A 72089-nucleotide genomic window follows, 5' to 3' on the forward strand; every position below is an offset into this window, starting at 1 on the left:
ATTCCAACATCACCAATCCATCTCGCAGGGCCTGCCACATACATTCGGCTCATCAGATTTCTTGCTGTGTCTTTCGCAACTTCATCCGCAAACGCATTACCGCGGCCAACATCATCCGTAACCTTCCGATGAGCACTACACTTCACAATCGCAACTTGCTTCGGCAAAGTAAGTGATTCGAGAAGCTCATTCACCAACTGTCCATGCTGAATCTTAGTCCCATGGGATGTCAAGAATCCCCTTTCTTTCCACAAGCGTCCAAAACTATGAGCAACACCAAACGCGTACTGGCTATCGGTATACACATTCACTCTCTTTCCTTCAGACAAAACACACGTTCTCGTTAATGCAATCAATTCCGCTGCTTGTGCTGAATTATAGCTCACTCGTGCAGTCTCACCAACTGTGCTTAATGTCGTGGCGACATATGCTGCAGTCGTATCACCATTCGGAAGCTTGTAGCATGAACCATCAACCCATAACGTACCATCAGGATCCGGAAGAGGAGAATCTTTCAAGTCAATCCTACCCTTCATCTCCTCTTCCGTCATCAGAAAACAATCGTGCTGTTCCTGACCATCTGTATCCACAGACGTCGGCAACAATGTTGCTGGATTCAACACATTGCATCGCTTAATATGCACAGGACTAGCCAAAAGTGTCAACTCATAACCCGACAACCTTGCACTAGTAAGGTGTTGAGTTTTTGTCCGATTTAATAAAGTATCCACTGCATGTGGAACCATCACAATCAACGTATTATCCATCACCAGTCCAGCAGACTGTCGGATAGAAACAGCCGCTGCCGCTGTAGCTCTCAAGCAACTCGGCAACGCTCTAGCTATCGGATCTAAAGTTGACGAGAAATACGCACATGGACGCTGCTTATCACCGAATTGTTGAGTCAAAACTGACAATGCACAACCCTCTATCTCGTGGACATAGAGTGTTAAAGGCTTACTGTAGTCGGGAGTACCCAACACAGGAGCAGAACACAATGCATCACGCAACTCAGAAAAACTTTTCTGACAATCGTCAGACCACGGAAGAGGATTCGGTGTATCTTCACAAGTCAAAGCCAACAGAGGTTTCGCTAATAGAGAGAATTTGGAATCCACTGTCTACAATACGACGTGATACCCAAGAAAACACGCACTTCTCTCTGTGTGCTTGGTACAGTAATTTGCGCAATCGCTTGAATTCGTTCTGGGGTCAACCTTCTTCCCTCCTTTGACAAGAGATGACCTAAGTAGGTCACTTCTTGGCGACAATACTGCAACTTAGAAGGTGACACTTTATGATGCAAGTCCGACAGATGTCGCAACAAAGAAATAGTAGCTTCTTTACAAGTTTTCTCATCATCAGCGGCCACTAACAGATCATCCACATACTGAATAAGAGCAGCACCAGCAGGCAACACAAGAGTATCAAGTTGAGTTTTCAAAGCCTGACTATAGATAGAAGGACTTTCACAATAGCCTTGGGGAGCTCTCTTAAACCGGAAGCTTCGGCCTCCTAAAGAGAAGCCAAAAATATCTCTACTTTCCACGGCAATTGGAATGCTGAAGAAAGCATTCTTCAGATCTATAACCGAAAACCAGGCAGCTGAAGCAGGAATCAAAGTCAACAAAGCAGTAATATCCGGAACAACTGGAAACTGTGGCACAACAATCTTGTTAACCTCTCTAAGATCGATCACAAACCTGTAAACAGGTGACTGAGAAGAGTCAGTGCGTTTCAGCACAGGCAAAACAGGACTGTTACACACATTACCTCTCGTTTCTTCAATCACATCTTTCTCAATCAAATCATAGATGATTGCTAAAAGTGCTCTTTCACCATCGCTAGAAATCCGATATTGGGGAATACGCGGCATTTTAACATTCGCTTTAAGCGTTACAACATAAGGTGGAATCTCCAAAAGACCCACATCATTAGGACCAGTAGCCCAAAGAGTATCAGGGAGAGAACGCAATTCCGGTGGAAGCCGATCTTTAGACAAATACATCGGAGAGATCACTTTCTTACCCAATGTAAGCTGAAATCCAGCTGGAGAACAATGCAATGTTGCATGCAACCTTTTCAACAAATCCATACCCAACAAATTCTCACCACAACCTGTCGTTAAAATGAGAGGTGCTTCCAACTCACAAGGCCCTATAGAAAGAGACAAGGGGCTAGAAACTGGGTTATGAACTGGGGCGCCAGAGAATCCTACCGAGACATTCGTTAAGCCAGACAAAGGTGCGCCAGGGAGTTTAAAGTGCATGATAGAACTCTTAGCTGCACCAGTATCCAAAAGAAAAGGCTCTACCAAACCCGATGTGGCTACTGCAACATAAGGCCCACTCTGATCTACTGGAACCGACACTACTCCCTCTCTTTGTCCATGGCTGTCCTAGCAATCATTATAATCAGCATTTTCACTATCAACATAATAGTCATCAGCATAGTACTGAGTCGACTGACCAGATGCAATTTTCTGTTGATCAAAACAATTCATAGAATTCTGTGGGGGAAAGGAACGTTCGTTCTGAGGAAACGCACCACGTCCTCTACCCCTAGACACTTGCTGAAAACCACCACGGCCTCTCGGGGCCGTCATACCACTCGCGCGCTGTCGCAACACAGGGCACTCATTTTTATAATGGCCTTCCACTCTACAATAGGCACACTGATTTAAACCCAAGGGTGGTCTTGGAGGAAAATAACCAGCGTTCTGTGGCGGTCTCTGAAACTGTGGAGGTTGCTGAAACTGTGGGCGTTGCTGTGACTCTTGCTGATTCGAGCGAGGCGGATACGCCTGCTGTAAAAGAACCTTTGTCTTTAAGTCTTTTGTCTTTTTCTCTGCTTTTTCTTTCTCGTCCTTATCCCTATTCTCATAGTACTGTGCAGTCGCCAATATCTGGGCCGACGATGAAACAGCCCAAGAACTCTCAGAATCTTTCAACTTATTACACAGTTCAGGAAGTAAGTTAAAGACAAACTTATTTACGAACAATCTTTGCCCACCTTCCGTACTCATATCCTGACCACTATGATCTATAAATGTTTCTTCAAATCTAGTGAAGAAATCAGATACACTTTCGTCTTTCTTCTGCTTACATGCTGCTAACTTATCCCAATTTACTCGTAACGCTGGCATCATCGTCTTCATTAAATTAATAATTGTACCAGGTAGATCTGCCACTAGAGCTTTAGGTTTAGCACCACCAACCTGTCTAGAATCTGCAGCAGCGATATTCACCCATGAATCACCTAACTCAATCGCATGATCCTCATGACACATTTTTGCCCACAGAGGTTGAGGTACCACGTTACCCAACAGCATATCTATATCGGCTAAATTCATGATGCATGCGTCAACTGTCTGGGACAACTCCTTGTAATAACCAGCCGGATTTTTACGGGGAGCAGGTAAAGACTGTTTAAGGGCCAAAACTTCTACTCTCTTCCATGGCACATGTACCCATACTCTTTGAAAATGTGCTGGTATAGCTGGGGGAACATTATTCGCACCAGCAGCTACCTCATCGCGCCATACTGGAGGAACTTCTCTCATCGGATACTGTCTCACTTTCCTCCTAACTGCGGAATCAGGTTCAAACAGTCGCTGAGAAGGGAAATCGCTCCTTAACGCAAGTACCATCGCAACTGCATTCTCAATTCCGGGACCCACTATCGTCCCTTTCGCAAACTCAGACTGGACATTTAGCAATTCTACAGGGACTGAACCCAAATCATTATCTTCCCATTCCTCACGAAGGAAAGTACACATAACTTCAAAAACATACCTTTGCTTGGGTGCTTCCCACTGCTGGAAAACATCCATAACTGACTCTAAGTTATACCTCGAAACATTTGAAACCCATCTGCGAGCCAAGAGATCTAACACTGCCCGTTCTTCGGGACCAGGTAGCTGACTACGCATTTGTTTACGTGCAAAAACAGGGGTCATACTCAATGACCCAAAGAAAGGAGACAAAAGACCAGTAACAGTATCAGTCATTCGCTGTCGAGCAGAAGGAGAAGCTGTCATATGGACAGTAGACAAAGTATTTTGAGGTGATAGAAGCGTAGGGTTAGTAGCAAGAGAAGTTGAAGGTACAGGAGAATAAGGCAAAGTAGTTCCAGACAAAACTGATAGCAAAGTCGGCGGCCCCAGAGGAGGCTGCGCCGTAGGAGGAAGAACCAGCTGAGGAGGAGCCGGTGGCGGAACAGCAACAGGAGGTTGTGCAACTGGAGATTGCGGAGGTGCCGTAGCACTCTGTGCATAAGGGGGTGGTAGTCTCAACAAATGTGACATCAAAGGATCTTTCTCAGGGTCCTTCGTTACATTCTCAAGAAGAGATGGTAAAGCTGGATAACATTTATCAATAGCCATATTATGTTGCCTATCTGACACTTCAATTGCTTTATCTTCTTCGTTTTCTTTAAACTGCCTAGCAGCTTGCATTATTGATACATCCTTTTCTCTTTTATCTCTTTTAGCTTGTTTAATTTCTCGTTGTCTGGCTTCTTTACGCCAAAGGCGAAAGGAGTCAAACATTGCTTGCCGGGCTTTCTTCCTAAATAATTTTCGCCCACATGCATCATTGTAGGATTTTGCGATTCCTAAATTGCGAAAATTAAAGAATCGCAATTTAGGAATTGCAAAATCCTATGCATCAAGAAATCCTAAAAGGTTTTGGGATTTCTTAATTGTCGGTATTTGCGATTCCTTAATTGCGAATTGCAATTAAGGAATGGCATTACATTGATTCCTATGGGCCTAGAGGCCCATAGGAATCAATGCCTTTTTGCATTTTTGATGCATTTTGTTTTGCGAATCGCAATTTGCTGATGCATTTCAAGGGTGCTGAGGGGGGTTCAAAGGACCCCCCCCTGCACCATTGAAATGTTTTTTTAAGTGCAAGTTTCACACACACATGTCCAAAGGACATGTGTGTGTGTAACATGACACTTTCAAAAATACTTATTTGAGCATTTTTGAAAGTTTTCGCAAATTAACACGAGGGTCAACCTCGTGTTAATTTGCACCTCCTATTTCAGAATTGGCAATTTTGCAAACATTAGTGCATTGCATTTAAGGAATCGCACAAATGTGATTCCTTAAATGCAATCGCATTTTTAGGAAATGCAAAAAATTGCATTTTAAGAAAAAATGTTTCATGCATCCCAAAAAGTGATTGTGGAATCGCAAACAGCCGAATTTTCCGATTCGCGACTCCAAAATCGTTTGATGCATGTAGGGGTTAGTTTCTAAATTGTCTAAAATCTCTGTATTAAAGCTACCTTGTTGGGGCCATTGTAAGACACCATCTTTTCTAGTGTAGTGGACCCATACTTCATTGAACGTAATGGGGCCCACGCCGTGTTTAGAATAGAGCTCATAAGACGGAGTTCCAACCGGAGGTATCGGACACGAATCCTCCAATCGGGAATCCCTGTTGCAACCACAACCAAACCAAGTACCAAATTTGCTACGATTAGGCATCTACGCTCACTAATCAAGCTTCAAACTTCAAGGGATTATCTCTACCGATACACTCGTAAATATACAAGACCCTCGGCTTTGGAAATTGCAATTTTCAAATCAAAACTAAGGACCAAACAAACTAAGAACCAAAGGACCAAAAACTAAGGACTGGGAGCGACCCACTTATACTTAACTGAGGTATCAGTCACGCCACCAGAAGACCCGTCTATCGCCTCGCCGTACAAAGCATCACAAATGGGTCCAAGACAGGGCGACAGTCAGGGCAGCATTCCTTAGTAGCCGTCAGGAAAGCGGGAAGCCTCGCAGCAAAGACCTTCAGTCCACGTTCGACATGCCGGGGTCGATGAAGTGGTGGCCGTCCTCCAGAATTTCCTCACGAAGCTCCTCACGAACCTCAGGCTTGGACCGGTACCGCTGAAGTCGCCCCACGTTGGAAGCGCCAACTGAAGAACCGGGTTATTTAATACCCAGCGGCGCCAGGGGCACGCCCAAAGTCTTCAGGTTCCACCTGTCTTAGAATACAGAGACACGGAAACTTCTTGGTGGCGTCAAAGATCGAATTTATTGGCTGCAGCCAGTAACAGAAGTCCTAGAAATCATCACGGTATGAGTTCTCAGGAGCCTGCTCAATTTTACAAAGCAAGTCATCCCTTTTTATGCCACAAATCACATTCCAGACAAATACCTAATATTTACAAACTGTCCAATCACGTGTATTCACACCAAAGGTATCGCATGACAGTAAAACCCACTTTTCAGTTGCCCAGCCCATGACCAATCATCGGTCAAACCCAACATTCTTCTTTAGACAGGTCGAACAAACCCATAATAAAAAAGGCCACAACCCAATCATAAATAGACCATAAAGAAAGGAGCAGAAACAGGTGGGAGTAGGATAAGGCATATTTGTGTGCAGTAAAAGTTTATGATGTCCTGTGCTCTGATCCTTAATCTTGATCAGCCAAAGGGCAGGAACTGGTTTAACAAGGTCGGCTTCAGGCAACAGGGTCAGTTCACTCTGGTCAAACAGGAGTCTGCACGAACTGGAGCTAAGGTGTACATGTACTTAAAAGACTTGTTCAGCCACAGTCATCGGCCTATGTGAGGGCAACCACAAAATGGCTGCCATACACAAAATGGAACCCAAAGGTTCAGAAAGAAATCCCTAAATACGTAGTGAATCCATCAGTCTAACATGACGAAAACACTCATACTTGCCGCACTAACTAGTTACGGTTCGCTAATATCAAATTCATAACGAAACCATGACCTTTATGGAACGGGTTCAGAATTCACGGAACCTCAAACTTAGTGAGGACCATCTTGTCATCTAACCACTCGTTTACGCGGCTTAAAATATGCCTTGAATAGATTTTCTGGAGAATGTCCAATAGGCTGATAGGTCGATAATTCGAAGGGTTTGACCTGTCTCCTTTTTTAAAAATGAGGACAATCTCGGCTCCACGCCAGCTAGTGGGAAAATCTTTGCTACGTGCTAGCATGTTGCATAAAAGTTTTATGTAGGGTGCCCATATCTTTATGTCGTGTTTATAAAGATCCCCAGGTATTTTGTCTAACCCTGGCGCCTTACCGCTCTTCACAGAGTTTATTGCTGCCTCTGTTTCTTCAATTGTAAAATCAAGTGGGTCAGTAGGGGCTGTGTGCCAAGGTTCCCCAGTGTTAGTCTCGCAGGGATTCCCATCATATTTTTTGTATAAGGTTGAGAAGTGGTTGACCCACGTCATCTCGTCAAGATAGACGTCCTTAACAACTCTTCCTACATGATTCTCATTCGCGACTAGCCGCCAAAACCCTATTATATCCTTTGTTTTTGCAGCATCTAGCATGTCGGCCCAACTGTCCTCTTCCCACAGCTTCTTTGATGCAGCCTGTACTCTCTTATAATCTTCCCTTGCAATTCTAGCATCTGCTGGTGTTTTGGTTTTAATCGCCAACAAGAGTTTCCCCTTGGATGCCCTACAAGCCTTGTCATACCAGGGTTTACTATGTGACATATTGCTCAGGTTTTGGTGGCTTTTTTTGGCATTTTTGTCACCAATACTTTTAATTCCTTAAAAAATTCATTATGAAGAGCAATAAACTGTTCAGAGGTATTTAACTCGGGGGGGGGGGAGTCTATAAAGGCTTCAAAATGCCCAGCTAGGTGTAAATATATTGCCGCAAGAATGTCGCCATGCTCTAATATACGAGACCACTTCACTATGCGCCTGTTGTTACTAGCCAGGACCTCATCACTGGGACTATAAGACTCTTGTAATTTTGGTGTGCCCTCCTCCAAAACCAAACATTCTTCAATCAATAGATCCAGAGGGTAGTGATCACTCTCTGTCCTATCCTTCACCTCAAGATCTACCATGTGGTGCCAAATGGACAACGAGATAATTATAAAGTCTAAATTACTTTTACTGTTGTTCCTACAGAAGGTCGTTTTTTTAAGGCATCCGACGGGAGGCAGCCATTACAGGCCCTAAGACCATGTTCCGCAGTCAATTTTACTAATTGTACTGCCAGGGTTGTACAGTTTACAGATACGGTGTTATCCAGCGGAGGAATATTATTTACTTGGTCTTCCTCCTCAAAGATCCCACTCAGCCCTTTGACTGGTTAGAAGTTACAGTTTAGATCACCAGCTATGATAATCGCTTCCTTACCTGCTAAACTTCCCAAAAAGCAATCTAGCTTTGTTAGGATAAGCGATTCCTTAGATGTGGATGCGGGTCTGTTGTAAACATTAATCAAGTAAAATACTTTCCCCGCGTCATTAGTAATTTTTAGAGCTAGTAGGTCTAAAGAGCCAGTGTCCATAACTTCGACCTGGATCCTCAGTGTTACTTTAACCCAAGTGATAAGGCCACCTGATGGCCTACCCCTTGTCGATGGCACTGCTCCAATCCCATAGGTTTTGAAGCCCACCCTGTGGGGTACATCAACTGCACATGATTCTTGTAGTAGGCAGAAGTCACTAGAATCAATATACTTTGCCCAGTCTGGGTCCCTCAAATTTTTGGCTACACCAGCTATGTTCCACGATATTAGTCTCAGTGTTGCCTCGCTGCGACTTTTTACTGGGGCTATTTCTAAATTTACCTGCCTTTGGTTAGGGACGATCGCGCCCGTTGAGTACACCATCTGTAGGTTCTCTACAGTAAACAATGTGTCTTGCTCACCATCTATCTTATCTATGTGTGTGCCGTTAGTCCCATTTTTTACAGCAATGTTGGGAATATTTCTCCCTCCCTGCTTATTCCCTTCAGCCATCACCTTTTTCCGCTCTTCTAGGGGACATTCCCTGGGATTATACACATAATTAGAACTACTTGTGTGAGGTGAATCAATAGTGCTAATTATGCCACCCTTCATGGGCCTCAGTCAATCCACTGCTTCCAAACAACTGAATCTGTTATGTGTTGGAACACCTATACAATGTCTTTGGTTACCCTGTCTCTCACCACTAGATCCTCCCTGAGCATAATGATTAACCAGAGTCCATCCTCCCCCCCCATCAATACGCTTTTTTGGAGGATAAAAGAAGGAGAGTGGTTTGGTGTCAATCTCAAGGGGTCCACTAAAAGAGTTCCACGCACAGATATGATTTACAGTACATGGATCTTCAAATGTTACAATAACGCAATCACCCGCAATGGATTTATTTGTGGGGCCTATCCACGAGGTCCTACGAACCATTAGGATTTTGCTCTTGGCGTGGTGAGGTATAGGTCTTTTTTCATTTAGCCAGTAAGAGACTTTGTTTTTGAGTGACCAGAAGGTTTCCTCATGATTATTATTATTTACTTCAGGAACCCCCGTCAACACTACAACAAAGGGACGAGCATCCGGTTGTAAATTGATATATCCTCCCCTCGCTTTTTCCCCTTTCTGAATCCCCTTTTGATCCTGTTGGACGCACTTAGTAGCATTTGAACCCTGGTGTGGGATTCTTTGATCTGCTTGGACAGTGACTACATGATTCAGGGTCCCTTGGTCTGTTTGGACAGTGGCTACATGTTTCGAGGTCGTTGTTTTTGAGTTGTTAGCGCTCTTACCCTTTGTCGGGGAATTAGGTTTGGTCACATGGGGGGCCAGCGTGGCCAGTGGAGTCTGGCTAGCACCAGCGGTGGAATTAGGCGTTGGTCCGGCTATACTAACGCTTGTTAAGGCTATAATGCTTTTTTCCACCTCGAGTAGCTGGTTTTCTATAGATGTCACTCTCGTTTCAAGAGGGGTTAAAAGTTTCCTTATGATATCACCTATTTCCTTCAATAAGATGTTATTCCCACCTTCCACATTCCTACTTCCCAAACCTCCCGAATTACCCAAGTTTGCCATACTTTGCGGGCTCTCGGATATGTCTAAGTTTGCAACATTTTGGACCTCTTTATCCCCACTTAATGAATTAAGAGGTGCCAATTCAGTCCTATTTCCCTCATTATTCACCATACAGCTTGACACCTGTTCTTTTACTATTTTAGATTTTTTTCTAGCATAGGCTGAGGCATTGGGGCGTTTCCTTTTTGATATTGCGCCTTCCTGTCTACCAGGCAGTTGCCTCAAGCTGGCGTCGTCACCCTGGACGTCTGTCTCAATTTGTTTTACTAAAGTGTCTCCCGTGACGGCTTGCCCATCGGGACTTGTGTTATCAGTGATAGTTTGCATGGTTGCTTGTGGCGAGGTTAATGTTGTGGAATGGGGGCCGGAATGTTGTGTATGTCGGCGTGTGTAACAAGTGAAATAGGGCTAGATACACGTTCGGGAGTTCTAGCTGATGCTAAATGGCCCAATGAAGACTTTTTCGACATTGCAATGTCCTGGGACAATCTCCTTGCAGCTGCTAGATCCATCGAAACGTTATGTTCCATTAGTTGAATACCCATGTCTGTTACAGAATTTGATCTAGTAATAAAATCGTCAAGAGTGCCTGTGAGCAATTTCCCCCCTTTGACAGCCTTACTTCTACTTTCCCTAGTGGCCATCCTTTGTTGTCCTTATATATTTTAATGGGCTCACTAACAACAATGTTTATATGTGGAGTAACACAAGATATAAGGCACAAAGAAGAATAATATAAAACCAAGGGAGGTGGCCCGGTCCGGTCTGGATCGGTCAGGAACGGGCTAGAACTGGCTCGCCCTTGGCCCGGGCTTCGCCCGGCACCGTCCCGCGCGCGTCCCGCGCGCGTCCCGCGTGCGCGATGGTGGGGGTGGCTAAATAGGCAGGAGGCAGGGCGGGAAGAGTCTCAGGTGCGGCCGGTTGAGCGCCACAGTCATCCCTGGGACTCGCAGTCCCGCTCGGCCAGTGTCCCTCAGCAAATCAGCCCAAAAGTCGAAGTCCGGTTTCCAGGAATGGCAGGGAAGCAACCAAAGCACCTCACGCCTCACACTGCGACTGTGAGCGGCTCCCGCGAAGCGGGGGCCGCGAGTCGTGAAGAGGTCCTGGGAGGCGGGGCAGGAAGAGTCTCAGGTGTGGCCGGTTGAGCGCCGCAGTCACCCCTGGGACTTGCAGTCCCGCTTGGCCAATGTCCCTCAGCAAATCAGCCCAAAAGTCGAAGTCCGGTTTCCAGGAATGGCAGGGAAGCAACCAGAGCACCTCACGCCTCACACTGCGACGCGCGACAAGATATCAAAAGGTATGTGCATAGAGGGAAGTATTGATTTACTATTCCTAATGCCACATTTACGTACCTCGAAGATATATGAAGAGCGTAGGAACATATATGTGGAGAAAGGTATAGAAAATATAGACTTACTTATCTATTGATGATTCTTTTTCAATATTGTCTCCTCAATATTCGCCAATGTTGTGGGGGTATATTTTCAGGGTGTACACCTCGAATTTCCTAACCCATACTATGTATATGATAGAAAAAATTCAGCTGCTGGATTCTACTTGGTCTTTAAAGTTTCCTCCATAAACTGGAGGAATTTCATTTACCTCAAAACTCTAAATCAGGCCCAAATATTTAAGTACTGGAGTAATATCTAGGGGTTGATCTCAGTGGCAGTTGCTACTTAATGGTGGTGAGGGCCGGGTCGCGAGGGACGGATCACGGGGGAGGGTATGAAAAAACCATTTAAAATTCACTTACCTGCATGCCAGCCACCGCCTCTCGGTCCTCTTTATCTGCTTCCAGGACTCCAGGGGCAGGAAGCAGGAACAGGAAGCACCCAGGCTTCCTGATTCCCCTAGCCGATCACAACACTACTGATAGAAGCATCATGATTGGTTTGAGGGCAGAACCACCCAAGCTGTGCATTACAGCCGGTGGAGAACATGCCAAGTGCGCATGAGGGTTTGGCCGGCCCAAGATGGCCGACCAAACCGTCATGTGCACTAAGGAAGTGCCTACCACTCCTCCCTGCTCTGTGGGTAGTCCAGCCCACCCTGCCCCTACAGCAAAACACTGAAAAATAAAATGATAATAACATGCTAGTATTATCATTTTATATTTCCTGTGGGGCAACGCTCCTTTTGGAACTCTGGAAGAGATGGGGATGGAGAACACTGGAAGAGATGGGGAGGTCGGTAGGTGAAGGGTAGCTTGTATGTCTTCACTGCTAGGTAGGAGAAAGAGCAACATACGCATATCTTATGTCGGATGCGGGTGGTGAGGGTTAGAGAAAGGGATGGGGAGTGGAGGTGTCTGGTGGGCAGATGGAAGTTTAGGCGGTGGTTCTAGTAGGCAGGTCTGCAATTCTGTAGGGCCTTGTATGCATGGGTCAGGAGCTTAAACTAGTATCTTTTCTGTATAGCCAGTGGCGTTCCCTCATGTAGGGGGTGATGTGGGTTCATCTACGAAGATCTAGGGCGAGTCTCGCTGCGACGTTCTTTATGATCTGTAGTTGTCAGAGGAGATGAGCTATGATCCCTGTATAGAGAGCATTGCTGTAGTCCAGTTGGTGTGTTATGTCGACTTAGGATATGATGTTGAGTCTGTGGGTTTTGGCTATGCTGGGCAGTGGTGTCATATACATGTTGAATGTGTTTTGCAGCCTTGTTATGAATGTGTGTTGTTGGAGACTGAATCGAAGGCTGCCAAGAGGTTTAGGAGGAACAGTGCCGTAGTCTCTCCTTGGTCGGGTAGGGCTCGGATGTTGTCGGTAGCCACGATGAGGGCTGTCTCAGTGCTGTGGTTGCTGTGGAATCTGGATGGGGAAGAGTCGGGTAGGAAGTTCCATTCCAAATATGAGGAGAGTTTTTGGTTGAAGGCTTTTACTAAAGATTTGCTGGGAATGGGAGTAGGGAGATCGGTCGGTAGTTATTGAGATCGCTGGGGTCTGCCAATGTTTTTTTAGTAGGCTATTGATTTCTGTGTGTTGCCTGTCCTTGGGAAAGGTGGCTGTGGCATTTGTGGTGTTAAACAAGAAGGTGAGTATGTGCTGATGCGACTTCACCTATGTTGAAGATGTGGTGAGAGCACAGGTCAGTTGGGGCCCCTGAGTGGACCGAGTTCATAATGGAGGTGGTGTCCTGTGGGACAAAATGGTTTTATTCGGTCAGTTGGATATCTGTGGTGGTAGTAGGGCTATTGTGTTGTTTGACGAAGTCAGTGGCCGTGGGCTGGGGTATGACATTTCTGTAGATGTTGGCAATCTTGTTGTGAAAGAAGTTTGCAAGTTTGTCACAGAGTTCCTGTCGGGGGGAATGCTGTTTGCTGCAGCTGAGGGGGTTGGAAAATTCTTTGATGTTGGTGAAGTTGGAGCTTGATTAGAAGCATGACTGAGGCAATTTTCTTTAATTCTTTCAACTATCTTGCTGGTGTGCCATCTCCCTTTCAATTTGTATGGTGTCATTTAGCGGTTCTCAGATCTTCACTTTACCAGCTTGCCTGCTTGGTGGACCTTCTGTGGGTGTTGTTTCTGATGGAAGCATTGCTGTCGGCACAGTTGGTAATCCCATTGTTAAGGTTTTTGATATTCTGGTTTAGGATGTATGACGTTACAACGCATACTTTTACATCGCATGCCTTTACAACGCGGTATTTACAACGAATACCATTACAACGCATAGTGCTTTGGGGCGCAGGATAGTGAATAGTTTAATTTACTATTCCAACTCCAGTCCCCGTGGACACTAGGGAAGGTGTTGGACAGTAAATTAAACTTATTCCCTATCCTAGAGCGCCCCCCAGCGCAATGCGTTTTAATGGTTTGCGTTGTAAAAGTTGCGTCGTAAAGGCACTGCGTGGTAAAAGTTGCGTTGTAAAGGATGTTTCCCTCTTGTTTAGGATGTTGGAGGAGATGGGGTGGGTTGTGTTGAGGGCATTGATCCATGTGTCCTTTGAGCCTTTGCTCCAGCTGTGGTGGGGAGGTGTTGGACAGATTGGATGCAGAGGTCTGTTAGCTGGTGATATTATAGTGGGTGATGGAGTAGTCGGTCCAGGTGAGTTCAGTGGTGTGGCTGTACTTGATGTGGTCGCTGGTGATGAAAATGGGGTCAAGCATGTGGCCTGCAGTGTGCGTGGGATCATGGACGAGTTGGATGAGTTCAATGTTGTTCAAGCTGTTGAGGAAGTTGGTAGTAAGTTGGCAGAACACAGAGCGTCCGCCTTCCCCACTTCCGCTCCGAAGCCACCAAGATCATCTGCGGCGTACCCCAGGGCTCATCCCTCAGCCCAACTCTGCTTAACATCGACATGGCACCCCTCGCCCACGTCGCCCGTCGGCACGACCTCAACATGATCTCCTACGCCGATAACACCCAGCTGATCCTCTCCCTCACCAAGGACCCCCACACTGCCAAAACCAACCTTCACAAAGGAATGAAGGCCATCGCTGAATGGATGAGGAACAGCTGACTGAAGCTGAACTCGGACAAGACGGAGGTCCTCATCCTCGGATCCACCCCTTTGGCCTGGGACGACTCCTGGTGGCCGACCGCACTGGGAACCACCATAACACCCACTGACCACGCACGCAACCCAGGGGCCATCCTCGACTCCACCCTCTCCATAACTAACAGGTCAACGCCATCTCCTCCTCCTGCTTCAACACCCTTCACAGGCTCTACAAGTGGATCCCCACTGAAACAAGAAGAACGGTCACCCAGGCCCTCATCAGCAGCAGGTTGGACTACGGAAACGCCCTCTACGCAGGAGCCTTGGCCAAACTCCTGAGACGGCTCCAACGCATCCAGAACACCTCTGCCTGCCTGATCCTTCACATCCCTCACCGCAGCCACATCACACCCCACCTGAGAGATCTGCACTGGCTCCTGGTCAACAAGTGGATAACCTTCAAGCTCCTCACCCAGGCACACAAGGCACTCCACAACACCGGACCAATGTACCTCAACATACGACTCAGCTTCTACACCCCCACCCGCCAGCTCCGCTCCACTGACCTCGCCACAGTCCCCCACTTCCGAAGAGCGACCTCTGGTGGCAGAGCATTCTCCCACCTCACCGCCAAGACCTGGCACACCCTCCCCATCCACCTACGGCAGACCCAAGACCTGCTGACCTTCAGAAAACTCCTCAAGACCTGGCTTTTCGAGCCGTAGCAGCATTCCCCACCCCAGCGCCTTGAGACCCTCAAGGGTGAGTAGTGCGCTTTACAAATTATATGATTGATTGATTGATTGATTAGTGTTGATGTCACTGTGTCATTTAGATGGAAGTTGAAGTGACTGAGAAAAATGTAGTTGTTGGAGTCAATGGTAAGTGGGGCGATGAAGTTGCAGATGGCTGGACGGGGTCCTGAAGGGCAGAGATGGTGGTTTTACTGTCTGTTTGGAGTCAGAAGTTGAGGTGTTCCATGTCTGGGGTGATGTAATCATTTGTGGTGGTGCAGTATATGGATTGCTTGTGTATGATGGCGATCCCTCCACCTGGCTTGTTGATGCAGTCGTGGTGGGCGATCTTGATTCCTTCGGGTATTGCAGTGCCAATGTTGGGCATGGAAGTGGGGCTTAGCCAGGTCTCAGTGAGGATTTTGGGTGTGAGGGTGGAGATAAGTTCCCAAATCTTTGTGGTGTGTTTGTATAGTTAGCGTGTGTTGAGCAGGGGGTATGTAAGTTGGTGTTTTTGTTCAGGTGGTGTCTGTGGTGTGTTTATGGTGGGGCTGGTCAGGGAGCTGGTGTGTGTGTTGTGGCAGGTGAATTGGCTGTGAGTGCTGGTGAAACATCCTACTGTGGAGCGTGGGTCGTCATGATGGCAGTATTTGTTGCAGCATCCGGGGTTGAGGGTGAAGATCTCAGCTATAATTTATCTTCAGGAGCGGGAGGGCCAGGGGTCGTGGTACTGGTCATGGTCCAGGCACACCAACTGCGCAGTGTTAAGTGTGTTCATTAAGTAGGTCCTGGAGAGGCAGATAAATCCGGGTGGGAAAACTCAGGCAGTGGTGGTGTCACTGGATCAGGCTGGAACAAGCAGGAACTGGAGGACATGGGCAAGTGGCAGGCGAGGTGCCCAGATGACAGTTCATAGCTCAATGTGCTCTTTTAGAAGGATAATAACATATGAACTGGATGTAAGAAAAAGCTCTCAGTGGCAAAAGCAGTAGCCCATTGATACTGATCTGCATGTTACCTGTTGTGCTTTGTAGAAGGCGCTGTAGCCCTCTGTGCTGCTGTATGATAATACAAAACTGTGACTAGACAAACCACATATCTCTCCAGCTCTCCACTAGAGTTATCTTACCATTAATATTTCCTATAATTGCTGGGCACACAAAGAGCTCTACAACAGGTGCCTTAATCACAAGAAATATTTTTCATTTAATTACTTTATTCAAGTAAAACATATCCATAAAAGACAAATGGTAGAATCAATAAAACAATGAATATTTTAAAATGCTGACCAAATAAGTAGGCCTGAAAAGATTTACTATCACATTTGTCCTTTTTGTCAATGTCATTTAAGAAGAAAATATGTGGCATGACGGCCAGACTTGCCGATTCTGGAACTGCGGAACCAGGTTCGAGTCTCAGCGTTGACGCAACATCCTGTGATTCTGGGCAAATCACTTCATCTCCCCATGCATAAAAACCAATAAATGAATGTGTCCTTGTGTAATGTACCTGGGGTTCATGGAAAGCGGGCAAATACTTTTGGGTTCAGTGTGCACCATATAGAACTGCAAAACAATGTTGTAAAAAATAAACGTATAAGTTGACTGTCATACTCTACTTTTCATAACTACCTCCATTTTGACTCTAATATCAGATCCATGGTAACCATCTCCTGCATGACTACCAGTTTGATTTCACATTACACTACACCAACAGGCTGCTAGCTTGCACATCACAATTGATGCCCTCTTGGCACAGATGAAGATACCACCTACCTCCTAATATTGCTGGACCTCACATCTGCGTATGACACTATCAACACCCAACCTTCATATGCACCATGGACTTTTAATATGGTTCACTGGTAATGTCTTTCACTGGTTCCCCTTCTACCTTTCCAACCAACACCAATTTGTTCACATGGGTATCTCCAGGTCCCAAAAGATCCCTGTCTCCTGTGCAGTCCCCCAGGTCTCCATACTGTCTTCTTTTATCTGCAACCTTTACATGGACCTGCTTTGTGATTTACTCACAGATAACAGCATCAAGCTTCACGAATATGCTGATGATACAAAACTCGACTTGAAAGTCTCCTCTGCTTCAGCCATCCATCATCCAGATCCAGATGTCTAAAGGCCTAACCAAAGCTTAACCCAGCCAAGACAGAATTCCTGCCATTTTCCAAGAACAAAAATAAGATTCAGCACAATCCTCACTCAATGACATGAACCTTGATGGCTTGGAAGCCAACCTTTACCAAATGCAAAGCCACTTGCATTCACCCTAAATGCCAACCTCATCCTCAAGGAACACACTGCCAAACTTTAAAGATTGCTTGGTACCATGTTTCTCTCTTAAAGAAAGGCAAATCATTAATTCAGAAAGCAACTTTAGAACTGCTGTTCAAGCCCTCAAATTCTCACATCAGGATGTTGGTAATACTCTTCACCCTGGCCTCCCAGACACCACACTAGCATCCCTTAGAGACATCCTACATGCTGTAGAACATCTCATCCAAGGCCTGAAGGAATGTGATTACTTCACCCGCATCGTAATTGAACTCTTTTGGCTCTCCTTACTAGAGCACACCATCTTCAAATTCAAACTTCATTTACCCAGCTAAATGCCCCACTTATCTTGTAGGCAAGCTCACCATCTTTGGTGGTTGTAAGCACACCCAAAACCTAGACAGAATCATACCACAGACTAAGAAGAGGAAGGCAGCAGACCTTTTCCATATATGTACCCAGGATCTGGAATAACATTCATATATGCATCAGGACTGCCCAACAATGATCCAATCTCGGAAAGAGTTGGAGATTCACCTCTTTAAAGAACACTGCATCACATTGCATTAATTATCTACAACCAAGCTTCCTCTCATGTTATGAGTTCACTTTATGCTAGTCTTCGACCATGCACTCTGACGTGTTTTGGTTAGGTTTGCAATAGAAATACATTATACATACATGCATACTGTCTTTCAGCTTCCACACCTTGATGTCCTATTTAAGATATCCCAGAGTAAATATTTTACATTTTCTGCACTGACATGCATAAAGGGCTTTGGGTCAACCCTCTTCATCCATTGGGCTGTTCAGCTGTCGTTCACATTTTACTTTCATCCAGCACAGCATACAGCATAGGACAAAAAATGTGCACACTTCAGTCATTGATTCTCCTGCACTATAGTGACACCATTTTCCTGATCACATGTTATGTTAATGTTATGTTAAAAACTCTTCTAGAGTACTCGTACACTGATTGGTTTCTGTGGGCTATTTCCAGGAGTGGCCTGAGCCCTGGTGCTTTATTCATATGCCTGAGTAAAAAGCCATGCCTTGAGAAGTCTCCTAAATCTATTGAGATGGGTGCAGGATCTGATGTGAAGTGGAAGGGTGTTCCAAAATCTAGGTGCCAGCACTGCGAACCTGCATCCGCCAAGTTGCTTCAGTCTGTAGGGGGGGTATGACCAGGTGGTGTATATGGGCTAACCGCAGATTGTCGGTGGGTATATGTCTTTGATTAAGGCTAGAGATACATTTTTGGCTGGTGCTGTGTGGCGATTTAAAAATGAGGCAGGCGATCTTGAAGGCGCAGCGTTGTCATATGGGAAGTCAGTGCAGCTTCCTCATAAGAGGGGAAAGGTGTTGCCATCTTGGCTGCTGGAAAATCAGCCTAGCAGCCTGATTCTGCACAAGTTGCAGTCTTTTGATTAGGAATAATGGAAGGCCGAAGTATAGAGAGTTGGCGTAGTCATTGTCCGACATGACCATAGCTAAGAAAACCTGCACCAGTGTTTCCCTAGTGAGGAATCTACTGATTTTCCTTATCATTCTTAGCTGGAAGAAACAGGTAGAAATATCCGATCTGAGATTTCATAGTGAGGTCACCATTAATTGTGACCCCAAGACTCTTAGTTGAGGGGGGATCGAGTAGGGGGAGAACCCAGCTCAGCTGGCCAGAAGTACGAGCTTCACAGTTTCTGAATGCCCTTGTCAGAATCAGTTCGGTCTTGTCCGGATTTAGTTTTAAGTGGTTGCTGTTCATCCAAATAAGGATGTGCAGCATGGTCTCTTGGAATTCGGACCCAGAGACAGGAGTGTTATTGATGGTGAACAGTAGTTGCAGATCGTCTGCATAGTTAAATGCGCACACCTGCCTTTCTTTCAGAGACTGGATCAGTGGGAGTAAGTACAAGTTGAACAGGTGCGGGGATAGTGATGATCCCTGAGGTACTCCACATGTTATTTTCATATTAGGAGCAGTAAAATGGGATAAGCGAACCGACTGAGAGCGGTCTTCCAGGAATTACATTATCCAGCTGAGAGCCGAACCAGAGTCCTGCATCTCTGACACGGGCCATTAAAATACTATGGTCACCCGTGTCAAATGCAGAGGAAAGATCCAACAGCACCAAGGTCTGGGAGAGGCCTGTATCAGCCTCCTTCCAAAGCTTGTCCTCTACAGTCAATATTACTGCCTCTGTCGATTGGGAAGGGCGGAACCCTGATTGATGGGGGTCAAGGTATTCAGACTGTTCAATAAAAGAACATAGGGATTTTGCCACATGAGATTCTAGTATTTGGTCTTCCAGGAATTACATTATCCAGCTGAGAGCCGAACCAGAGTCCTGCATCTCTGACACGGGCCATTAAAATACTATGGTCACCCGTGTCAAATGCAGAGGAAAGATCCAACAGCACCAAGGTCTGGGAGAGGCCTGTATCAGCCTCCTTCCAAAGCTTGTCCTCTACAGTCAATATTACTGCCTCTGTCGATTGGGAAGGGCGGAACCCTGATTGATGGGGGTCAAGGTATTCAGACTGTTCAATAAAAGAACATAGGGATTTTGCCACATGAGATTCTAGTATTTTGGCAAAGTGGGGAAGCAGAGAGATTGGTTGATAGTTAGTCAGGGTCAAGGGGTCAGTTACAAGTGTAAATCTGCCTAAAAAAGTGCACTTCAATGCACGGGTTTTTGGGTCAATACTTCATTTTGTCAAAATCTTTTTCTTCATTTTTTGTTATTTTTGTGTGAAGTTTGTGTGTTTTACATTGTCTTCACATTACACTAGCTCAAAGTTAATAGTCCCTTTTCTTTCAGCCACTAAGAATCATATCATGTGATGTGCATTAAAACCAAAAATGGTTTAATTGTCTGTTCTAAGTACACCTGTGTGCTGGGAAGCATCTGCAGTAGTCTATTAAAATGACATTCAAAAGTTTTTTTTTATTTGAAGCTTGCATTGCAAAGATATGAAGCTACCTTTTAGGCAGCAGCATGTTTTTTCTCTTTCTTTTTATTGCATGTGCTTGCAACAAAACATGTTAAAAAAAACTTTGTATCAGATTGCCAATGCCAGAAATATTGGTTGTGCCAATGGTTATTATGGAAGTGTTATTCCACAGTCTGCACAAAATAAAGCATATTTTATTCTGTTCTTTATGTTCAGCTTTGAGATGTAGCACAGAGATGGTGGTTCTCCCACTGCCACTCTCGCAGTTGTTTATCAAACCCAATTAGAGCCCGTCAATAATGGCGCTGTTATCGACCTCGCTTTTAAACACTGCAAGTCTTCATAACCTTGCAGCGAATTGATTAGGCTTTGGATGAGTGGCATTTTTCCCGCCTGATCAAAAAGCGCCTGAAGTAAGTGAATGGTCTCTATGGAGAAAGACCCATACAAATTCAGTTTGACGCTCCGCTATAATGAAACTGGGACAATTACTGTATTTTCTATGGATAATTAGAGAGGAAACATGCGGGTCTTCCGCAGTGCGGAAATACTTCAACAGAGAGCCTGTCGCATACTGGCCTAGAAAACAATAGGTGATGCACAACCACAACCAGCTTTATGAGGGCCAGCCATTAAAAGGACTATGTGAGCCAGAGTCAAACCTGGGGATCTGCAACATCTGATACCCAATTAAAAGGCATGCCTATCAGCATTTACATCAGGGCCGGCTTTAGCGCTGGTGGCGCGCTGTGCGACAATGTTTGTTGGCGCCCCCCACCCAAGGACCACCTCCACCAGAGATTCTCTCACTAGCACCCTTTAACAGTGACCAACTCTCCATAACCACACTCTCTCAGATGCATTGAATTAGTTATATATAGCGCCACTCATACCAGTGTAGGGTGTCCAAGCACTTTGCATCATACACACATTACACAGAGACAATCGATCATATGGGTGTAAATCAGTGTATAGGGAATGTTACATAAGCCATGGGACTAAGGGGCAGATTTACAAGAACTGGCGCATCTCTGCATATTTGTAGGGATGCGCCGGTTCATTTCTGTGACGGAAAAATAGCCTTGCGCCACCATGGATGCGCCGCATTTACAATGCAGCGCACCATGGCGTAAGGACAGACAGATGCGTGAGGCATCTTTTGTCAGAAAGGCAACACATTGCTGGAGTCTTGTCATAAGCAGAACGCAACTCTAGCAATGGTCAGGAATGCCTATTCCGACCATGCTGCATCACTCCTTACGCCTACCTCAGGCTGGCGCAAGGTTTTGACGCAGAGGCGTCATAAAAGTCACTCAGTGAAATCTTGTAGATTTCACTTAGTCACTTTTACAAGGCTTCCTTGCGACGGTACGCCCACCCTGCATACATTATACCTGAAGCAGGTATAATGTAGTGCAGGTGCAGGGCTTTACATCGTGACGCATCTCCCTAGATGCGTCACATTGTAATTGTGTTGCATTGTGGTGCATTATTTACGACGACGCTGCGTCACAGACACTTCACTCTATTCTACTCCTGTCTAAACTACTCTACTATACAACACTCCACTCCATGGCTCTGCACCACTCCAAGACACTTCACTCTACTCTATGACACTCCACTCTATGACACTCCACGCCACTCTACTCCACACCACTTTGTGCCATGCCACTCTAGGACACTTTACTCCACTCTACGCCACTCAACACCATTCCACTCTATGACATTTCATTCTACAAAACTCTACTCCACTTCACTCTACGACATTCCACTCTACTTCACTCTACCCTACTCTATGACACTCTACACCACTCTGACACTCCACTAAACTCTATTCTACTCCACTCTACAGTACTCTACTCTATGACAATCTACGACTCTGCACCACTCCAAGACACTTTATTCTACTCTACACCACTCCACTCTATGACACTCCATGCCACTTCACTGTACACCAGTCTGCGCCAATCCACTCTGAGACACTTTCCTCCACTCTGCGCTACTCTACACAACTCCACTCTATGACATTTCACTCTACAACACTCCACTCTATGCTACTCCACCCACAAGCCACTTTACTGAACTCTACACCACTCCACTCTATGACATTCCACTCCACTCTATGACACCCTTCTCCACTCTGACACCCCACTCTATGACATTCTACTCCAGTCTACACCACTCCACTCTATGACACTCCACACTACAACTCTGCACCACTCCAAGACACTTTACTCAACGCCACTCCACTTCATGACACTCCACTCTACTCCATGATACTCCACTCAAAGGCCCTATACTCCGTTCCATGCCAATCCAGTCACTGACCCTCTACTCCACTGTCCACCATTCAACTCTACGCTTTGCCACTCCACTCTATGACACTCTACTCCATACCACTCTGTGCCCTTCCACTGTACACCACTTTAAGCCATTCAGTCTACAACACTTCACTCTACACCACTCATCTCTACACCACTTTACACCACTCCACTCTACTTCTCTCTACAACACTACTCCTTACGACACTTCTCCACTGTATGCCACTTCACTCCACTCTACGCTATCCCAGGATTTGCTACCACCATCGCACCTGTGATGTATGCTTATCAAACTCCAGCCAGTGCTCATGATTGCAGTCAACTCAAAACTGCTTCTTCTTTGCCTCCTATCTCGCCAATTATCCTTATGGTGACTCTTGGGACTGGTATAGACACTTATGAAGTCACTGATCATGCTTCTTGCCTCTAATGGATTTTATACCGAGTGGTGTCTGAGTGAAAGTGACTCCTCTTTGGTTGCAGGACTCCTCTTGCTGTCTTGGTCTTCATATCCACACTCTGAATCACTATTTCTATATCATAGCATCTTCACTGATGTTTATGAATGTCTGTTAGTGATGTGACAATCAGCCTGCTAGTACATAGCCGGGCCTGGATGTATATTGATGACAAAAAACTGCATAAGTGGTCTCTTACTCTACGAATGGATTGTTGTATTGGAATCTCAGAAACCTCTGGTGGGCAGCGGAAACATGTGAGCCTCTGTGCTTATTTGTTTAATTCTAAATTAAGCTCTGTGTGGCCATAGGGCATGAGCATCTTTGAGGCTGGCTCCAGAGATGCCTGTGCTGCTGATAATTGGAGACCTGGAAAGAGGAGAAGAGGGGCTTTTTAGGACTGGGGAACTGTTTGAACTATGCATCAAGAGTTGGTAAACCACTGCTACCACACAAGGTCATTAATGTGTCTGCTCTTCATGCCCAATAATAAAAGTAAAGCTTCATGGAGGTGGCATGCACATGGGCCCATCGATGTTACTTTTCTGTTTTAAAATTTGAAATGCAACCTGCTAGCTGGCTTTGTTTTTAGTGTGCGGTTTATTGAATCATCATCCTCTGAGTGGCGGTGATTCTGTGTGTTTGCTCAAACCTGTACACAACACAGTAGAGAGCAATTGTCATTCTTAGGCACACCCACCTTCCCAGACATGGCTTTTGTGTAAACATGCTTCTTACAGCAGGTAGCATTGGGGCTGGCTCCAAGCAGGAGCACCCACAACAGAGGCATAAGGGAGTATGAAATCTCTTCACTCCAACCTCCTTGGCACAGCAATTAGAGACAGACAAAAGAACAGGCCTGGCTAATAAACGTTCTCACCTCGAACAACAAACTATAGCCTAACACTTACACCCTCACCATATGGCAAAGGACCCTCACCCCTACCATCTTCCAAAGGACAGTGCTGAGGAAGAATCCACAAGAATTGTATCAATGTAGTCCTGTCCCCACTCCTCCCACTTCCCTGCCTGGATCAACCCCTCCCACCCACAGGGCAGGAATGAAGGCTATACATTTCTGTTCTCTGAAACGTCTTTTCACACCCCTCATCTTCTGCCATGCTAAGCCAGGGGAATCCAAATGGATCATTTTCAATACTGTCAGCCAAGCTTTAAGGGCGAACATTAAAATGTATCTGCTTCAGCGCATGCAGAATTTCAATGTTTACCTTGTTTTGCCCTCATATTTTCTCACGTTCTTGAGATCCACAAGATTAATGCTGCATTCAAGTGCTGCATAAATCTCTTGATATTTCCCAGTACATGCATCAAGTCATTACTTTACCCTTCCAACCCCATTGCTGATCAGCTGTTCTTGCTGAAGTGCTGGTTTAGTGGTGTTTGAGCAGTGGACCGAATTTAGTGCCTGTCAAACGTATCTAGTAGAGCACTATATCACATTCAAATAATGTTCCCCAGATTGCATGGTTTGTGAAAAGGACTTCTCTATATTCCTAAACCCTGCATGAAAACGGACCTTAATTTAAGATTTCAGATTGTCACCTCTCTTCAATGACATTTTCCTACTTCCCATCCCTGAACTCATTCTTTATCCAAACACGGCCTGCTCTGTCACATTTGTGCCTTAATCTCTATTATTGTATTTCTACAAATTGCCCACATCTCTTTTCAAAGATCATAACAAACTTCTTTGTTCCCTCTAGCTCATTTATTAATCTCACAAACCACCTACATGAACTCACATTTCCTTACTAATCATCACACCTATGTCCTATTAATTCCATGTAGCACAAAGAAACGCATGTGAATGCATGGAATGGTTTACTTGAGGGCTAGATTAATTCAAATACCTCTTATAAACAATAAACACTGGCCTAACCACTAACATTGGGCTCCTGGAGAAGCATGCTGCTTAGCGTAAAGTGCTTCACTGCCCTGTCTGGGGTAGTGAACATTATATAAATACAATTACAATTACTATTACTCCACTCTACACCAGTCCACGCCACTTTACTCCAATATACGCCACTCCACTCCACACTACTCAACAACACTCTACTGCATGGCACTTTACTCTATTCCACAACACTTTACTCTATTCTACAACACTCCACTCTATGACACTCCACGTTACGACACTCCACTCTACGACACTCCAATCTATGACACTCCAATCTACGACACTCTACAACACTCCACTCCACTTTATGACTCACTATTCCACTTAACGAGAGGAGTGGAGTGTCACTCTTTAACACTCCACTCCACTGTACGCCACCCTACACCACTCCACTCTATGGCACTCTTCTCTACGCCACTACACTTTCTGACACTCTACACTGTGACACCCTAATCCAATCTATGACACTCTATGCCATTGCGACACTCAACTCTATGACACTCCCATATACTCTACTTCCCAACACTCCACTCTACACCACTCCACTCTACGGCACTCTACTTCACTCTTCGACACTACATGACACTTTACTCCACTTTACTCTACTCTATGCCACTCCACTTTACATCCCCTCACTCTATGTTACACCACGTTACAAAACTCAACTCCACTCTGTGACACTCCATGACACTCTACTCCACTCTAAGACCTTCTACTTCACTCTATGACACTCTACAACAATCTATTCCATGACACTCCATTCCACGTTACTTTCCTCTATGCCACTCATTTTTAGCCGTGCTGAACAGCAACCACACTGGCGTACAAAATGGTTAAAACACAATGGTAAAGCCAATAGCTCTCGCATAGGCGAAACCTGAAGGCTTTACCAATGTTTGCATTATTTTGATATCTATTCCTGAAAGGGATAATCCTTCTGTTTCTCACTTGCTTTTGTGTTCTTCCTCTCATTTACCATATTCTCCATGTCTTCCTGACTGATACCCTTTGGTTGATGGTTATTATAAATCGCATAAATCTCTGTATGATGTGGTCTTTTCTAGTGACTTCTTGGCACCCAAAGTGAGCACACAGAAATTTAGGATGTGTTTTATGCCATTGAATTTGTCATTGAGATGGGGTGTGTGTGTAAGTGTATCTAAATCATTGGTGACACTGGAAACTCCAAAATTGTGTCCGAATCTTTAGCAGTTTAATGTTTGGGGTGGCTAGCATCCTGGCATTGTTAGCAGCTCGCCAGCAGCCAACATTTTCATTAAGGGCATATTTAACACCCATTTCTGGTTCAATTTATCTCACAGATGGTGAGACATTGTTCTCTACATCAGGTGCAGCATTCTCACCTCGCAAAAACAACAAGGTGATGGGTGGAATGCTTGAATTAATCTGAGCCACTGGTAATCACTTGGGGCCGCTTCCCAATCCATCATTTTTGCCCACCATGCCACCTCAGTTGGACCCAACCATGTGCAAATCCGTCTTGACTCTGCTCCTAATGGGAACAGTCCAGCCTGACCTGTCTGTCCAGGTCCTCCATGAACCTGAACACAAGGTTCTAATGACGGGTTTCGCCCTAGCTAGGGCTCTTCAGCCAGGTATAACTTGGTTCCAATGGCACAGTAAAACCAAGACCCATGTCTGGGAATACGCAGCGCACTTAGGGCATCAAATACGGATGAATGCTTGAATTAATCTCAGCCAATGGCAATCGCTCGGGCTGCATCCCAATACATCGTTTTTCGCCCACCATGCCACCTCAGTGTGGACCCACCAAGGTCCTGGGTTGCTTGTTCTCCACCCATTGTGCCAGCACATCACAGACCTGGCACATTGAGTCTAACAAATGAACATTACAACAAAGATGATAACAAAAGTTGATGCTGTGATGGATGATTTTGCTTCCAAATGTACACTGATTGGTTCGGTTGGTAGTCCAGCAATGCACCCTCTGCTATGCTGCCAACACATTTACCGCCTGATTCATCAAGCTAAATTGCACTCGCAAAGGGCAAGATTCTCAGAATCTTGCCTTTTGCGAGTGCAATTTTTGCATTTGGGATTCATCATCCCAAATGCAAAAGTCGCTGTTTAAGAATTCGCACATTTGCAAAGAATTGAATTTAAGGAATCTCTATTTGAGATTCCTTAAATGCAATTCATGAAGCATTTTAAAATTGCGAAAATGCAATTTTGGGCCGCTATTTACCGAGAGGTCAGACCTCTCGGTAAATAGCAAAAACTTAGAAAAATGCTTTTAAAAGCATTTTTCTAAGTTGAATGTTGCACACACACATGTCCTTTGGACATGTGTGTGCGCAACACCTGTTTCAATTTACATTTAAGGGGTGCTACAGGGTGTCCTTTGGACACCCCTGGCACCCATTCAATCGCTATCTTATTTGCGATTAGCTAATTGCAAATCGCAAATAAGGAATACTCCCCATTCATTCCTATGGGCCTTTTGGCCCTTAGGAATGAATGGGGAGTTATTCCTTATTTGCGATTAGCAATTTGCTACTCGCAAATAAGGAATGTGTAGGAATCGCTATTTATTTAGCAATTCCTACATGAATACCGTTTTGCGAGTCCTTAATAGCGATTCGCTATGAATCGCTATTAGGGGCTCGCAAAACGGCCCGTTGATGAATAAGGCTGTTAATGTTCTACTGTCAGCCTTTCTTATGAAGCTCACTTTTGCACCACAACATAAGCACAACATAAACATCTGAGACCTAATGAAAGGAGAATTCATTGCCAGCTACTCAAGGTCCCGACCTCATGTTGGATTTCCTTAAAACACTCCTACCTCTGACATTTAAATTATGGAAAAATTCTTTATCTCTCATGACACTCTTCATTTTCTAAAACTAAAGAACAAACCGTCATTATTTGAAACAGATTTTACACAACGTGTTCACCAGATTTACTTTTAGCACTCTGTGTTGGCCGAGGGGAAAGAATGAAAGGACCCTTCTTGTGGACCGAGAAGTGTTTTGCATCATATCAGCATAGATCTCCTTTGTCATAACAGCTCAGTTCTATCCACATTTGTGCTTCACACGTGTGTACAACATTTATCCACGGATGGAAAAGCTACATGCATTAATTACAAGCATTGCAGGGGCGCAACACACGACCTGCAGCCCCTGATGTGCAAGGGTGCTCCAGCCAGTCAGGGGCCTCCATGACCCTCCATGGGGCCCCCATTCAGCCGAAGGCTAATGAATATCTGGAGATATAGAGGGCCCCCTCTTCACAATCTTGGGGGGCATCACTTTGTTTTACGCCACTGGAATGCTCCTTTAAATCTATGATTGTTTTAGCTTTCTTGAACGCCTCCTGGCAGAGGCGTAGCTAGAGCTTGTGGCGCCCGGGGCTATCCCTCGGATTGCCACCCCTGGAGGGGGGGAGGTGCTGGGGAAAAAGGACGGCGAGCACTTGAAAGAGGTCCGAGAGACACGTAGTATTGCTGGTAATAGTTACCTTGATCATGCAAGTTGCATGCACATACTACATGACGCGGTCCAAGGCTACACAGTTGATTGAATACACCGGTGACTGGCAGTACAAGAGAGAACACACAGACAATTGCTTTCTTCCAGACTTGAAGTTCCACACCCCTCTTCAAAGATTGATTGCACACCTGCAGTGTAGGAAGAGTGAGATCATCGACCAGCTCTTTCCATATCCTCGGAGGTTAGGGGATCCAAGGGAGATCCCGAGGTAGTGGACCAGGTGATATCTAAGAAGGTGTCCTCCGAGATAGCATCACAGGTTAAGCCTGCCATCAAGGTTGTCAGCAGAGTCCTTTAGGGTCATAGGTTCACTTAGCACCGATAGTTCGGTAAAGCTCTGGTCACCAGTAGCTCTGAACAGTTTCTCAGATCAGGGGTGCTGTCTTAACAAATGTAATTATGTCCTCCAAAATATTGCTGATATTTTTATCAAAGAAATAAGCCAGATCATCACAGAGTTCCTAGGAAGATGTTACTTCTTGCTTTAGGCAATCCAAGTCTGTTAGTCCCCGAAGAATTTCAAAAACCTTTTTTGCCCCATTGTTGGCTCCAAGAATATTATTAGCATAAAATGGCTTTACCGACCTCTCTTTTATAATCACCTACTTACTCTTAAGACACTTTTTATCTGCATCGGAATAACCCCTAGGCCATTTGCCAATATGCATCAGCCAAACACTTCCATGCGTTACAACTCCGTGTCTTGAGGGCTGTATGGCTCAGCCTGCTGGAGGAGGCCTGAACATTTAAACTTTCCAGTGTTGGGTGTTACAGGAGAAAGGTTGGGCCCCCTGAGGCTGGCTTATGCTTTCTGGCTATTTGTTTATTAACTGGGGTGCAAGTTCTTGGAATTGCCCATGTGCCCGTAGTGTGTCCATCAGTGTTTTATAAAAGGGCAAGAAAGGCTCTTGGAAGGTCTGCCACTGAAATCAAGGGAGCGAGCTCGGGATCTGTGCCATGGAAAGAATGGAACTAATGTCAGTGCATGGAGGTGGAGGCTATTTAGGGTCCCGGCATCACTTTCAGGATGGGAAGGAACGGATACAGAGCCGCACCATGGAACCAATCAATGTGAAAGGGAATAGCTGAGAAAAAATCTCTGGATCCAGTCTGGTGCTGGGGAGTAGTTACAGGGTGAAGAAACTGCAGTTAAAACCATGACTATGGTGAAGCTCAAAGATGAAAGATTCAGGTTTTCACCAGTGCCTGACAACACATTATCACCATCACCAATGCTTTCAAGATGACAGGGCCTTGTGAAGCTTATCATAACAAAAACTCTGAAGAACATTTGAACATATCACTCAACGGGAGACACTGGAGGAGTGCTTTAAAATGAGTTGGAGAAAGGCTTGACTACCAAACACTCAATGGGCTAACAAAGATCTACAAGGAAATCCTTAAACTCTCAAGATAACTTTAGACTCTCCATTTACACACCAAAGTGGATAAGGGTAAATATCACATGGATTAGGAAAATATATTCCATGCTTCAATGACAATCACTTCTCATTTCCCACGAACAACCACTCAGGCTGTTTCCATAAATAAGTCAATTTCAAACATCAACCACTGAAACATCAAAAAGCTACAATCAATGATTCACTTCTTCATCCCACCCTTTCCTTTTCCGCTGCCAATATCTTTTACAGACCCCAAATAATACTTTTTGTATCACATATCTGAATGTAATGACAGACACAGCAAAATACAAGTCAGTTGGCACACTATGATAAACACAGCTTTTTAGTGTAAGTGTTTTAAAACCACGCCCTTAATTAAATCGGCCACCCCCTTTGAGAGACCACCCCCCCACAGCTATTTCCTCCCGCTTAAAGCCCTGTTGGCAGCTATGCACCCACTCACTCAGCCATGCTAAGTATCATGCATCAGGCGTTAGACTAACGCATTTCAGAGTGGTGGTCCGTATCACCGTACTGAAATGCCCTGTCACGCGTTTATAGCGCCTCGTCAGCAAGCTCGGAGCACTGCTAGTTAACAATACACTATTATTACAAAGCTCTTAGCACTCGTCCACACTGTCTCAGCTCGCCCTCGCTCTAGGCTCTGTTGGTTAGTGTTTCATCCAACATTCGTCACGAGAGTCGGTTGTGATGAGCTGTTCAATCACAACAGCTGACAGTGTAACGGGCGTGTGTGCACATTTAAGTGTCATGGCAGTCTGTAGTTTGCACCGCGTTGTGCTGTTGCTAGTGGGCTCAGCTGCGTAACTATTCCAAGCTGGTCCGACCCGTTCACCTGCCACTGACCCTACACAGCTGTGTCACTTCACCGAGAAGATCTCCTTTTCTGTGACACAGCTGCAGCGTCGAAAGTCCGGCATAGCTGCCATTTCTGAAGGAGGCACGGAAGGGGGGCTTGGGGGAGGGAGCCGACCGCCGGGAGGTCTCCTCCCCTGGGCGGTTTGGGAGAGCTGCGAGGGGTATCTCTTTAAGAGGAACAGAAGTTTCTAGATTTGGGCTGGTCTAGTAGGACCAGTATAGCCCAATTATAAACTCCCCTCCCACTGCCTACCAGCCACCATTTTAGGTTTGGTGACCTGGTGGCTAGGTGGGCTTATAGCTTTTTTGTCAGGGTTTTGTGGTGTGAGGTTTTTGTTAGGCCTTTTGTTAGGTTTATTATATCAGTATCTTTGGCAATGGAGGATGCCCGTGTGATCGAGGCGATGCGCCTGCTTGCTGAAGCAGGTCGCATGGATTTGGTGACAGGAGGTGGGCCGGCGCGACCCCAGCGCCAGGCTTCAGCTGGCGTAGTTGCGGCGGTATTGGCGTGCTCGTCGCCGAAGAAGAGACGCCCGAGCCAGGTAAGCGATAGGGGCCGGTCCCGTACTAGGAAGCCGGCCCCTCAGCAGCTGACGCGTGTGTCTGCGGGGGAGGTGGGAGCCCCGGCGTCGCGCGGCGTTTCTGTGGAGGGCGGGAGGGAGGCGTCTTTTGCTCCGGCTCCCCATGCGTGTGTGGCGGTGGGGGCGGGGGGAGCCCCGGGCATGCCTGGCGTTATGGTGGGGCAGACGCAGGTGTCGGGAGGCGCGCTTCTTCCCTCCTCAGCGGCGCGGGTGGCAGTGATGTCTTTAGAGGAGCCGTTGGGTTCTGTCCCTTCATCGTCAGGGAGGCGGGGACGAGGGGGCCGGGGACGGAGCAAGAAGCGCTCCGCTTCGGACCCTCTGGTCGAGCGGCGCTTTCAGCATGCAGAGGTAGTTTCTGCGCGTGGTGCGCGCAGAGGCTCCGTTCAGTTTGCATTACCAGGTGTGGATCAGGAGCGGGTTCAAATTGGTGCACGTGACGCTCAGTGGTTTGTCGAGGAGTCACAGTTTTCGAATGAGGCGGCAACTGGAATGTTTTTAACCCCTTCGAGGCAGTTGGTTTCTGTGAGGCAGGATGGAGAGCAGGGGGAGTCGGGCTTGGTGTTACCTCATGTTGGGAGGGACTCAGTGGGCCTGGCAATTTCTTCTGGGCAGGTGGTTTCTGGGCAGGGTGCAGATATTGATTTGGTGGATGTTGGGGGTAATGTTGGTAGCCCCTTATTATTTTCCACGCCTGGGTCTTCAGTGGGTGATGTTCTGTCTGTTGGGGGGGGTTCTAGGGGTGAGGGTGAATGGGCCCAAATGGGCGAAGGAGGTTCGCTTTCTGGAGTAGCTTTGGGGCAGGGGGCTCCACGTTCGGGGGATTGTGGGTCTTTTGCTTTTCTGGGAGGGGATGACAGTCTTCAGAGAGACGACAGGAGTATATCAATGGGGGGCGCGTATCCTTTCTTCCTGACCATAGTATCCCACGATATGCTGTTGGTACAGGGCCAGCAGTTCTTAGTTCTTCTGTGGTATTTAACACTGGAAGGCTTTGCACTCCTGGTGCACTGAACATAGGGGGTGTGGGCTCCCAGGGCACGATGTTGGAACATGGTAGGGGGGTTGGCCCTGTGAGTGGTGGGGTGGTACAAGGGCCTAGGGGTGCAGTTCCGCTATTGACTGGTGATACCAGAGGCCCATATTTTATGTGTGGTTCCCCAGGGTGGGAGCATTTTGGCGCAGCAGGTCTCGCGCAGCGGAGTGGTCGGAAGGAGGGTGCGGGCCACGAGTGGCGTTCTAGAGCTCCTATTCAGCCTTCTTCTTCTGTGTTAGCAATGGATAATTTAGATTGCAGTGAGGATGAAGAGGTGATAGGTGGCTCTCCGGTTAGGGAGGTGCCTTTGAGATCTACTGTTCGAGGACGTTCTTTGGAGAGGGGTCAGATGCTGAGTGTGGATAGTGCTTGGAGGGGGACAGAGCCTGGTTTGAATGTAGTTTGTAGGAACACTAGCACACCAGTCCAAACCTTTTCTTTTCAGGACAGGGATAGGTGCGGAGGTCCAGACTTGGCAGGGCGCGGTCCAGTCCCATCTCGCCAAGGGGAAGTGAGGAGAGTGCCTAGCGCGGCCCTCTCTGTTCCACCGAGGGATCCCGCCGCGGCCAGCACACGAGGGTCTGGCGTGACCCCGCTGGCCCCAATGAGTAGCAGGTATAGGTGGCAGGCCTTGCCGGCGGCTAAGGAGCTACAGAGTCAACGCACAGGGAGGTACAGGCGCGTACAGTCTGCTCCCCCTCCTGGAGTTTCAAAATCATTTAAATGTACGGTGGTTGATACCGGGTTGGGTAAGACCCGTGGTGATTTGTTGCATACCAGTGTCGATTCAGTGGTGTTGGACTACGACGAAGAGAGTCCTGAAGAAGGTGAAGTGCGGGATCCGGAAAGGGGGGTGCCCTCTCATGTTTCTTCTAGTGTGTTACAGGCTCCAGTGGTCCAAAGTCAAGTGCAAGGGAGAAGAGAGCACGGCCCATCGAGTAGGGCGCCTCGCAGACCGGATGCATTGACCTCGGAGACACGGGCGGAGCCATCGAGAGTGGTCTCTCTGTTGCCAGGTGAGCAATCAGCCACACAGGCCAAACCTACGATGGTGTCTGTGGGTACAGGTGGTGAAACCGAAGTGATTAGTGGTGATGGCCGTCTGGTCAAAGGTCGATATGTAAAAGACACAGCAGTTGGTACAGATGATGTGGTAGACATTACGAACAAGGTGGTAGGTGGTGTTATGGCTGGTGCTTCCAGCAAGGTTAAAGAGCCTGTGGCCAGTAAAGAATTAAAAATCAAGAAACTGCCTTACATGGGGGTTACGAAACCGTTAGGTGCTCATCTCATGTTAAGTACCAAGGAACGAATTTGGAATGGTGAGTATGTGGAACTACTGAAGCTACTCCACAGGGAAGTCCGGTCTAAAGAGGGGTCTAAGGAGGAGGAGTTTGAGCTGGCAAAACGCCCCAGAGTGCCTTTAACTATTGAAAACTGGACAGCTGCATTTTTGATTTATGCCAGTGTATATTGCGAAAAGTTCCCTGAGCGCAGCGTGTCCCTTTTTAAATACATGGACGTCATTCGCAAGGCCCAGATCACCGGGGGTGGTTTTGCTTGGTCTCAATATGATGAGGAATTTAGGGCCAGGATGGCTTGGGACCCGGAGGCTAAGTGGGGGAGCTGGATAATGACTTGTGGCAACACACAATGGGGTCAGCGTCAGGGGGGAAAACCATTTTTACGGCCAGTGGTTTGCCGTTAGTTTACCGGCCCTTTCAGGGGAAGCCCACCCGGGGAGGGGTGGGGGCCACTGCAACCTTGCACTCAGGGTCTGGTTTCTGTTGGGAATTTAATAGGGGCTCCTGTACCAGGGAGTATTGTAAATTTAAACATGAATGCTCAGGTTGTGGTAGGAAGCACCCGTTGTCCAAGTGTTGGGACAATCAGCCATCGGAGGGTACACATGGAAAGCAAACGGTTTCAGGAACATCAAATACGACTTCACAATTTTCAGGAGGAAGGGGATACAGAGGTGCTAAGGGTGCTGGGTCCAAGGGCTCGTACGCCAGTTAAGTTAGAAAAGCTGCGTATTGCCCTCCATGGTTTCGAAGATCAGTCAGCAAAAGTTACACTGTTGGAAGGTTTTCAGTTTGGGTTCCGACTCGGTTACTTAGGTTCTAGGGAACGGAGGTGGTCTGCCAATTTAAAATCAGCTTCTGAACATGCCACAGTGGTACAAGACAAACTTAATAAGGAGGTACATGAAGGGAGGATGGCTGGCCCGTTTCACGATTGGCCGATCCATAACTTGATTGTTTCACCGGTTGGAGTTGTCCCGAAGAAAGAACCGGGACAGTTTCGGCTGATTTAACATTTGTCATGGCCTGAAGGGTCGTCTGTTAATGATTTCATTGACCCAGAGGCAGTGTCTGTCTCTTACTCTTCGGTTGACGTGGCCATGTCACTTGTTGTGACAGCGGGCGCAGCCGCTGAGATGGCTAAGTGTGACATCAAGTCTGCTTTTCGGTTATTGCCTGTCCACCCGGACGATTGGAGCCTTTTAGGTATTCAGTTCGCTGGTAAATGGTATGTGGACAAGGCGCTGCCGATGGGCTGCTCCATATCGTGTGCCTTGTTTGAGTGTTTCAGTACTTTTCTGCAATGGTATTTTTCCCATCAGTCCGGTCATACCCTGGTAACACACTATCTCGATGATTTTTTCTTTGTCGGATCCCCGGGCTCCGCGGAGTGCCAGAAGGCTCTGGACACATTCCAAGGGCTCATGGAGGATTTGGGAGTTCCTTTGGCTCCCGAGAAAACAATGGGCCCTGCCACTGTCCTCTCCTTTTTGGGTATTGAAATAGACTCTGTGCTTATGTCTGCTCGACTGCCCGAGGACAAACGGGTCAACATGATTGACTTACTGGATGTGATGTTGTCAAAGAGAAAAGTGTTGGTGAAAGAGATTCAAGTGCTTTTGGGTCATTTGAATTTTGCCTGCAGAGTGGTGAGAGCGGGCAGGACATTTTGTAGGAGACTGGGCAGGGCTTTGGCAGGTCATCATTTGCCCCACCATCGTGTTCGTCTGTCTGCTGGTGTCAAGGAGGATTTGAGAATGTGGAAGTTTTTCCTGAACTCCTTCAATGGTGTCCCCTTGGTCAGAGAGGTTGACTTTCAGTGGGATGTACAAATGTTTTCGGATGCTGCTGGCAGTGATGGTTTTGGGCTCTTTTGGAATGGCAAATGGTGTGCGGAACGTTGGCCCGATGAATGGTTGAATGGAGGTCGCAGCATCACTTTCCTGGAACTGTTCCCCTTATTGGTCGCCTTGACACTGTGGGGGGAGGAATTGGCGCACAAGAAAGTGCTGTTTCGTGTGGATAACATGGCGGTGGTGGAGATAGTGAATCGCCAATCGGCCAGGGACGAACAAGTGTTGAAACTTATGAGAGTTTTTGTTCTTGGTTGTTTGAAACACGATATTCATTTTCGTGCTTTACACATTCCTGGCGTGGACAATGACATTGCGGATGCTCTGTCTCGTTCACAGTGGGGGAGATTCCGTGGACTGGCGAGGGATGCGGACAGATCCCCGACTCCGATGCCGAGTCATCTGTGGCACGTCGGCGAGGTCGGGTCGTTCAATTGGTGGTAGGTTCTCTGTCTGTGTCCACGCGTTCTGCGTATTCCCTTGCGTGGAAGGAATTTCTGGAATCTGGTGCTGTCAGAAGGGAGGATCTGTCGAGTCGGTCGGATGATGTGGTCAACTTTATACTGGACCTCATGGATAAGGGTTTGACCAAAGTAACCATTGCTGGGAAACTGGCGGGGATTGCTTTCATGGGGAAGTTGTGGTGGGGCTATCCTCCATCTGCGGGGGAAATTGGTAGAAGGATGCTTGAGGGCTGGGCCAGGGAGCAAGGGCACGTTGGTAGATCCAGAGCCCCTATATCTTGGCAAGTTCTTGCCAGGTTAATTACGGTTTTGCCTTTAGTTTGTTCGGATGATTTTGAGGCATGTCTTTTCTCAATGTTGATGGCGTTCATGTTTTTTGGTGCTTTCAGGGTATCGGAGTTGTTGGGTTCAAAATATAAGTGTGGATTGTTTTGGAAGGACGTTTTTTGTTATGATGAGGGAGTTCATGTATGGTTGGCCAGTTCTAAAACTGATCAGACGGGTAAGGGGAAAGGTGTGTGGTTACAGGCATGTGCTCCGAAGCTTACTTGCCCTCTACTGCTGGCGCGGCGCTGGCGTTCCTTGTGTGGGGGTGGCGATGAAGTCCTGGTTTTCCAACATATCCATGGCACCCCTGTAACACCTTATCAATTGCGTATGGTTTTGCGCAAAGCGCTACAGCACATAGGTCTCGATGGCAATATTTATGGTACTCACTCTTTCAGAATAGGTGCAGCCACTGAAGCTTTTCACAGAAATTGGTCTGAAAGGGATATTAAGCGATTGGGGCGCTGGTCTTCTAACTGTTTCCAGCGTTATGTGAGGAGCTCGGCGGAGGAGGCGCAAGCGTCATCCTCCTTCACAGGATTCTAACTCTCTTTTCTTTTTCAGGATCCGTTGCTGGGCCTCGCTCCTCGGTGGTAACGGTCTGGATAGTGGGGCATTCCTTTGTCAAGTGGGCCAGAGTCCAGGCAGCGAGGAGTTACTTTGGAGATCTACTTGGTTTCAATGATCGAATGTTTAACGTTCTTTGGAAGGGTAAAGGCGGGATGCTCTGGAGAGAGTTGATCCCTTGTTTGAACAACAACATGGTGGGCGGTGTCTGCCCGGATATTTTAGTCATTCATTTGGGAGAAAATGACCTATGTGCAACGAAAGGTGTAGTCTTGCTGCGAGCTATGAAACGAGATTTAGGCCTCATTAAGGAACGGTGGGCTGGGTGTCATGTTTTTTGGACAGAGTTAATCCCTCGCAGGATATGGAGAGGAGCGGTGAATCCCAGGGCTGTCGATCGGGCTAGGAAGAAAGTGAATTCGGAGGTGTCTCGTTGCTGTAGAAGCCTTGGTTTCAGCAGGATTTCACACAGGGACATTAAGTTTGAGTCTGTTGAATTCTTTAGGGATGATGGAGTTCATTTGTCCCGTGTGGGCATGGAACTTTACTTGTTGGAGATTCGTGAGGTATTAGCCCGGGCATTGGCCATGCAGCGCTGATTTTCTTGTTTCTCTTTCGCTTCGCGGTTGGGGGGCAGAAAGGGAGGCGTGTCTTCCCCGCCTACCTTTCTGGGTGGCGGTGTTTTTGGGTATCATTACGGTTTTAGGCAGATTGCTGGTTGAGTATTAGTTCGAGTATTTCTTTGACAAGTGCTGGGGTATGTTGGTCATGGTTTGACCGTTCAGTTTTGTGAGGGGGGTATCTGCAGGAGTGCAGGGTCAGGCAGGGTTTATGGTTATGGAGGACCTGACCGTTGTTATTGCAATTGTGGTTTGACGAATAAAGTTTAACGATGACGTATGTTTGTTTAATGACGAAATGTTTTATTGATGATGTAATGTTTTATTGATGACGTAATGTTATAATGCTGTTATATTGTTATTGATGTATTGTTGGGAGCGGGAGGGCTCAAATGTTTTTAGGGGTGGGGGAGGGTTCGGGGGGCTGAGTTTGTAGTTATTTATTTACTTAGTGAGGTTTAGTTTTGTGAGGCGTTGCCAAGGTTTGTGTTTGTAATGTGCACCTGTGTCTTAATAAAGCGGCCTTTTACACACACAAACAACTTTTGGTCTACTTTTCTCCCACCCCTCGCCCTCTCTCCCAAGGGGGGCTTGGGGGAGGGAGCCGACCGCCGGGAGGTCTCCTCCCCCGGGCGGTTTGGGAGAGCTGCGAGGGGTATCTCTTTAAGAGGAACAGAAGTTTCTAGATTTGGGCTGGTCTAGTAGGACCAGTATAGCCCAATTATAAACTCCCCTCCCACTGCCTACCAGCCACCATTTTCGGTTTGGTGACCTGGTGGCTAGGTGGGCTTATAGCTTTTTTGTCCCACCCTTCCTCCCCCAATTTTTGCTTTAAATGTTCCTTTTTTCCCCTCGCTGCCCAGTTTTTTCCCATTTTGGGGGTTTTGCTCCAATTTTCTTTTTTAAGTAAAAGGCTGTTTTGTGGGCCACCGGTGTGCAGGGGTTTTTCTCTTGTATTTGTATCCGTCGCTAGACACAGGTGCTGTGCGGTGTTTTTGGGTATCATTACGGTTTTAGGCAGATTGCTGGTTGAGTATTAGTTCGAGTATTTCTTTGACAAGTGCTGGGGTATGTTGGTCATGGTTTGACCGTTCAGTTTTGTGAGGGGGGTATCTGCAGGAGTGCAGGGTCAGGCAGGGTTTATGGTTATGGAGGACCTGACCGTTGTTATTGCAATTGTGGTTTGACGAATAAAGTTTAACGATGACGTATGTTTGTTTAATGACGAAATGTTTTATTGATGATGTAATGTTTTATTGATGACGTAATGTTATAATGCTGTTATATTGTTATTGATGTATTGTTGGGAGCGGGAGGGCTCAAATGTTTTTAGGGGTGGGGGAGGGTTCGGGGGGCTGAGTTTGTAGTTATTTATTTATTTAGTGAGGTTTAGTTTTGTGAGGCGTTGCCAAGGTTTGTGTTTGTAATGTGCACCTGTGTCTTAATAAAGCGGCCTTTTACACACACAAACAACTTTTGGTCTACTTTTCTCCCACCCCTCGCCCTCTCTCCCAAGAACATGGTGCTCGCACACACAAGGACGTTCCTTTCCTGCCGCAGAGGGCTGATGTGGCGCTAGCTATGCATTGCTGCAAGGCCCGAGTGGGTCAGCTGAAAGCTTTCGCCAGCCTGTATTTTATCCCAGTCAGTGACTCGGTTGTAAGCTTTCACTGAGATCATAACTCGAAGATTTATCAAACAGTGCTCTGCTGTGCACTATCTGAAGTGATTGGGGCCCGCGGCGGCCGCCGAGTGGTGCCAGGAGCTTCAGCAGCCTGGCCACCTGCACAGCAGTCCAGTGCAGCAGAGTGAATGCAGCCGGTGCAAGACCGAGTTGGTCCTGGACTGCACTACTCGGTGCACGTCCTGACTAGGTCCATCCTCTATGTTCCTTGTTCCATTATCAGTTCGTGCTCGCAGACACAACACAGCCTGCCAAGTACCAGCGTGATTGGCATTTGAGGAGAAAATCTGGGGGGTCATCGCACCCACAAAAAGGGGACTCTGAGCCAGCAATGTGTGCGGGCACCAGCCATGAGTCAAATCTCACATGCGACGAGAAGGGCTGTGACATCAACTATGAATTATTGGGTAAGTGTCTCTCACCCATCACATTTAATTTATTTTCACAAGCGCACATTTGTCCAGTGGGCAAGACTACCTTACTTGATTTTGCTTACAAGAAATTGTCACTCATAGTCATTGAAAATAAATGTCACTCATAATTACACTGAACTTATCAAAATGTCACTCATTGCAATCTGAAACCTTGGTAGCTATGCTCACTAAATATGCCCTCAGAAAGCTCTCCTCTTACCTCACTCATGACCCACTCCAGGGTCTCTATACCAGGCAGCCAGGGGTCAGGTGGTTGATTTCCAGGGAGCAGCACAGCGCCGAGTGCCCCAGGCCAAATTGAGCGCGAGAGCGCGTAGCGGTGAAGCGCGTGACGCTCACAGCTACGTCGTTCTCATCGCGACGCAAAGGCAGGGCTGGCCATAATAATAAATTATTTAATGTTGCCCCCAGGGCCGTCATTGGTAGCGCTCGCGCGCTACAAGATTGATTGACGGCCATGGAGGCTGGGACGGACCTGCGGGCCAAACAGTCGAGAGCTGAGCTCCTGACCTCAGCACATTCAAGCGTGGGACCGGGACGTCATGGCCGCAATTTTTAAAGTGACTGCCGCAGTTATTACACCAGCAGGTGTGGTCAGGTGCGCTTGCGCGCAGCTCACACTTTCAAACTGGGCCGCGTGTGGCCTTTATAATTTATTTGGGGACACAGTGTCCCCAAATAAATTATGATGGCTGCAACAGGCCACCAGTGCCGTGCGGCCGCCCCCAAAATTGTGCTGCCTGGGGCGGACCACTCCCCACACCCCCCCCCCACCTAGCTACGCCGTTGCCTCCTGGTACTCGTGTTGACTCTCTAAAAAGCGATAATTCTGCTTGTCAGTTAAGAGTGACCCTACAGGACAGATTCCCTACATTTCCACTTGGGCCTTTGTTAATCATCTTACAAAGCCTCTGCATGAACTGAACGTGCACTCCAAATGGATGTTATTTATTGTGAAACAGTTAAGCACACACATAGATGTAAATCCGTATTTGTAAAGCATGAACTACTCACCCTTATGGGTCTCAAGGCGCTGGGGGCCATTGTGGAAATTAAGTGAGCTATTGCCCAGAGTCACATGATGCTGAGCTGAGCTGCCGTCGGAGCTGGGGATTAAACTGTGAACCCTGTGCGCCAAAGTCAGCTGCCCTGGCCGCTGCACAACACCTCTCCAGATGCTGAGTGCAAGTGTCCTTTAGGGGTAGCCCCTATGTAGCACCCCCCATATGAAATCCGCCTCCCGTCTCCCTGGGGTTGGAATTTCTCTGGTATGATAAATTGGGCCTAATCTGCGTTTTGGGGGAAAATGCAGATTTTGGTACTTGCTGCATTAGAACTACAAGTTACATTAATTACTGTACTTTTTCCACCTGTTTAATTCGGCAGGTTAGATCACGGGCAAACTAATGAAGGTTGCGGGCCTATTACACATGAGAATTACTGGGTGTGGTAAACTCCTAACAATTTGGAATACCCACAACTCTGAAAACTGGGGCTTGCACAGAGGTCGGAAAACTTCAGCTCACTCATAATCAGACCTGTAAAGTTCTTAACAACAGGACCGGACTGGCCATATCGGGCATTGGGCGTTTACCCGCTGGACTCGAGGCCAGGGGGCTGATTTTCACCTAAGGGGGCTGATTTTCACCTATCTGGGCCGCTCTTAGTAAAGGCTTGGACGGGACACAGCAATTCCAGCAGTGAAGTGCGATGAAAATACATGCCTCGGGGCAGCGGAACGGCGCTGCCTGACACTGACTATGTGGTGAGGCCAGGGGGCTGGTCCGACAAAATTTGCAGGGGCTGCTTTTGACTCGCAATCGGCATTGCTTAACAAACAAGCATTTACAATGCAATGGTCTCGTCTTTGTTAAAGTTAGAGCTATTGGCATTGCTCATGGCATTATTTTGTTTTTAAAACATATAAATAAATGGCATTATCATTTACAATGCCAATATCTTAATCTCTCGCAAATGCGAGACCTATTGCATTTTCACCCATACACACACAGAGCCACACACAGAGTCACACGCACCGACCCACACACACAGAGCCACACACACAGAGCCACAGTCACACACACAGAGCCACACACACACAGAGCCACACACACAAAGAGCTACACACACACACACACACACACACACAGAGCCACACACACACACACAGAGCCACACACACACTGAGCCACACACACACACACAGCCCAACACACGCACACACACAGAGCCCAACACACACACAGAGCCCAACACACACACACACACAGAGCCCAACACACACACACAGAGAGCCCAACACACACACACACACACACACACACACAGACAGAGCCCAACACACACACACAGATCCTAACACACACACACAGAGCCCAACACACACACATAGCCCAACACACACACACAGACAGAGCCCAAAGCACACACACACAGAGCCCAACACACACACAGAGCCCAACACACACACACACAGAGCCCACCACACACACACACAGCCCAACACACACACACAGTGCCCAACACACACACGCAGTGCCCAAGACACACACACACACAGACCCCAACACACGCACAGAGCCCAACACACACACAGCCAAACACACACACACACACACAGAGCCAAACACACATATAGACAGAGCCAAACACACACACACACACACAGAGAGCCACACACAAACACACACACAGAGCCACACACAGCCACACACACCGAGAGCCACACACAGAGTCACACACATACACACACACAGAGCCACACACACATAGCTACATACCCAGACACAGAGCCACACACACAGACACAGAGCCACACAGAGACACACACACAGAGCCCAACACACACACACACGGAGCCACACACACAGAGAGCTCTCTGCCCTGTAACGCCCCAGGGAACAGAGGCAAGAAAAAACGATCACAAGCAGGGAACAGAGGCAAGAAAAAACTAACAAAAGCAGGGAACAGAGGCAAGAAAAGCCAATCACAAGCAGAGAACAGAGGCAAGAAAAACCAAAACGATGACAAGCAGAGAACAGAGGCAAGAAAAAACGATGACAAGCAGAGAACAGAGGCAAGAAAAAACGATCACAAGCAGAGAACAGAGGCAAGAAAAAACGATCACAAGCAGGGAACAGAGGCAAGAAAAATCAATGACAAGCAGAGAACAGAGGCAAGAAAAAACAATGACAAGCAGAGACCAGAGGCAAGAAAAAACGGTCACAAGCAGAGAACAGAGGCAAGAAAAAACTATCACAATCAGCGGACAAGCAGAGAACAGAGGCAAGAAAAAACAATGACAAGCAGAGACCAGAGGCAAGAAAAAACGGTCACAAGCAGAGAACAGAGGCAAAAAAACGATCACAAGCAGGGGACATATGGGGAACAAAGGCAAGAAAAAATGATCACAAGCAGGGAACAGAGGCAAGAAAAAGCAATGACAAGCAGAGAACAGAGGCAAGAAAAAACGATGACAAGCAGAGAACAGAGGCAAGAAAAAACTATCACAATCAGCGGACAAGCAGAGAACAGAGGCAAGAAAAAACGATCACAAGCAGACAACAGAGGCAAGAAAAAACTATGACAAGCAGGGAACAGAGGCAAGAAAAAACTATGACAAGCAGAGAACAGAGGCAAGAAAAAACGATGACAAGCACGGAACAGAGGCAAGAAAAAATGATCACAAGCAGGGGACAAGCAGGGAACAGAGTCAAGAAAAAATGATGACATGCAGAGAACAGAGGCTAGAAAAAATGATGACAAAGCAGAGAACTGCATAACTTAGTGATTCACAAGCAAGATGACAACCAGCCACTAGCAAAGAAACGTAATGTGACCATTGTAATTCACAGTGGTGTGCTTGAGCATCGAGATAAATACTACAAAATATTAAAGGCAAACACGTACCAATGTAGGGACCTGCCTACTGGACCCAACTACACACACACACACACACACACGTGCACCAAGGACGCACCTTGGAGATCTGCTTCAGGGCGAAAGCCGCATCGCAGTAGCTCGGCGGCTGCAGGTACTCCAGGGGCGGCCGGACGCCGGCGGTGGCGGCTCCTTCCTGGCGGCTACCCCGTTTCCTCCGGCGGCTGCTCAGCCCCAGAGGCGGCCCCGCTGCTCTCCCGCTTGAAAAGCACCACCATAGTGGGAGCGCGGGACTGCTCTTCAGTGCCTGGGCGGCGTGCAGGTGGCTTGGGCTGGGCTGGCGGCGGTGGCTGGGCTGGCGCTGCTGGTCCTCATGCTGCTCTCGGCCAGGGAAGGGGGGAGGAGGAGCCGGCGGAAGGCGGGCGCATTCAGCGGGGAAGCCTTCTCTGCTCTCGGCCGGGGAAGGAGGGAGGAAGAGCCGGCGAAAGGCGGGCGCATGCAGCTCACAGAGGCCCCTGCGCAAATTAAATATTTAACTAAAACATTAAGTCGCGGTGTAGGCACCCACGTAAATTAAATATTTAAAGGAGCTGGGTGGCACCTGAGGAGTGTGGAGAAACAGACAAACAAGCAAAATGGTGGCAGCAGCTGCGGATAAGCCCCGTCCTTTTCAGACAGGGGGGGGCGTGTTTTTTGTTGAGAGACTGAAGACGTCCCGGAGAGAAAGGACAGCAAAAAAACACGCCCCTCAATCCGAAACGGACAGGGCTTTAAGTGACAAACACAGCTCTTCTCCAATGGTTGGCCGCCGTTTAGGAAGCCAGCCAATGGAGAAGAGCTAGCTCGTTTACCTTCCGTACTAAAAAACATATAATCTCGCCAGCGAGACTGCGCAAGCGCAGCCTACGCTAGCCGAGACCTAAAAAGGAATTCTCAAACAGCAAGAACAGGGTCACTTAGTTTTAGTGTAGCTTTGGGAAGCCTTAAAATGATGCCGCATGCCGCTTCATAGAGCAGAGATGACGCTTTCTCTGACATAATTCTTGGCTACTTTTCAAGCCATTCATCTACTATATCCTAGGATTGATAACACATATTTTTCTTAGCCATTTCATTGGTGGGTCTTTTCAAGGAAGCTATGATGGCATCACGAAATTACATTTCAAACATACCGAATGGGATTATCTCATCGCAGGAAATGTATGCAAAGATGGTCTTTATTGTAGCAGGGAAGTGAAATCGTTTTTAGGAATGTAATATGCAGAGGTGAAATCTTCAGGAGAAGTTACTAATGTCATCCAAAAGCTTAGTTTGAAAAACACTTTTTGAGCCAGGATATGCATCTTTTTAAATTAATTTCTGCACAGTTAATATTGGAAAGGATTATTTGTCTACGGGTATGAAAAATGAAAAGGGGACAAAAGTGTGTTAGGTCATTAAGGGAAAAAGAGATGCTGCCTGATAATATATGAGGAGATAACATTATGTAAATACATTAATTATAGCTAATGTCAATGTCTCTCCATCTGGCCATAACAAGAACTTTAAAACACAAAAGGGGATGGCAGGATTTCTTGCAATTGGTCTAACCTATGGAAATTGCTAAGCATAGCATTCTAGCCCATCATTCCTTAGCCCACCATGCCACCTCAGCCATATGGAAATCACTCTTGACCCTGCTCCAATAGGACCAGGCCTGTCTGAACTGCCAGGCCAGGCCTTCCCTGAACCCAAACACAAGTAAACCAATATAGTTTTCCCTGATTGGGCTGCTCAGTCAGATGTAGCTGGGTTGCAGTGGCACAGTGAGCATTGGACGCATGTCTGGGCATACCCTATTGCCACTTTAGGCAGTACATTAAACACAAAAAAAGGTGATGAAAGGACTGCTTGCGTTTTGTCTCGACTCCAACATTAGTGATTTATAAACGATGCACCATATAACTTTTGATCGAACAATTATTCCTCTCTTCAGGGGGCAGATTTACAAGCCCCTTGCGACACATTTACGCCGCCATTGCGTCACTTCTATGATGCAGCAGCAGCATAAACCATGCGCCACGTTGCACCTTATTTACAACCTGATGCATCTAGGGAGATGCGTCACGTTGTAAAGCCCTGTGCCACATTAAACCTGCGGTAGGTTTCATGTGGTCGTTCGATCGCAGGGTGGGCGTTCTGTCGCAGGAACGCCTCGTAAAAGTGACGCAGTGAAATCTACAAGATTTCCCTGAGTCCCTTTTCCGTGGCCGCTGCGACTAGGCCTCACGCCTGTTTGAAGCAGGTGTAAGGACTGGTGCACCATGTTAGGTATGGGTGGCCCATGTGCATTGATGGAGTTGCGACGCAACTCCAGCAATGCGCCGCCCTTATGCCACAAGATACGACACGTAACTGCCTATCCTTGTGCCACGGTGCGCTGCATTGTAAATGCGATGCATCCGTGGTGGCGCAAGGGGAGACTTGCATGCCGCATCTGTTCTGATTTGCAGAGATGCCCTGGATATTGTAAATATGCCCCCAGGACTTTACCTATGCCCATGTTATCGACCTCAACATATTCAGTCAGTATCTCTATGCTGTATATAACTATAGTGTTGCCACTGATGCATTCTGAGAATTCATCAATGACAAAATGTCAAATTAATGTAACATTACTTTAACATTAATTTCTATGTTATTTTCCTTGCCTATTATTCTCAATGGAGTGTACTACAGCACTAGTAGTAGGCCATGTTTGGTGCTTGACTTACACCAAGGCTGGGTTTGAATACGTTTAAGCCTATTTTGACACTATTAGGGTTTTAAAGGAGTAGTTTGTGAGCATCAATTGTCTTACTCTTTTTTTGGGTGTGAGTTTGAATTAGTATGTTCCTCTCTAAACCCCTCCTATTTAGTAGTACATGTACCTACATGTGCAGAGATCTCCTCCACCATGGTGCAGATCTTCACAAAGTGTAGAAGAGGTAAAGGTCTCTAAGAAATTGCATTTCATAGTACATTACTGTGACGACTGTAGTACTATTTTACATACTACAAAATGCACTGTGGGAATTAGGCCCTCAGAAAAATCAGAAATATTATCTCTCTATATTTTCAAATATGTGCAAGTGCTTAAGTACTACTTTCTATGATGTACAAACATGCACAGACACTGCCACGGAAAGCTGGGGCGAGTGCAGGTTTCCATGCTGATTTCTGGAAAGTCATTTAACATTTACATTGGGATCCTATTTTCCCTGTGAGGAGTTCTGCAAAGTGGAGATCTCCACAAAGGGAGAATAGGATCCCCTGGCAAGCTCACAATAATTTTCTTCACATGGAATACATTTTTCCTCACAGAGAAACCTGTCCCATGACAGTTAATTTGGGGGTTATCCATTACCCTCCCCACTCTGGAAAAAGGATTTATACCAGCCATTGGCTGGAGTAAACATCTTTCCTAGGTAGAAAGGGGAATGAGCATAGTTGGTGAATGTGCACAAAAAATACTTGTTTATGGGTATTCACAAACTTCCAAGGGTTACCACGCCTTGGCATGCATGGGTGTACAGAACTACACACTTGTTGCAAAGAAGTCTACACATGTACATTGGTTTATGCCTGCTAGGAATTTGTTTGGGAATTCCTGGCAGGTGCAAAACAGGTCAATTTGTTTGCATACTAATGTTCAAGGCCACATTTACCTTTGTGAATAGGGTCCATAAGCAGGTTGTACATTAGACAGAAAGGTCTTTTTACAGATAAAACACTATTGACTACCCTGCCTAGTAAAACATTGCATTTCATAACATTTATACCCCATTCACATACTTATCCTAGCTCTTTTCTGAAGTAGAGCTAGGTGTGTAAAGATGGTTAAAAAAAACACTGGAATTCTTTGTGAATGCCAAAATTGTTACAAACTTGTGATTGTTCACATCATTTGTAATGGCCAGAACTATTCATCACCAATGGGAACTATACCAATGATGGCTGAAACTCCTACGTGCTGGTGGGGTTTCTGCCATTGGATGTGCAAATGTGATTCAGAGTTCCACTGAGCTTGATTTTGTGACTAAGGTTGTGGAATTTATGATCACGATCAAAGTTTTTGTAGTCCCAGTCCACACCCAGGTCCAGAAAAGAATTTGAGCATTAGCGCCCAGAAACTAGCAGAATGAGGATTTTTTTATTTGTGTCCACAGACATTGTATGTAATGCAATTATATAAAAATAATTATTTAAATAGATGTCTGAAGAATCAGTAGCCCTTTGCGAATATATCAGTCAGAAGTGAGGTAGGGATGATTTCAGGGGTGGTAGAGATTTAATGTCTCATTAAATTTGCATAGTGAGTGTCTCTAACATTGTTAGGATAGGATAGGATAGTAGCTTGTAAAGCGCTAGAATGCTGAGGCATCTTGGCGCTGGGTGTGTGAGCGGGTCGCGACTGTGATGTAAACTCAGGGGTTACTGTTTAACCGGGAACAGCCAGGTCTTCAACGATTTCCTGAATATCATACGGTTTGGTTGAAGTCGCAGGTTGGTCGGTTTTTGGTTCCAGTGCTTTGCCGCGCAGTGTGATGAGCTCCGGCCACCCCATTTAGCTCTGCATATTTTCAGAATGTTAACAAGAGCGCAGTTGGAGGATCTAAGGGCTCTGGAAGGGGAGTACCAGGAGAACAACCTTTGGACCTCAGCTGACCCGCCTCCAAAGAGCGCCTTGTGCACCATACAGAGGGCTTTAAATTCGACTCGTTGTTGGACAGGGAGCCAATGGAGTGAGCTTATGGCAGCCGCGGTGCAGTGGCCTTTTGGCATGTTCATCAATAGTCAGGCTGCCTCATTTTGCAATGACTGAAGTTTAGTTTTCTGAGCCTTTTCGATGCCCATGAATAGGGCATTATAGTAGTCTAACATTGAGAGAAAAAGCCCTACTACAACCGTTTTTTGAAGCTTCTGGGGGATGAATGTGAAGACCTTATGGAGACTTTTGAGTAGGTAAAAACAAGAGGAGGTTAGGCGGTTGACCTGGGTGGAGAAATTGAGTTGGTTGTCAAAGATTATACCAAGGTTCTTAACCTTGGTGGTGGGGAGACGACAATCACCTGCCTGTGTTGGCCACCAGGTATTGTTTCATAGTGGAGGACCTTTCCCGAACTCCAGTACCTCGGCTTTCTCTGTGTTAATTGTAAGGAAATTTTGGCTCATCCAGCATATAGTATCTGCCAAAAATGCATGGAAGCTGCTGGCCACGTTCTGAGGTTGTTCTACGACCGATACTATGAGCTGTGAGTCATCGCGTAGGAGAGCAGCGAGAAACCATGCTTGCCAACAAGTTTGGCCAGCGGGGTGACATATGCGGTAAAAAGTGTAGGAAACAGAGCGGATCCTTGCAGCACTCTACACAGTAGATGGAAATTGTCGGATTGTATCTTGTCCCAGACTATGTTCTGCTCCCTAGCTGTTAAAAAGGAGGTGAGGAGGGCTAGCGATGTGTCCCCGATTCCCAAGTCCCTCAGCCGCTGCACTAACACAGTGTGGTTCACGGTGGCAAATGCTGCCGATAGGTCTAAGAGAACGAGGATGGCTGTGCCCCCCTTGTCCATCACTTCCCGTATCTCTTCCGTTGCCATTTTCAAGCCGTTTCTGTGGAATGGCAGGGTCTAAAACCATGCTGCGTCGGATCAAGCAGGTTATTGTTTTCAAAATATTGGGTTACCTCCTTATTTACTGCTTTTTCCAAATACTTGGCCACCATCGGTAGCCCTGAGGTTGGGCTGTAGTTTTTTGTGTCAGCGGGGTCCAGGGCAGTGACCATTGTATCTGTATGGTCTAATTAGTGGTAGACCAAATATTTATTACCCTTGGAGTGTCTATTAGAGCCAATTTATGCAAAATGGCAGCCACCCAGAAAATAATGGTAGAAATTATTTTCATGTAGGCACTTACAACAATAAATAGAAAGTCATTCCAATATCAGTTACAGTGTTGGACTACTAAGCAAGTATTGAGCTGAAAACATGAGTTTGCACATGAAATTTCTGCATCCCTCAATAACTGAATGGCTTTTCCAATGGTCCTTGGTGAGATCACATTTCCCCAAACCTTAATGGTGGCACAAATTAATAAGAATGCTCCAAAATCAATTATATTTGTAATAGGATGATAGCATGGTAAAGTGGGTTGAAACTGTCAACAAAGATAATGGGGCCAACTCACAAAAGCATTTCACAAAAGCATTTGTGAGTAGTGCTACTTCCAGTACTCATAAAGGCTTTTGTGATCCAGCCCTGAATCATCAAACTCACTATTAGTAAGAGTGGAAAGAGGGCATTATCCTTTCTGTTTGCCATAATTATATATGAGTATACTCTGAAAAGTACTATTGTTTCATATTTGAAGGGGCTGATTCCGAAAAGCATTTATGAGTTTGTGAAGTAGTACTCCTGTAGTACTCTTTCAGTTACTCTTACATACCATTTTGAGGCAGAGTCGCAAAAGAACGTAAGAGTACGTAAAAGAGTACTACACGAGTAATACACTCCAAATGCATAAATGCTTTTGTGAATCAGCCTTAGAAGGTCTTCAGGCTAATTAACAAAGGATTGTAAGCTTGTTTAAAAGAGTAGGACAGGAATACTACTTTATGTTTTCCACAATGCATTTGTGAATAGTCCCAATTGTGTTAAACACATGGTATATATGATGTTTCTGAAAAATTTAATATCTGGAAGATTTCAATAGAAGTTGATAAACTGTTCAAGGTACTTAATTCTTCATCTAATGACCATTGTGATGAGATGAATACCTGGAGTCCTGTAAGAGAAATATATTGTGTGTATTTGCAGCTCCCTGACTCCGCACTTGGCTCAACTGTTGGTGATTGTCTCAAGAACGAATCCGGCGGAAGTACTAGGCCACACATCGCGATATACCACACGGGCAGAGATAAGCCAGATCTGAATTGGTCAGAAATTAGAACAAAGGCAAAAACGTCCTAATGGCCTGAATCCAATCAGGAATTTCCTTTGATTTGTCAACTCAGACACAAAATAAATGCTGTGGGCTGAACTAAAGGAATAAGCTATGCCCTCTCGTTCTCAATGGCAACCTGCCAATCTGACATTTCAGCTCAACAGAAGACGCCTATTTTCTACTTCCACACAGGAACTTAAGAACTTTATGACTTTTCTGTCTGGCATTTTGGAGAGTTGATTTGTATTCTTATTGTCACTCAGCACACGTTTCATTTAAATTTAGATATGGAAAAAAAATATAAAACAAAGCTTGAATAGTGATTGACTCCACTTAAAAGACTGAATTAAGAAACTAGTAAATATTGACTCATGGTTCCTCATAATATTAAATCGTTTTTATTAAGTTTAATTAATGCATTAACTAAGAACAATGCACACTATGAACATTTCCACATTATACAGATCATATTACAAGCAATACTTATTCGACTTATGATGATATGATTACACTAATAAACAGGTTGCAAAGAAGACAACAGGGTGGGCGAAGACCTGATGAATACACAAATGTACTGGGGGCGAGGTTGTGGAACACTTACCCCTATCGAGTCCTCCTCTGTGTCCACCTCACTCTGCGGATTAGGCTGACTGATGACCCTTTGTCACTGTCGGCCTCAGCTGCTGTGTCCCTTCACCCACAGGCTCATATCCAATCAACGAGCTGAACAGTAAGCCCCTCCAAAGGTTCCTCTGTTGCGTTCAACTGCCAGACACCGCCCGGGGAAACTGCCTTCAGGATCAAATCCAAAGGGCCAAGACTCATCACAGATGGCTGCAAAGCGCTACCGTGTACAGAATCATAATTCCTCCACACTCCAGCAGTGGATATTGATAGCCCGTGCAGGATAAAATGCTTCCGGCAGGTGGATTCAGTTGGATTTGGCCTTTGATCCTTCAGAGCTACAGTGTGGCCATCATAGAGTCCTTCTATCTGGCACCCCAAATGATATTGAATAGTTTGCGTACCACAAAGGCATCTGTGTAATTATTACTGGTAAATTTAGACGGAGAGGTTGGGAATGTGAACCTTTTCCATGCCAAGGGAATGTGATGTATGAACTCAGAAAGTCATGAGGTGGGTGTATACTGAGAACAAAATTAATGTATCAGAAGACTTTCAATCATATGATGTCTTTCCAAAATTATGAATTTGGGGAGATGTAGTACCGCATTTCTGGGACACCATGCCATGTGCTTCCAGAATCTGTTTCCCATGAACACCAGAGAGGAGGAAGCGCAAAGGTGAGTTTAAATGTGCATTTTATTCCTAATAAGTACATTGGACAGCTGGACTAGAGACTTTGGGCCCGGTGTAGGTAAGATTACCGATTCTTAAATACCGAATCATACCGATTCGGTATTTAAGAACAGGCAAATGGGATGTAGGTAATTTTACCGAAAAATTTACCGAATCGGTACGTTTCGGTAATTACCTGGAGGCCCATAGGAATGAATGGCAATTACCGAATCGGTATTTACCGATTCGGTAAAAGGGGGAAACATTGAAGGGTGGCAGGGTGTCACTTTGACACCCTGTTGCACCCCTCAATTGTATATGGGTGCACATGTTGCAGACATACATGCCATAAGGGCATGTATGTCTGCAACATGGCACTGTTGGAAAAGCAAAAAAAATGCTTTTTCCAAGGTTTTCATTATTTACCACCAACTTGTAGTTGGTGGTAAATAACGAATCCTAAAAGGGGAAAAGCACTCATTTGAGTGCTCCCTACATAGCAAAATCGGTAATTTTCCGATTCTGTATTTTAAGGAATCGGTAATTTACCGATTCCTTAAAATACTGATTCGGTAAATTACTGAATTAGTAAAATTCCCACCTACATCTAATTTTCCAAATACCGGTCGGTAACGGCCGAAATTACCGAATTTCGGCCGTTACCGACCGGTACTTGCCTACCTACATCTGGCCCTTTATCCTTTATTTAGGAAAAAGGATATTTAAACATCCAAAGGCCACTGCTTTTTAATGTTTACCTTTATGTGCTCCCTGTAGAGGTTACCTTAGCATTGAGACTAAGAGTGAAGAGAGAATGCTCCTCGGTGAAGCAGCCGGGGAAAAGATACAGATACTATGGCCAATAATGGAAAAGGATCAACACAAGAAAGCACAGAAGTACATCCCTGAAGCACAGACAACACAGGAAACCCAACTCCACCTCCCCTCCACATACAATACGAGCACAGGTCTTGCAGCAATTTGGAGACTTCTTATCAGTATTAACTGGAAAGTAAATAGAAAATTATCCTTAATGAGAGAAGCCAACAGGCTTGGTCATACTGGGATATATGAAACCAATTTCCTCTGATACAAAAGGGCTGCTTTTGCCACTTTTACCTCAAATGTTGATACCTACAGCGTACACATTAACTGAGCTGGTGCACCAACTTGTAGTTTTATCAAGGCAATGTTTTTGACATAGATAGGTCAATTCCAGCAAAACAAGACACAAGACCAGGACTTAATCTTGCAGGACCACTCACTCTGAAGGAAAAAAATCATTCATAAGTAGGCACTCAGCAACCGAGGTCCTGTTTTGGGTTGATCCAATTGTCTCAGCATAAGACATTTCTGCACACGAATTCAGCTCCTGAGCAGAAGTGAAATCCATACCCACAAATAAATAATTATCATCTTACTATTCACGCACTTTGCTGAAATGCTAGCACTGCAATTTGAATATAGAGTATTTCAGAGTATAAAAAGCGAATTTGAAATTATTTGGGTCAACTGTGAGTTTTCTGCTCCTTTGTCTCAGCATTCAAGATCTCGCTTGATAATTGGAACCCCGGGCAAATAAAATTCTTCCGATTTCTGAAAATAAATTTCAGTGAGGGAAGTTCAAATAGTATCTTACAATTAAAGAACATGAGCCTCCAGGGGAATTTATTAAAAAGCTATAAGTTAGAAGTCCTACCTGTTAGCGAGAATGCCACAATAATGAATCATAAGCAGCTGGACTGGAAAGTGAATGCAAACAACAACGACTGACAAAGGTGTGAATGTCACTGCTGCGGATGCCGCTGTCGCAAACTCTGCTGATTCAACAACTAAGACCAGCAATGTGTCTATGATGAATTGCGTCTCTTGTCGAAGGCAGTATGGAGAATTCTCGAAATTTGTAAGCGGATGTACTATCATATTTGGCTGGTTATAAACATGTCAGGCAGGACATTTGGAAATATAGGGGAAGATGGTCAAAGGTTTTTGTGTTCATCTCGCAACCGCAAAAAAAGGCCGTTTGTATGTACAAACCACAAATTGCGATACGGGAAGAAGTTAACGAATCACAATTTAGTTTTGTGACCAAGTCATAATCGGTATTGGTAAGGGCGTCCCTTCCAAATACTGGTTTGGAGTGGTGCGTATTAAAGATTTGTGACTGAATTCTGGGCACAAAGCATAAATATTTTACCGACCAGAGAAAGTTAGTGGTAAGGCATTCGCAAACAGATAGGGTTCCCCTTTGCAAATGTTGCAAACATCTGTTTTTAAGCATAGGTAGTGGTGTCATAGACCACTGCTTACTCTTAACAAACATTAGTTTACCTTTTCTTTTTTTATTGGCATCCTATTTTCCTCTAAGGATCCTTCTCATATACATCCCTCTGTGTTCCCTCCCAAAGAACACCATTGAGCAGACCCTCCAGGATATCGCGATTTCGCGGTTTGCCGCGAAATCTGCACTTTTGTAAAAATGCCACGATTTTTACAAGAGTGCCCGCGAAATTGGCACTTTTGTAGAAATCCAGCGGCAGTTTACAAAAGCCGCTATATCCTGGGGGGTCTGATATGAGCATTCCCTGCCGGCGCTGCAGCTAAGCGCCTGGCGCATCTGTAATCCAGCGACGGCAGTTCTTTTTCTGCTGCTCTAACCTTTCCTGCAGATTTCCATCTCTGAGCACCTGTCTGTTTCAGACTCTCGGAGTTAGTAAACTTCTTGTCCCTTCTCTAGACATTTCTCGCGGCCCTCTTCTAATTCCGTTTGCATGGACGGTCTCCATCACTGCCCGGCCCGGCTCGTCCCGCCGGGGATGCGCGGTGCTTATCTCTCCGCTCCCTGCAGGTCTCGTCGCCAGGATGTTGTGGCCTCAGCTCCCTGACCCCCTCCCGCACTCACATGCGGGGCCTCGGCTCTTTCTCTGCTGTGGGTACTTTGCTCGCATGTTTGCTTGCCTTTATCCTGGGATCTCGGATGGTGCAAGCAAAGCGAGCAGGGAGGTAAGTGAGGGCTAGACTGGAGAAAGGCCTGAAGGTATAATAAACCCTCTGAAGGAGATATATTTATTCAGCGGAGATGGGTGTTTAAAAATCACCGGAACAAAAGTTTCTTTTGGAAGTGGAAGGATCATGCCCTGGGTCTCCTGCTCAGCCCTGGCATTTGGGTCTCCAGGGCGGATGAGAGTGGGTGTGTTTAGCAGGTGATTCGACTGGAGTCCATAAACGCATCCTCCCTGAGAACAAACAGCCTCTGTGTTCTTGGCTGGAGGCTCTGGTTTACGCACCACGTCGATACAAAACCGGCCACAAACGGCGAACCATGTGGGCACCTCTCCAGGCTGTCCGGGGCCAGCCAGCCCTGGACACGGGCCACCAATTTTCCGAGGGGCGCAGCAGGAGGGAGCTGCCGGGCATTATGTCATGCAAACAGCACTTGCTCTCAATCGGGTCCCATTAATTTAATGGGACCCGATTGAGAGCAAGTGCTGTTTACTTTAAAGACCTTGTAATCCGCCCTTAAAGTACCTCAGCGTCACTTGTAGCACCGCCATTAACCCCCTCCCCTCTCCTCCCATCTTCCTCACACCTCCGGCCGTGACAACGCAACGACTCCCCTGCCCCCCTCGCCCAATATCAAACACCACATTTACTTTCCGCCTAGGGCGCTGCCCCGGTGAAGCGGATTTAGAAGGTGGGACACAGGGGTCAGTCAGCCCATGAGATTCCCTGCCCCATTCACACAGTCAGAGATGGTCTGGGGAGGAAGAAATCCCGGCTTCTCTGTGCTGGGTACCCAGGGGTGTTGAGAATGGCAGAAAGACAGCTGCTCTGATTTAGCCGGGCATGGGTGTCTGTAATGGTAGATAGCTCTGCTGCTCTGTGTTGGTTGTGGTGGCTATGAATGGGTGCTGTGATGGTAGACATCACTGCGTTGCAGTGCTGGGCAACACCGGGTGCTCGCAGTGCAGGAAGCCTGGAGTGATTTCTATCCAGTACTGTTGTTCTACACTGGATCATCGTGACCCAGTGGCATAATGCAAAATAATGGGTCCCCCTGCAAATGGATGGATGAACATAAAATGCTGCAAAATTGCCACTAAATTTCCATATTTGTGCCGCTAAATTTCCATTTTTGTGCCGCTAAATTTGCTAATCCATGCCGCTATATCCTGGGGGTCTGATTGAAGCAATACACCAAGTGTAAGCCACTCCTAGATAGTCAAGTTAATGGCAACCCTTAAGAATATGTTGTTCATGTGCTTGCAACCTGCTCTAGCATATGGCAAAGGCATTTCTTTATTATCTTGGAAAAGTCCATACAAATGATGTGCAATGTGTTCAATGCTTATTATAAAAAGTGTGGCACAAGCCTCTGAGGCCGCCTTTGCAATGGGCAAGTCCACCAACGATTGAAAAACAGCAGTCTCAAGCGTTAGATGATGACCCAGGTCTTAAGTAGTCTGACAACTGGTGCTGCTAGTCAGTAGTGTTTGAAGGAAAATCCACCTAGTCACAAGCGAAACTGCTGTTTTTGACGACAATGGCTACATTCAAAATAAGGGCGCAATTAAAGAGCAGAGAAGAAAATATGAAGACACCTGAGACTTCTCTGCAGAAAGGGCTCACTGTCCCACTCTTTGATGCAGCACTCTCTGAAATGTGTAAACCAGATGCAGACCAGGCACCTTATTATGCTGATTAAATGTGCTGTTCAAAGTGCAGGAGCGAACTTGCACATTTACTGTGAACAGCCCATTAGGCAGTCCAACCGTTGGAAGCCGCCGGCAGGGCCGGACTGGGAACACAAAGCAGCCCTGGCAATTTTGTCCAACCAGCTCCCGGGACGGGGGGAGTGGGGGGGTGGGAGAGGGCAGCAAGGGGCCAGCGGAGTAGCAAGGTCAGGTGGTAGCCAGTGCGGAAATTTCTTGCCACCCCGGCTTGACAAAATGGCAAAAATATGTGTTTAAAACACATATTTTTGCCATTTTGTGTCACCCCCCTTAGTGATGACATATTCCCCTTCCTACGCCACTGCAAGGGGCACGTGAAAGTGTGACGCACTGCTGTTTTTGTTACTAGGTTGCCAATATTGTAGCCCCGCTGCAAAACTGGCCCCCAGTAACAAAACCGGCCCCCACCCTTTCAGCTTCCTGGGGAAACGCGCGATGCAAGCTATGGTCTGTCTGGCCCTGGCTGCCGGTCCACCTTTCACTGCAGGCAGCATTCGACCAAGCTTTTAAAGGGGTGCAGGAGACCCAGTGAGTCCACCCGCCTGCAGGGAGCTACTTGGGGGACCCCTTGGATCCATGTGCCCTCCTCCCAAGGGCGCACTCTGGGGACACACACTCTGTCCGTCTACTGACAGACTTTGCCTCTGTGCTTCCGTCTGTAAAATGGTGCTGGGGCAATGGAATCCCTCATTTGAATGGGGCCCTGCCCCCGTGCAAATGAGGACTAGTCCGCTTGTCATTGCAGCAGTGCACATTTAGTGCTGGGTTGATCCATAATATTGAAGGAACTGTCCAACAGTGCCGGATGAAACCCTGTGGAGGCCTCTAGGCAGTCGAAATTTCAGGGGCCCCCTCGCAAATTATCTCCTAATACCCAATGCACCAAGTTTTTTGCAAACTGACAGCTGCCAGAAGATGAGCTTTTAAGAGACAAATGGCTATATGAATCTGAAGTCTATGGTTTATATACTTAGGGTGGCAGATTTACAAGTAAGTCTCGCATCTGTGGAGATGCGTCACTTTCCCTGTGCCACCATTCAAAACCCTTGTGTCACCATGGAGGTCTCTTATTTACAATACGGCACACCATGGCGCAAGGATTGACAGATGCATCAGAAATTCTGATGCATCTGTTGACGGAAAAGTCACGCATTGCTGGAGTCGTGTCTCAAGCATGACGCAACTCCGCAATGCGTGTTGCGGCCTATTCCCAATACACTACGTCAAGCGTAAGGTTCTGACGCAGTGGCATCCAAAAAGTCAAGCAGTGAAATCTTGTAGATTTCACTGCGTTACTTTTACGAGGCTTTCCGGCATGGGAACGCCTACCCTGCAAACATTATACTTGACGCAGGTATAATATCAAGCAGGGCTTTACAACGTGACGCATCTCCCTAGATGTGTCACGTTGTAAATGGGCCGCAACTTTTATGCCGCTGCTGCAACACAAAAGTTATGCAACAATGGCGCAAAAGTGATGCAAGGGGCTTGTAAATCTGCCTCTAAGTTGTTAATGGGTACATTACATTAATACAGTATTTAATCGATAGAGTCTTTAAAGTAAAGTTTTCGTTTCTTTGACTTGATTCATTTTTTTCTATCTTTTGCAAACAATATTTAAGAAAGCTTGATTGTAGTTTTCTTTCAAGTTCAAATCAATATTATTTTGATCCATTGTTACAAGGAGTGGGGCCCATAGGCCGGTGCCTACTATACCTATTTGGTAATCCGGGACTGTAGTCCAAGCGTCTGTGGCCCCTTCTCTGAACCCAAAGAAAGTACCAAGCCAGCACAAAGAGAATCTTGTGCCCCTGTGGCACTTTGTATGGCACCGCCTGAGCCCTATGTCATTGCAGCAAAATACAGAGAGCAATGCAGAAAAGTAGATAATAGGGTATTGTCTGGTCATCTCAGGTTAATCTCAGGCACAACAGCAGGGGACTGTTTCTTGCCTTGCAGTGACATGTTTTTCATATCTCATTTTGTTTTCCAGCAATAAATTATGTAACAAACAAACTGGTAAATTTCATTTTTTGGCAGCCTTGACAATGTTCTGTACAGAGAAGACACAACTTGATAACAGTTTCCAAAACAATGCATGCACTCTGCTTTTTAAACTGATCCGTTCGCTGTACGAATGCTGCTGCCCGCTGTTCCGTGAAAATTACAAGTAACTTCTATTTGTCTCTTGTCACAGTGACCTTGAAGTGACTGGAACATGGCCCGTGGCTACATTAAAGTCAGGGTTTTGGAAACTCGCCTAAAATTATCCGTGTTTTTTTTTACGTCTATATTTTTTTAAAATATTTTTTAGAGGAACCGTTTACAGGAATCATTTTCTATAACTTTTGTTTGCAGACTTTTTTTCCCAAAAAGATTAATTAAAACATGACACAAGCCCAGCTATTTACTATAAATGAATGCCTTTGTTTTCTCGGGGTAACCGTCAGAAAGCGCATAGTTATTTACTGTGACGCGGTACATTCTTGTAAAGGTGGCATTGCAAAACACGATAATGCTACAACAGGGCATACTCATAGGGCGCCAAGGCAGCCATTGTTGCCCCATGACAAGACCAAGACCTGCAACCTGTCTATTTACCTAGGAAGGCAACAAACCTTGACAGGGACTGCACTGATTGTTTACCTTTAGGACATCAGAATGTGTGAGGGTTCTGCAGCCTACCTTTGATGCGATACTAGATGCTTGAAAGGACGGAATTTGAATGCACACATTTTATGCCATGCGAAATTTTCGAAAATTACTCATTAAGCAATTTTATGTAATTTTATGCTTATGGGCGAATGGTCTGTCCGGTAAATTTCTTGCTGAGAAACATTTTCTGCTCGAAACAGTCTCCTGCTGGTATCTCGTGTGATTTTTTTTTGTTGTGGGGTGGGCATGACATTGTACAAAAAAGTAACACAAGATTCGAGCTAATAATACTTGTCACTAAAACATTAATTTCGCAAAGTTATCATAAAATATCACAATATTTCAGGGCTTACAAAATTCAGTTTTGCACAACGCGTTCTGACCTGGATCACCTTGTTTTAAAAATTTCTCGTCAGCCCGCCTAGCAGCTCCGTCCAAAGCACTTCGGTGGTGATTCAAGTGCTATACAAAACCCATAAATAAATAAAGAAATAAATGATAAAACATTGACGCCCGCTTGCCGAGAATATTCAAGCCTGGGACTGTGACTTCAGACAATCACAGATAAAATAAGCAGTAGATATGAGGATTCACGGACTGGTACATATAGGTTCGGCAGTCCAAGTGTGCTGAGCAGCATTGAGGTAGTGTGTGAGTCCTGAGATAACCTCATAGAGTGCACATTGTCTTGAGGTTGATACAATAAGGGAGGATTCTACTTATAGGTTCAGAAGACCAGGGGGCATATTATCAAGAAACAGCGTTAACATTATCGCCGCTTTAGCGGCAGAAAACTGCTGCTAAAGCGGCGATAGTGGGCTTGATAATACGCCCTTGTGAATTCCCATAGAAGCCCATGTTCTGGTGTGAACATGGGCTTCTATGGGAATTCTCTACGGTGTATTATCGAGCCCATTATCGCCGTTTTAGCAGCAGCGGCGATAGTATTAACGCCATGCTCGATAATATTCCCCCAAGTGTGCTGAGCAGCATTGAGGTAGTCCGTGAGTCATGAGATAACCTCATAGGGTGCACGTTGTCTTGGGGTTGAACCAATTAAGGGGGGGAGTTAAGGGATGAAAAGCAAGGAGGAGGTGAGTTTTAGAACAACAATGTCAGGAAGAGACAACGAGCAGGGAATATTCTCCCTCTCCTCTCAACATCAATAGCATATTACTCAGTATGGACCCGGAATTGCAATTTCTGGTGTTCTGTGTGTCATACTTTTGAAGAGGATATAAACACAATCTTTGTGTAGACCCAGGAGGATACATTTGTGAGTTTAGATACAATCGTATAAAAAAGGCAGTGGGAGCAGTGTTTAATTTGTGCTTGTGGATGATGATTGCATCAGTCAGTGCTTTTTTAGGGGGTTCCACTGTTTTTAACATTGATAAACTCTAGCTCAGAGATGGGGTACTAGTGCTTTTTTTGAACTGGTAGTTTCCGGTGCTCGGCGCCTGCACTTAATTGTCAACACCGGCTCTTAAGACAGCTGCCACATGGTGGAGCTGTTTGTGTCATTTGTATGTATAATGATTTATTGTTGATTAACTAAAATCTTACAATATAAAAGACATAAAAAAGCACCATCTTATTAAACAAGCAAATGTTCAATTAAAGCAAAATTATAAAATCAATCTAACATTTAAAAAAATGATAAAATATTTACAAATATCAAAGTCCGAGAAAGGTAATTTATCTTACATATATGTTTATATTGTTTGTGTAATTTAAAGATGGCAACAGTTGTTTAATAATTCATTATACATTAAAAACAACTAATACTTGCCGTCCAAGCTATTCTTCTACTTTGGGGGCCTCGACAAGTCTGAATTGTCAGACTTATAGTCATGTGAATGTTAGTAGTTGTGTAGATATGTAATTGGCAACACTGGCAGGGGCAATGGGGGATTCAAATTGTGGTGGCCTTCTGAGGAGGGCCCTGGCACTTATTTGTTTAGCAAATTAAGCACTATGGGGTACATAGTGCCTGAGGACTGTACCAAAGACCTATGCTTCTCAGAATACCTCCCAAGATCAATCAAAGCAAATGTTTGTGGCATCCACCATGTCACACTTTCTACTGAGTGTTGCAGATTGCACCTTGTTGGGATGGCCTCATCGCAAGTGCCAGGAAGAGGTACACCAGCAAATGCTGATTACACTTTCAGAATTAGTGTTGCAAGTGTGCACACCTCGCACAGCGATCAATGTCTCTGACTGCATGTGTGCACAAGCATCACTGTTCATGCCCATTGTAACACAGATTAGCACTAGTGACCTTCCAGCATGTGATTATATACTATGTTATAGCACTAGCCGCAAACTGAAAGTTCGCATATGCTGCTAATTTGTTTTTAGAGGAACTGCCCAAAATCTGGTACAGTGTTTGCAATTCTGTAGTTATCGTATCAGAAAGTACAATGGTGCGCTTTCCATTAACGAGTTACACTATTTCCCATACAATGCTTTTTTTACATGGGCAATTTCATTAAGCTATTATGTCCACTCACATAGTAGACACACATACAATGTGATATTCCTTGATATTAGTTTTTGCATTGTATGGGCCCGCCATTGATGGTTTTTATTTAGGATCTTATTTGTTTCTGACATAGACCTTGTTATTAACCTTGTATCCATGGGGCCGTGATGGATGTATTGTCCTGTTCTTTTTTGTAAAGCACTTGATGGTATTTTTTTATTTTTACTTTTATGGTTTTCTTTGTAAATAAAACGAATAAAGATGACGATGACACATTTATAATGGATTTATTTTTGTTTATTTACACCCAAAGCATATTAGTTGAGGGACATATATGGCCATTTCTCAGTCAAGAAAGGCAAGTCTTTGAAGTGGATGTTGCAAGTGCAGCTGAGGTATCTGCCGTTACAGCAAGTTGGTGGTATTGCCACATGGGAAAAATAGCTCTGCTAGACATAGCACTTATACAGTAATGAAAAGTGCATCTTCCCACATGATAAATGCAAAGTGAAGGCTATGCACTTAATCTGTGCACATCCTGCTACATTAATATGACATTTTGATCAAATGCACACTTTCAAATTAGTACATGGCCTTGCACAGAAGCACGCCAGCATTAATACATGTGCTCCATTTACCTTATTGGCCAAACGACATATGAAATAGAGGAAAAAGAAATAACATGGGTCAAAAATAACAAAATATGTAATATGCAGGATGTATGTGGAATGTCCAAGGCTACAAAGGTAAACAAAAAATCATACTGGTGTTCATTTAAAGCACAGAACTGAGGGTCTGCTTCCTAGTAGACAGCTCGAAAATAGTGGGTACACACTGCACACCAACATTTTTGCGACAAGCGCAGCATATTGTGATGTGTGACTGATACACTAAACAGTCCCATCACAACATGTATTTTCACAGAGTGTCTCAAACCCCCTTGCCTGATGGATATAATCAGGCAATTGCAACCCTCTACAAATGTCTGAGAGAGAAGGGCTGGTGGCCAGTAAGAGGCAACACACCTCCCTCTCAATATTTGCATTCCCAGCATGTCAACATTCTTTTTATGCATAGCCAGTGTCCCTTGAAGATACAGGTGTTGCTTTTGAAACAATGTTTACTTACTGAGAAGATATTTGGGGGAGCATACAAGTCAGTCAAGTCAGTCAAGTCAAGAAGATTTATATAGCGCGCTACATACCCATAGGGTCTCAAGGCGCTTGAGGAAGGGTGGGGAGTTACTTGTCAAATAACCACGTTTTGAGTTGCTTTCTGAATGCTAGGTGGTTCTGAGTAAGGCGAAGGTGATTGGGAAGTGAGTTCCAGGTTTTAGCTGCCAGGTAGGAGAAGGATCTACCTCCCATGGTGGTTTTGTTGATGCGAGGTACAGTGGCAAGGGCTTGGTTGGAGGATCGTAGCTGGCGGGAGGGGGTGTAGAAGGAAAGTCGTGTGTTGAGGCATTCGGGTCCGATTTCGTAGAGTGCTTTGTGTGCGTGGGTTAGGAGCCGGAAAGTAATCCTCTTATTGATGGGGAGCCAGTGGAGGTTTTTCAGGTGACCAGAGATGTGTTCTTTACGCGGGATGTCTAATATGAGCCTGGCTGAGGCGTTCTGGATGCGTTGGAGTTTATTCTGGAGTTTTGCGGTGGTACCGGCGTAGAGGGTGTTTCCGTAGTCCAGTCGGCTCTTGACCAAAGCGTGGGTGACTGTTTTTCTAGTTTCGGTGGGAATCCAGCGAAATGTTTTTCTGAGCATGCGAAGGATGTTGAAGCAAGATGAGGAGACGGCGTTGACTTGTCTGTTCATCGAGAGTGAGGAATCCAGGATGACGCCCAGGTTCCGTGCGTGGTCCGTTGGAATGGGTGCTTTTCCGAGGGCCTCTGGCCACCAAGAGTCATCCCAGGCGGAGGGGGAGGTGCCTAGGATGAGGACTTCTGTTTTGTCTGAGTTCAGTTTCAGACGGCTGTGCTTCATCCATTCGGCTACTTCTTTCATTCCTTCATGCAGGTTGGTTTTGGCAGTGTTAGGGTCTCTGGTGAGTGATAGGATCAGCTGAGTGTCGTCGGCGTAGGAGATGATGTTGAGGTTGTGTTGACGTGCAATGACCGCGAAGGGGCTCATGTATACGTTGAAGAGGGTGGGGCTGAGTGAAGATCCTTGTGGTACGCCGCAGATGACTTCAGTGGCTTCTGACTTGAATGGTGGAAGGCTGACTCTCCGAGTGGTGGTACGAGGTGATCCATTCCAGTGCTTTTCCTTGGATTCCGATGTTTCTGAGGCGTTGTAAAAGGGTGCTATGACAGACCGTGTCGAAGGCTGCGGAGAGGTCGAGGAGGATAAGGGCGACTGTGTCTCCATTGTCCAGAAGAGTTCAAATGTCGTCTGTTGCTGCGATGAGGGCGGTTTCAGTGCTGTGCTTGGCTCGGAAGCCGGATTGTGAGGAGTCGAGGGATTTGTTGGTTTCGAGGAATGCGGCGAGCTGGTTATTGATCGCTTTCTCGATGACTTTGGCCGGGAATGGAAGGAGTGAGATAGGGCGGTAGTTTTTGAGTTCGTTGGGGTCAGCTGTGGGTTTCTTCAGGAGGGCGCTGAGTTCGGCATGTTTCCAGCTTTCCGGGAAGATTGCGGAGTTGAGGGAACCGTTGATGACGTCTCGGAGGTGCGGTGCAATAATGGAGTCTGCTTTGTTAAAGATGTGGTGAGGGCATGGGTCTGTGGGGGATCCTGAGTGGATAGAGTTCATCAGACGGATGGTGTCCTCAGTGGAGATTGGCTTCCAGTCATTGAGGATGTTCAGGGGTGGTGGGGGTCCTGCAGGGGGTTGGGAGGGTTGGTCTTCGGGTCGGTTGTCGAAGCTGTTGTGGATGTCTGCAATTTTGTTGTGGAAGAATGAGGCTAGGGAGTCGCAGAGGGCTTGAGAGGGGGTGATGTCGTTGGAGTTGGCAGAAGGGTTGGTAAATTCCTTGACGATGTTGAATAATTCCTTGCTGTTGTGGGCGTTGTTATCCAGTCTATCCTTGAAAGCGGCTTTCTTGGCATTCCGAATTAGTTGGTGGTGTATGCGGGTGGCGTTTTTGAAGGCGTCCTTGGTGCTGGTTGTTGGGTCTTTTTTCCAGGCCTTCTCCAGGGAGCGACAGAGTTTCTTGGATTTCTTAAGGTCATCGTTGAACCAGGAGGCCTTCTTGCTGCTTACTTTGATTTGTCGTTTTTTCAGTGGTGCTAGGATGTCGGCGCTGTTGGATAGCCATTGGGTGAAGTTGGTGGCTGCTTGGTCTGGGTTTGAGGAGTGGGCTGGGGGGTTTTGAAGAAGCGAAGAGGAGATCTGGTCGATGGTGATTTTGTTCCAGTTTCTTTGCAGAGTAGGTTGAGGATGGTTGTTGGTTGTGGGCTTGTTGTAGGTAAAGTGAACACAGCTGTGGTCAGTCCAAAGGAGAGCTGTGGTGTGGCTGAAGGAGACATGTTTGCTGGAGGTGAAGATAGGGTCGAGTGTGTGACCTGCGATGTGGGTGGGGGTAGTGACAAGCTGTTTAAGTCCGAGGTTGGCGAGGTTGTCCGAAAGGGTGGTGGTGTTGCGGTCGTTGTTCTTTTCAAGGTGAAAGTTGAGGTCTCCCAAGAGGATGTAGTCCTTGGAGGGGAGCGCGTGTGGAGTGATGAAGTCCGTGATGTCTTCACTAAATTGTGCGCGGGGTCCTGGTGGCCTGTAGAGGAGGGTGCCTCTGAGTGTGGTCTTGGGGTCGATGTGGATTTGGAAGTGAAGGTGTTCAGAATTGGCGAGATTGATGTCTGAGGTGGTTGAGATACGGAGGGATTTCTTATGGACGATAGCGATGCCTCCACCTGTGTGGCCCCCTCGACCACTCTCCTCTCCAGCTCGTGGCGTAACACAGGCCCCCGCAGTCCCCGCCGGTGCGGGGTGCCCCCCGACCTGCAAGGAGCCCCCTAAGCACAGTACTCTGGTCTGAAAGCTCCTGATTAAATCGGGAGCGGGGGCCACTCCATGTACCTTGCAGGGGAGGCCCCTCAAGTTTTGTTACGCGATTGCTCCAGCTGAAACCACCCAAAACATTTACGAATGGGGAAGCTGTCCTACAGGGATAGCTTCCATTTTAGCTGCTACCCTTTGTAAATAAGATATTATCCCAATTCGGGTGTCTGCATCTGATCAATGGTTTGTAACTGCAATTGTAGTCGCAAACCATTGGAACATACCATTTAGACTCCCAAATAGGAGGATGATACTCCATTCACACCGCCTCTTATTTCCAATTCATACTCGGTCACATAACACCTTTTACCAATCTGAAGCCCTTTTCAGAGTTGTAAATAGAGATGTAACAAACACTATATTGCAATAACAAAGGCTGTTTTTTTGTTTTGTGACTTCCAGGCTTTCTTATCATAAAAGTGCTATGTGTATAAGGTCCTACGTTTTCAAATACAATCTGATTCTACCGACACTGCTGTTTACACTATATTTAGATCCTGGTCTAGTAAATGGAGAATAACTATTGGTAAAAATGAGCATGCAGTCACACTATTTTTTGGTGGTGTGCACATTTTCTCTTGTTATTTCACCGCATGTTTTGCTGGTGGTTATGGGGCATGTGTTTTTTTGCGTCACAGCATCCCTTAATCAGGTCACATTCTCACATTAGACACAATCCGTTATATGTATGGACGTCTGTTTTCCCTACAAAGTGCTTGTACAGCCCTATAAATAAGTAACAATATGTAAGCAGGTAAATAAATGGCTTCATATTGAAATAATACATTGGACTCACATGTATCGTTACAAAGTAAAATTATATTGGCTTGTCTGTATTGTCATAAAGCAAAGTGATTTGTGGGCTGGCACTTCTATTATTTTTAAAAGAAAAATAAGGGAAAGTAAGCAGAAATATCTATGTTAAAAAAGAATATCAGTTCGCCTGAAGAAATTAGCAGACAAAAGACAGTCTTTCAACAAACAGTAAATGCTCAGAGGAATAGCTCAAGCCGGAAGACTTTTCACTGCCTAGTTTCCAAACTGATGTCTTCAAAATGATCTGCAGTGCTGCAGCAACTCCCGCACCCTTACTTCCAGAGCCATTGCCTCCTAGCAAGGAATAGCCGGCGCTGCAGCTTCATTGGAGCTTTGCTCCTTTCCAGTCCTGATCCTCAGGCATTTCCTTCAAGCTGTACATAATATATTGACCAAAATAAATCCGAATTTTTTTTCTTCTGTTCAATAAGTTTATTAATTTCACAAAGAGGTATAGACAAAGTTAGGTATAATAACAAAAGTGATATGATAAATGAGCGAGAAAATCCAAGATATGCAGAAAAGATACAAATATGATCCAGAGACTGCAAATAGGTATTTCATATATGCAATATAAAACATCTCCAATGACCAAAATAAAGAATAATGGTATCACTTTGATAGCAATATTATATTAGAAAAGAAAGAGGGGTAAAAGCAAAAGAGAGAAAGCAAGGGACAGAAAGAAAAAAGAAAAGAAAGAAAGGAAAGAAAGAAGAAAAGGACAGAGAAAAAGAAGAAAAGAAGAAAAGAAAGAAAGAAAGAAAGAAAGAAAGAAAGAAAGAAAGAAAGAAAGAAAGAAAGAAAGAAAGAAAGAAGAATCTCCCATAGCGTCGCACAGAAAAAAGAAAAAAGAAGAACAATAAACAAACTTTCACAAAGGCGCTACAAACGCAACCCTTCCTTAGCGAGCTCCCTATATTTATCGAGAGCTCTCCAAACCTTATTAGAAATATAAGGGGAAAGATGAGCCTCATCTACTGAAGTATGAGCACCACGTAAAAAAGACACCCACGCCCACCAAGTATGGTAAGAGACGGAGTTGAACGATTTCCATTCCATAAGCATAACCTTAACCGCAATAGACAATAGTAGGTCAAGAAGTTGCAAATCTAAAGAATCTAGAGACAATGGAATAGGAGAGTCCCATGGACCCAGCAGAATCATAACAAAGGAAAGCTCAAATTGAGCTTTAAAGATTAACATAAGATGTTTATGAATCAAATCCCAAAAAGGCTGGAGTAAAGTACATTCGAAGAACATATGCGGATAATTACCTGCAGCCAATCCACAACTCCAACATCGGTCATCATCTTGAAGGCCAAGAGCATATAAGCGAGCCGGAGTCCAATGTAAAAGATTAATAGAAAAAAACTTAGATTGGATTAAAGAAGGGGCAATTTTGTTCCGAAGAGAAAGTCTCCCAATCAGCTGCCAAGTGTCAGAGGAGATGTGAGCAACAAGATCATGGTCAAAGTGATGCGACCATTTCTGTTGAGTAACTGTAATTGAATTAGAGGATTTGGAGGTCAAGAATTTACATATCCGAGAAGCTACATGTAAAGACCAAAGCCACATTTGTAATAAAAGTACAGTAGGAGAGACTGGATCGAGACGGAGTTTAGCAAGAGCCACTTTTATTTTTAAAAAGGTATAAAAATCTAAGTTTGAAAGAGAAAATTGCCGTTGTAAAGATGAAAAAGGCAGCGGTTGCTTATTAGAGTCATAAAGATGATGGACCAATGTAACACCTTGCTAGCCCAAAAGTTTATTAAGGAAGGCTCAATAATAATCTTAATTCTTGGGTTGCGCCATAAAGAAGACCATCTAGATTTACGAATTGGTGTGGAAGCTAACTTATCGATGGAGTTTACAGCTGCAATCGTATCTAAAATAATGCCTCGAGAATACGGAATAGATAATGTGGATGTAGTTAAAAAAGAAGATAAAGGTAGGGGGAAGGAAAGCTCCTGTTTGATATATATCCACGAGGGTGTGTGAGGGGTAGCAGGTGAGAACCCAAGGGCACCTTGCGACGCCAAAAAAGACACCTGATATTTCTCCCAATCAGGAAAATTGCAGCCACCCATCTCATAAGGCTTCCTCAAAGATCCATAGGCAATTCTAGCCCTCTTGTCACTCCAAAGAAACCTTGAGGTAAGAGAATAAATTTCATGAAAGAAAGACGAAGAAAACCGAATAGGAAGCATAGAGGAAACAGAATTGATAATAGGTGTTATCATCATTTTTAGAGTTTGAAGGCGCCCCCACCAAGAAATATATTTTGGAGACCAAGTATCTAAGAGCTGACGAACTTTAAGCAAAGTTTGAGCCTCATTATAGGCTACAGTGTCATAAATAGTGCTACAAAACCAAATCCCTAAGTATTTGATCCACTTTGATTTCCATTTAAACCCAGCATTCCCCATATGAGCTGGAAAACAGTATGCATTAAGCAGGAACATTTCCGTTTTCTCTTTATTAAGAGAATAACCAGAAACACTGGAGAAAAGTGTAATAGTATCCGAAATAGCAGGAATGGCAGAACCAATATCATCAGAAAAAATTAGAAAAAATGAGAACATCATCTGCATAAGCAGCAGTTTTTATACAATGTGGACCAAAAGTAAAACCCTTAATATCTTGGTGTAGGTGGAGTAGCCTCCAAAGGGGATCAATAGACAGTAAAAACAGAAGAGGGGATAACGGGCACCCCTGACGAGTTCCTTGACAAAGATAAAAAAAGAAGACGTAGCCCCATTAACTCTAATATTCGCTCTCGGACGTACATATAAGGACATAATCATATTAACAAATGAATCACCAAGGTTATGAGCACACAACACCGCATGTAAAAAAGGCCAGGACACCTTATCAAAAGCCTTTTCGGCATCCAGGGCCAAAGCAGCAGCCGGTAGGGTAGACAGTTTTGCCTTCCCAATAATGTGGCAAAAGGTTTGAATGTTGTCTCTAGCTAATCGTCCTTTGACAAAACCTGTCTGAGAGGGATGGAAAATCTTTGCCTCCATATTTAAGAGAGATATGGGACGAAAATTTTTAGGATCTGAATGATCTTTGCCATCCTTCGGAATCACTACAATAGTAGCATCAGCAGCAGAACCCGAGACCGCCCCAGATGAAATAAAAGTTTGAAACACAGTTTGAAGACGAGGGACAACAGAATCAAGAAAAGTTTTATAAAACATAATAGGAAAACCATCCGGACCCGGAGCTTTACCAGAACGTGTGGATTTAATTGCGTGAATAATCTCCTCAGAAGAAATCGGACGACCCAAATTGATACCATCAGCATCCGATACCGTCTGAATTGGGAGCTTCTTTAAAAATTGTTGGCATTGTTCAAAGGAAGCTGGATTGACAGGAGTGTCGAGTTTGCTATAAAAGTCACGAAAAACTTCAAGTATCTCCTGAGTCTGAAACTTTGTGGCGCCAGAGCTATCAGTAATAGAGGAAATCTGAGCTAATCTGAGATTAGAATCCTGAAATTTTTAAGGTTGCCCCCAAAATCTTACCCGCACGATTCTTTAAAATCAAACGCTTTGATTTTTGAGCTTGAACCCCAATGTGCGCTCTCCTGGTGACAATAGTGTTATAGGAATATTTTACATTTTTAATACATTGAAGTACCTGTTTATTCTTAGAGTGTCGGAAAAGAGACTCTTGTGCTTTAATTTCATCAGCTAGATCAGCAAGCTGTTTTTTAATATCAGCATTCTTCCTTGCCATGCATTTAATAATCTGGCCTCTCAGCGTACATTTGAACGCATCCCACAAAACAACTGGGGAATCAGCGGAACCTTCATTATGCAAAAAATAATTGTTCATTTCCTCAGTCAATGCCGCAACCTGAAGCTGATCATGCAGGATCTCCGTGTGTAACCGCCACGTACGAGGTTCTCTCTTATTAGGGAGATTGAGAAGAGAAGAAGATATCGCAGCATGATCAGAAACAAGAATAGGGAGAATGCAAGGAGACGACGAAACCTGTAAGAGGGCAGAGTGGACTAAAAGATAATCAATACGAGAAAAGCTAGAATGAGGGGAAGAGAAAAAAGAAAAATCACTGCCAGTAGGATTATGTAGACGCCACAAATCATGAAGATTTGCAGAAGTACACATATTGCGCATCTGTGTGTGGGCTCTAGGGGGACGAAATTTAAAAACAGATTGTCTATCTCAAATGGGATCCATAGGAAGATTAAAATCTCCACCCACGATTAAGTTGCCATTGTGAGGAGTCTCAGATAGCTTCTTGGTAATTGAACGCCAAAACGAGGGATCATCAATATTTGGAGCATAAATATTCATAATATAAAGATCAAGAGATCTATTGGTAAGGCGGGACAATAACCAACGACCTTGAGAATCATGTTCTGCAGATACTATCGACAGTCCTGAATTTCTAGAAATAAGAGTTATCACACCATTCTTTTTACCAAAAGCATCAGAGCATGCCACATCAGAGACCCACTCCTTCCTCAAAAGCAACGCTTCCCTATAAGAGATTTTCGTCTCTTGTAATAACACCAAATCTGTAGAGAGATGTTTACAGTAATCTAAAATCTTAGCTCTTTTGACCGGATGGTTTAATCCACGAACATTAAGATACAAAACATTCAAACCAGTCATAAAACAAAGGAACAAAAAAGTTATGAAACACTGAGATGGAAGAAAAGAAAGCAAAGACTAGAACCAAGAAAGGCAAAGAGGTCAAAACAGTACAAATCCAGCCACCTAAGATGGAAAAAAGAAAAAATAAATGCCACCAGGAGATTCAAAAAAAGAAATAGAGAGAAAAGGGAAGAGAAGAGAGAAGATCAGAGAGGAGAGACAGAAAAGCCAAAAAAAGGAAACCCACCAGGGGAGGTCTAAAAGAGACCCAATCCATATGAGGGGGAACATGGAAGGGAGAGTCAAAGAGCCATCAAGAAAATAAGATTGAGAGAAGAGTCTAAGGAGAAGTAAAAAAGAAAGCATAACAACGTAGTATATCCGCGGATCTAAATATGTGCTAGAAGGGGCCACAAAGGGCAATAAATAAAATTCATCAGAATGAACCATTAGAGAATTAATTGATATAAGCAACCAACAGCATTCAATAAATAGATACGCAGAAAAACTATCAACATATAATATCACTATGCAGAGGATAACAGCATAAATACTATCATGTATTACTTATAGCAATAAGAAATATTAAGTAGAAATTCATCAAAAACGTGCATAAGAACTGTACAATCTAAAGCTAAGCAAACTTTGCAATCCATGAACAATAAGTAAAATAAGAGTGAGAGAGGAATCTAAGGGGAAGTAAAAAAGAAAGGGTAACAACGTAGCATATCAACGGATCTAAATATATAATAAAAGGGGCCACAAAGGGCAATAAATAAAAATACATCAGAATGCACCATTAGAAGATTAATTGATATAAGCAAGCAACAGCAGTCAATAAATAGATACGCAGAAAAAACTATCAACATATAAAATCACTATGCAGAGGATAACAGCATAAATACTAGCATGCATGACTTATAGGAATAAAAATATTAAAATAGTAAATAGAAATTCATCAAAAACATGCCAAAGAACCAAACAATTTGA

At 45.4% G+C, this 72089-nt stretch overlaps 1 protein-coding gene across 1 annotated transcript; it reads left to right on the top strand.

Moving 5' to 3' along the window:
* The first annotated feature begins 33001 nt into the window (after positions 1–33001).
* LOC144762556 (uncharacterized) lies at positions 33002–37511 on the top strand. The gene is made up of 2 exons (XM_078647782.1): positions 33002–33413; positions 36910–37511. Exons 1-2 carry the CDS (start codon positions 33002–33004, stop codon positions 37509–37511), a joined length of 1014 nt encoding a protein of 337 aa, XP_078503908.1.
* The last annotated feature ends 34578 nt before the right edge of the window (positions 37512–72089 follow it).

Source organism: Lissotriton helveticus, chromosome 6 (genome assembly GCF_964261635.1).
Source record: "Lissotriton helveticus chromosome 6, aLisHel1.1, whole genome shotgun sequence".
NCBI classification, from domain to species: domain Eukaryota; kingdom Metazoa; phylum Chordata; class Amphibia; order Caudata; family Salamandridae; genus Lissotriton; species Lissotriton helveticus.

Bases quoted from the DNA above. Each gene is read 5' to 3' on its own strand.
- LOC144762556 (XM_078647782.1), top strand. From the start codon at position 33,002: ATGAGTAGCAGGTATAGGTGGCAGGCCTTGCCGGCGGCTAAGGAGCTA. The intron at 33,414-36,909 runs GTGAGCAATCAG...TTTCTTTTTCAG, and splicing joins AGTGGTCTCTCTGTTGCCAG to GATCCGTTGCTGGGCCTCGC.